At 40.0% G+C, this 71,805-nt stretch overlaps 3 protein-coding genes across 12 annotated transcripts in view; 2 read left to right on the plus strand and 1 right to left on the minus strand.

The window, feature by feature from the left end:
* Nucleotides 1-3,260: 3,260 nt before the first annotated feature.
* SCAF1 (SR-related CTD associated factor 1) lies at nt 3,261-30,524 on the plus strand. Of its 4 annotated transcripts, none has more exons than XM_083377313.1 (12): nt 3,334-3,424; nt 3,877-3,948; nt 6,815-6,975; nt 13,649-13,715; nt 15,995-16,122; nt 16,941-17,059; nt 20,762-20,874; nt 22,266-25,484; nt 26,678-26,760; nt 28,577-28,861; nt 29,524-29,652; nt 29,772-30,524. In XM_083377313.1, exons 3-12 carry the CDS (start codon nt 6,841-6,843, stop codon nt 29,946-29,948), a joined length of 4,455 nt encoding a protein of 1,484 aa, XP_083233439.1. In that variant the 5' UTR covers nt 3,334-3,424; nt 3,877-3,948; nt 6,815-6,840; the 3' UTR covers nt 29,949-30,524. The 4 variants fall into 4 exon arrangements, with proteins under 4 accessions (XP_083233438.1, XP_083233439.1, XP_083233437.1 ...); XM_083377314.1 differs by having other exon boundaries at nt 3,383-3,463; XM_083377312.1 differs by lacking the exon at nt 3,877-3,948 and having other exon boundaries at nt 3,261-3,424.
* Nucleotides 30,525-34,223: 3,699 nt separating this feature from the next.
* On the minus strand, nt 34,224-55,403 carry IRF3 (interferon regulatory factor 3). 6 transcript variants are annotated; one of them, XM_083377913.1, is made up of 10 exons: nt 55,284-55,403; nt 53,413-53,609; nt 47,193-47,370; nt 46,990-47,081; nt 46,355-46,409; nt 44,405-44,512; nt 42,748-42,873; nt 41,715-42,089; nt 37,226-37,344; nt 34,224-34,633 (listed from the first exon to the last, which is right to left on the minus strand). In XM_083377913.1, exons 2-10 carry the CDS (start codon nt 53,575-53,577, stop codon nt 34,472-34,474), a joined length of 1,380 nt encoding a protein of 459 aa, XP_083234039.1. In that variant the 5' UTR covers nt 53,578-53,609; nt 55,284-55,403; the 3' UTR covers nt 34,224-34,471. The 6 variants fall into 6 exon arrangements, with proteins under 6 accessions (XP_083234039.1, XP_083234036.1, XP_083234038.1 ...); XM_083377910.1 differs by having other exon boundaries at nt 44,405-44,515; XM_083377912.1 differs by lacking the exon at nt 55,284-55,403 and adding an exon at nt 55,021-55,190 and having other exon boundaries at nt 44,405-44,515.
* Nucleotides 55,404-68,288: 12,885 nt separating this feature from the next.
* LASP1 (LIM and SH3 protein 1) overlaps nt 68,289-71,805 on the plus strand; it is a 36,994-nt gene continuing 33,477 nt past the window's right edge. The window contains exon 1 of one of the 2 annotated variants that reach the window (XM_083378650.1): nt 68,289-68,642. In XM_083378650.1, the coding sequence (XP_083234776.1) occupies nt 68,574-68,642 (69 nt within the window). In that variant the 5' untranslated portion in view covers nt 68,289-68,573. The remainder of the gene's footprint in view (nt 68,643-71,805) is intronic. The other variant, XM_083378649.1, reaches the window with a different exon arrangement.

Below are 71,805 nucleotides of genomic sequence, written 5' to 3' on the forward strand. Positions count from 1 at the left end.
GGTTCAAACAGGAACATTGCTTTATTGTAGAACAGGAACAGAACTGAGAACAGAAGCTTCTACGTAGCTACTTATATGGTTGGCCACTAGGTGGCGGCCAATGGGTTTGAAGGAACCTATTCCTGCCCCAGAGCCAACCAATGATCATCCTGGAGACTGCATGTCTGGGCAGCCAGCGACTGTTACACAGACACCCTAATTAGGCAATCTCAAGCAGCATTCAAAGACACGTGAAAACAGTTCAAGTAAAAAGGCCCAATACATTACACTGTGCATATAATTTTGTATGGAAGCATTCAGAGAAAATAGAGATAACCAGTAATCCCCTAGATTTTTTAAAAAAGAAAATCAGGTTCCACATTAATATTAAAGTCAGCTGGGTCAGTTACTCTTTCTCAGCTCAAACTACCTCAGAGGGCCCTTGTTATGGGGAAAATAGAGAAAGGAATATTATGTATGTTTTCTGCCTTGAGTTACTTAAAAATTATAGAGGTAGGAAAAATCTAATAAAAAAACAAAAACAAATTGGCATTACAGCAATTGAAAACTGATTGTTGATCAGGCCAAGCCAGGACTTTATCATATTTGACTCTGGATGAGGTGGTGCTGCCCCAGAAAGATCCAGACCACAACTTTGCACAACTTTGTATTGTGTGCCAGTTGCAGTCTTTCCTGGATCAAGATTCCCTGTGCTCAGTCATTCAGTCCCTGGTCATCTCACAAGTGGACTATTGTAATGTGGTCTACATGGGGCTACCCTTGAAGAGCATTTGGAAGCTACCGCTAGTGCAGAACATGGCGGCGTCAGCAGTTTTGGGGTTCCCAAGAATGGCCCTTGTAATACCATTGCTCCATGAGCTGTACTGGTTGTTGGTCTGCTTCTGGATGAAATTCAAAGTATGGGTGATCATCTTTAAAGCCCTTCATGGTCCAGATTGAGAGTCTATCTCACCCTACTGGGATTGGCCCGTCCTATTGTGCTGGCAGATCCCGTCAGCCTAATTAATCTGGTTGGAGAGGAGTCCAGAGGGAGAGCCTGCCCTACTCTTGCTCCTGCCCCCTGGAATATCTTGCCTCCCAAGGTGAGGCTGGCCCTAACCCTCCTATTCTAGGGCCCAAAGACATGTCTCTGCCAGTTGGTTTCCGGCCCCAATGGGGGAATAGAAGATTGTTGATTGAGTAACAACAGATCTCACCTCCCCCAACTCTGTCCCTGCCTTTGCCAATGTGTCCTTATATTTTAATATTTTATTTCAATTTATCTATGTTTTAATGTAAATGTATATACATATTTTAATGACGTACGTTGCCCAGAGTTATCCTATAGTAAGACAGACAACCAATACATTTTATAAATAAAAATAAAATAAATAAATGAATTTCTCTACATAGTAGTCCAGTTTATGTCTTTTAATTAAATCCTCTGAAGATATGCATTGTTGCTGAATCTTAAAAACAAACTGGTATTAAGTGTGTATGTGGATTAATTTTTGAAATAATGCCTTATCCCCAAATAAGGAATAATTGTGTCTGTCCAAAACACTGAACTATAAGCCAAGGGGAATAATTAGTGGTCTGTAACATTTATATTTCTATGATTTGTTAAAACAAAATAAATTATATCTTCTTGTGATGGTCTCGCTCACATAATGTGCTAAAATACATGAGCCAGCTGTCTTAGAACTGAGTGTATTGTGCAAAATTAGGATCATTGGGTAAATCATAATAGAATAGCTAGGTAGGCCATGGTTAACTCACACAGCTATGATTTAATTTTGCCTTAGTTTTTAAACCACTATTTATGATGCAATACAAAGACAGTATAAAGATAAAAACTTTTAAAATGCATGGCTAAATATGGGTTACTTGCCCCATATTAGTATAAAAGGGAAGATTTTATGTGAGTGAGGGCAAACATTTTATTTTATTTTTATTTATATCCCACATTTATTTTCACAAATAACTCAAGACAGAGAACATATCCTGAGTCCTTCGGGAAAGGGCGGTATATAAATGTAATAAAATAAATAAATAAATAAATAAATAAATAAATAAATAAATAAATAAATAAATAAATAAATATCCAATAGATCTTCTCTTCCTATTTTCTCCACAACAACAAAAACACTGTGCGATAAGTTGGGCTGAAAGAGAGTGGTCCAAAGTCACCTAATTGACTTTCATACCTAAGGAAGAACTAGAATTCAACATCTCCAGCTTTCCTGTCTGATACCTTAACCACTAAACTAAACTGGTATACAAATAACCCGACTTACAACCACAACTGAGCCAAAATTTCAGTTGCTAAGCAAGACAGTTGTTAAGTGAGTTTTGCCCCATTTTCCTACCTTTCTTGTTATAGTTGTTAACTGAATCACTGCAGTTATTAAGTTAGTAATATTTAAGTGAATTTCGCTTTTCCATTGAGTTTGCATGTTAGGTTGCAAAAGATGATCACATGACCTTGGGACATTGCAAACATCATAAATCTGAGTCAGTTGCCAAGTGTCCAAATTTTGATCACGTGAGTATGGGAATACTGCAACCGTCATATGTGTAAAAAACACTCATAAATTACTTTTTCAATGCCATTGTAACTTTGAATAGTCACTAAATGAAAGGTTGTAAGTCAAAGACTACTTGTATTTATTGGAGCTGACTTTGACCTTACAAATCTGGTTGTTGTTGACTTGAAAGGGAGATGGGGGTATCAATCTGCACCTTTCAAAGATCATTTCTCAATTCTTATATTTGAATATTCAAATTATTGAAATGGAATGATAGAAAGTCAGCCACTGAAGTTTGTAATTTTACCTACTTCTACAGAATTCCTTTCTGTCAGGGCTATTATTGATACCTAAAAATAGGAGTTGTGATACGTTGGGTGAACCCCGACACCGTTTCTGCCATTTTTGACAACTGGCAGGGGAAACGATAAGAAGCGCTGTTCAGGAGAGAGCGAAATATGCATTTGCATCATTTGCGTATGCATGTGAATGTCTACATATGACCCCTTCTCACCCCGCACATGGCGGATTCTATCAATTGGCACAGGCAATTAGATCGCCTGAAAAGCGAACTATTTAAGACCGTAGCCCCTTAGTTTCGCATGGCATTCCGGGATCGGTCGTTCTCATACGGGCCCATCCGTGGCATATCCGGTACTACATCTCCCATCATACCGTGTGCTCTACTTCCTGGTCGATACGAGGATCTCTGGTAGTAATAGTACTCTTCCTCCACCTTCGCTAAAGAGCCATGCCAATCGCAACTACACATCCCAGAATGCTCATCAGCATCTCTTGTCCCACCCTTCTCAGTCACCCTCCCTGCCGAAAGGCCGAAAGGAGTAAAATGGCTGCCACAGAGGCCGGGCCCGAACATTTTCGATGGCGATCGCCGCGCCTCCTGGTTTTGTGCTGAGGTGGGCGGGCGGAAGGGCCTAGTTTCCCGGTGGAGCCGGGTAATTACGGAAAGGGTTTGGGAGGCATTTTGGGAGAAAAACAGATATTATGATCGGAGTTGGGGGTGTAGAAAGCGCCATTGTAAGAAAAGGAGATATTAGGTGTACGCAATGCAGGAGCGAGCACTAAAAAGATGGGTATGGGTCATTTTGGGCTGACGCAAGAGAAGGTTGTGGGGCGAACCCGTTAGTTAAGATGGGGGAGGGGAAGAAAAGATTGGGGGAAAGTCAAGACCGATCAGAGATTTCACCTCGAAATGGAGGTAGGGCACATAGTAAGAGGGAGGGAAAGCACTTGGTGAGCTCCCTGACCCATAGGGTATCTCATTTGGCAGTGTGAAGAGGAAGCAGATAGTAAATTGAGTACGAGGTTGGTGTTGATGGTTTTGGGGACTTGCATATTTCTGGGACAGGTCCCATTGATCAGATCACCGTTTGCCTGGGAAGAAGAGGACATGGAAAGGAAGCATACCCTTACTTTTGTGGTATGTGATTGGTATGGAGGACAAGCTGAATTTGGGGTCTACTAGTCTGACGGAGGTGGGTGGATGTCTTAATGTCTCTTGAGGACCCAGAATGAGGTTTGATTGGGAGCAAGAATTGGTAACCCAGTAATCTCCATATTTATAAAAATTGTAATTTAAAAAATCTAGAGGAAACCAATTTGTGGTTGAATAACCTTTGACAGAATTCTTAGTATGGCATTTTGTCAGGGCAGTGATTGTGGTGAGAAGGGGATTAGGACACAATATGGCCACAGAAGAAGCAAATACTGAGCACAGAAAGCTGCCTTGCATAAATCATATTGTTCAGTTTGTATGATTTATTTTTAGCTGAGGTTTTCAGGTCCCCACAGCCTATGTATCGTTATTTTTCCTAGATAAGCATGAGATCTTTTGTATGAAAAATGTTATTATAGTTAAGATGTGTAATAATAACAAATTATATAACAGGTTGACATGAGATGCAGCTTTGGTCAAAGATACTTCTGATATCTCAGTGTTGCATTAGCACAGCACATTTAATAATGAAGTATCAAATTATTGATAACTAAAAACTTGACATGTTGAAACTGATTGGAAAGCCTAAAATGCTGATTAATATATAGTACTGTTAATAGGTGAAGGAGAGTCTTAGTAAATGGTTGGAATATCATGTCTTGAACAAGGTGAGAATGTTGGGATTCCAAATAAGCACTGAGTACAATGGGCAGATTTCTGTGTGGTCTTAACTTGAAATGCAGAAAGTGCAAAGTGGAGGGGCAAAATGTGGAAAGAGTAAAAGACAACCGGTCCACACAAACAAGCAAAGCCCCATCTGCGGGATGCAGTCAGCACACAAAACCATGCACCCCCTGGTCCACGGAAAAACCTCTCTCCACGGAACCAGTCCCTGGTGCCCAAAAGGTTGGGGACCTCTGCCTTGGAGGATCTTAAAGAAATACTACAGAGTAGTGCTGGAATGAATTTTTAGCAATGAAGTAACTGTTAATTAAGGAGTTGGATAATTGACTTGTTAGGTATATAAAATAAACATGGTTTGAAGCTTCTTACGTAGCTCTGTCATAGGATGAAAGGCTGGCAAATATCTACACATCTGCCAGATAATGGTTCGTTAAGCATAAAGAATTGAGAAATAAATCTGTTTGTAGCTAACATTTTTCCTCATTAAAGGTGAGAAAGTCAGGTGTTGAATATTTTCATAATTCAGAATTCAAGAAGAACCTTTTGCTCTCTTAGCTTTCAATGTTGAAGCTGTCCTCTCTCTACCAGTGATATCACAACTTCTTAGGCTTCATTCTCTTGACTTTCACAGGACTTTCAGGATATGCTGCTGTTTCTTGATGTTCATTTTTCTATAGGTATCTTTTTAAAAGAGAAATAGACCAAGCCTTGAGAAAACAATTGGGGAGAGGGATAAGCACATATTGGGAAGTTATGGGGAATTGCAAGATTTATAAAAATAGAGAAAATGCCTTTCATAAAAAAGTGGTATGGTAGAGGAAAATTTGATGGATGGATAGTTACAATAAGAAAGGATTAGTTGCTTCAGATACAGATATAGGAATGTGATAAATTAATCATTTAAGGGACCACGAGCACTGAAATTTAACTTCACTGTACATAAAAACATGCTTTTTCCCTTAATATATTTTATTTGATAATGGTCTGTTTAATCAATTGTGTTCTAGCAGCTTATCATGACATTATCATATTTAAGACAGTTGCTGTACATTGTACCAAGAATCTCCACTGAGATCCTATGTCAGTAGACTTATATATAAGACAATGAGTACTTTCGTTACTCATTATGGCAAGGGGACACAACTTATGTTATCTTAAGGCCACCAAAACTTTGCATGGAATAGTGAGGGCCATACTTCAAAAGTGGGTATTTGTTTTGGGATGGCAGTTCAGGAGTTTCTGTGGGTGAAATGGCCTTAAACGGGTACAATTTTTTAAGTTATTCATTTGCTCCCCCCCAGTCTAAAAAGGGCAAGGTTTTTTTGCCCCAGTCACTCTGGAGAACTGTGGGGCCACCAGCTGAATAATCGAAGGCCATCGTTTTTTTCATACGTAGCTGCTTTACAAAGCTAGAGCTTGTACATAAACAAGCAGGTAGTTTTTCTGCTTTGACTAAGTCTGTCTGGTTTAAAGTTGCCAACCTATGGATGTGTTTGATACTCTTTCCTAGTAATTTTCATCCACTTTGTTTGGCAAAAAATTGGCTCAGTGGGTTAGGACACTGAGCTTGTCGATCAGATGGTCGGCAGTTTGGCGGGTCAAATCCCGAGTGCCACGTAACAGAGTGAGCACCTGTTACTCGTCCCAGCTTCTGCCAACCTAGCAGTTCGAAAGCACGTAAAAATGCAAGTAGAAAAATAGGGACCACTACGGTGGGAAGGTAACAGCGTTCCGTGCGCCTTTGGCATCTAGTCATGCCAGCCACATGACCACGGAGACGTCCTTGGACAAGCGCTGGCTCTTCGGCTTTGAAAAGGAGATGAGCACCGGCCCCTAGAGTCGGAAACGACTAGCACGCATGTGCGGGGGAACCTTTACCTTTACCTTAATTAAGAATATACTTTTTTAAAAGGCAATAACTATAATTTCGTTCGCCTTATTGCTTTCATATTTATGAACAATCCAGATTCTGTTTTGAATGATGGATTTCAGGCAAGCTTTTGGGAAACTTCTGGCTTGAAGTTCAAATATCTGGTTTGAAGATCAAAGATCTAGGAGTAACTTGGGCAAAACTGGGTAGTGGCATTCCCTCAGTTCTATAAAAATAGAAGAGCTTATAATACCAGTACTTAAATCTGGAATCTCATTAATCTCTTGTTCCTCTCAGCTTCTAGGATTTGTACCGCTGCAGACATGGAAGAGAAGAATCAGCGCTCACCAGTCAGGGAGGGTTCTGCACATAGTGGTGAGAAGCCAGCCAGTGAACCTTCCCTCGATTCAGATTGGGACCAATCAGGCACCCTCTGTATTGGCCACGTTATCATTTTGGTAATAGCTGCTCTATTTATCAAGAGATTGTGGGATGGGGTGATGGATGGGGTGTTTCTTACTGGTGCAGCACAAAAACACACACACAGGGAAAGGGAACAAAAGAAACGGATTCATATAAGGGTAGTGCATAGAAAGTGATTTTGTTCAAAATTAATTTGCACTGCTGCTGGTACAGACAACGTGGTGTTCTTTATGTAGTCACAGGTCTTTCTTTTAAATTTTGCAATAAACATAACTATTCCTTGTACTCTTGATCTTAGTGTTATCTGGGTGTCTATAAACAACATTTATAAAATATTTCTTTGTAACATGCCAGTAAGGTATTCTAGCACAGGAAAAATAAGCAGTAAACTAGAAAATGCCATGGCAATTGGAAGCCATCACGTCTCCTTAGGATCTTAGAAAATCTAGGCATCGTCTTTCATTTTTTTCCACAAAATACTGTTCTGCATTTAAGAACTACTGAAAATTGAACTTGATAAGATGCTTTAGAAGCAGCTGGAGTTTTGTACCAGGAACCTTATTTTGTTCTTTTTAGCATTGCTATTGCAGCATTAGGAATACCCCAATAGTAATTTTTAAGCCTCCTAAAAATTAAAACGCAAACTTCAAGTTGCACAAAATAAGGGGGGGAGAACCTTATATTTCTTGAGTAAGATGACACTTCATTGCTGAATTGTATTGCAACAAAAGCAATAGTTAATATTAAATAGTTTTGTCACATGCAGCATCTAACGTACTGCTCAGATTATCAAAGATGGAACAAATCTAGAGTTACTCATTTAAAATCCATTGAAACAAATGGAATTTTCAATAAAAAATAAACTTGTTTGAAAAAAGGAAATGCAGTTTTGTTAGTCATGCTAACTGAACATTCATAGATTTCAGTTGGCTTGCTTTCTAAATTTGATTCAGTCTTGATCCAGGCGAACAGGTACGATATTTTCCTTTTTCTATTTTGTTACATTAAATAAAGGTGGGAAATAGCTAGAATTATAGAAATCTGAAAGCTAAAGCATAGCTGTATGTATAGATAGATGTGGTTGCTCTATGATTTTCTTTTCCTAAAAACAGCAGTTCAAAGTATTTAAAGCAAGAACAGAGCAGCAGGAGCTATCAAGGAGGCTTTCAGTTCTCAAAGTAATGTTATTTTTGACCATTTATTTTACTAAATGTGAGTGATACTGAACCTACTCAGTGTGATGGCTGCTTTTGTCCATGGTAAATTAAATAGTAATAAATAGGTCCTAAAATTTTAACAATTCTAAGTTTAATTTACAAGATGGCACGACCATTGAAGGGCATGCTGATAACTCAGATTTTAAATTTTTAAAAAGCTAATTTTCAAAAAAGAAATAATTAATGTGGCAGCCACTTTAATTCCAAAAGGAAACTATTCCATAGTGTTGCTGCCGTATCTGAGAAACATTATTGCTTAGTTTCACCTCACCATCAGTTAGATTTTCATTAGGTAATTTTAAATTGAATGCGTGATTACATCTGTAGAATACAAAATATTTTAATAAACAGTCTTCTAAGAATACTAACAATAGCTTAATAACAGTGTCATTTCCATTGCATCTTGTATCGCAGTGCTCATTCTTTGTCTAAGGTAGGTTAACTGGGAAGGATACCAATCATAATCATCCAGTGACTTGATGGTAATTCAAATTTCCCTTGCTTTATTTTCAGTTTTTGAACCAGCATGCATGCAGCAGAGTCTTGTGGAATGTTTTGTAATAATTAGATTCGTAGATTCTTAAATTTTTAAGTGATTTCATCACTGTATATATCCTATTGAAATACAGGTGAATAATTAAATGTACACTTCCCCAACGTAATTTTAAAACGCATAAATTTTGTGCTGTTTTCTTCACATTGAGTTTCAACTCCCAGCAACCCTTTGCCTGAATAGCTATCATTTTAAAAAAAGGACATATAGAGGGCAACATGCTGCCCATCTGTGCTTTGGAAGGATGCCTACTCCCGAGTATTATCATTTGAGTTTCTTTAATATAGTAGAAAGAGCTTTGTAGGCCCACTGGGGTCTATACTGAGTATACTGATAAATGTTTTGTCTTTAGTAATATATCTGCATTGTACCTAAAACATTCTGAATTTGGACTAAGTTCCAAAGAATTTGTGAAGCCCATATGGCTCTTCTGTCACCTTTGTAGTTATTTGTGTTCTGTAAACAGTTACTCTATTACTGATGGGACTTCCAAAGCAGCACAGAATGGGCCTTTCTTGATGCAGTGATAAATAACTATTTACCTTTTTATACTAATTTTTATTAACGTTTACAGATACAAAGATAAAAAAAACTAATGTAAACAAAAAATGGAGAGAAAAAAATAGTAAAAAAGAAAAATATATAAGAAATGACTTTCCCCCTTGTTCATGACTAGTACAACAATCTCAGTAATTTATCACCTCTAATTCTACTACAAAAGTTTAACCTTGATCATTAAACCAACTTAATATTCCTTTCTTTGTTTTTAACAATCTTGATTTTTAATTCCTCTAAACAGCATCCGAGAACTTTTATTTCCTTTCATTTTTTCTTTGTCTTTTCTCAGAAACGCCTTCAAAAGTGTAACATGTCTTTTTTGTAAAATCAAAATAAGAAAGTTATCCAAATCATTCTTCTGGTTTGCTCTTTATACATCCCTTTTAATTACTAAGATAGCTTGCTTCATTTGCAAATCCAGTGTAACATCTTTATGTCATATATTTGCTTTGAAACCATGCATTTTTCCCTTTTTTTCTTTATCCCAGCTCAAGTGTGTATTTTTGTATTTTTTAAAAAAATATAGCAACTGCCTTTTATGCAGGAAAAGAAATTTTGGAACAAAATCTCACTATATAGTGTGTTACCTGGTTATATATCTGTGCCGTGCTGTCACTTTCCCAATTTAAAGACTTCTATCAAATGATTAGTTTTCAGTGTTAGTTTAATTTTTTATGATCAAAAATTATTAGAACTAGAAATGGGCACCTGATTTTAACTCCATCTTAAAATGGAGCTTGTTTCCAGGTAACACATATATCTCTTTAGAAACAAGTCTTTCAGAGATGCATTCTCTCCAGATGTGGAGAGAATGCATCTCTGAAAGACTTGTTTCTAAAGAGATATATGTGTTACCTGGAAACAAGCTCCATTTTAAAAATGATCTTCTAACTAAACTTTTTAGAAACCTGTAATGAATGAAATGTGTCCATGTCGCAAGGTTTTTTAAGTACACCCAATGGGCTCAAAATACAAAAGAGCCAGTGAACACAGGCCCTAGTCAACACACACACACGGCATTCACAAGCTATTACTCTGCACCATTATTCCATTCTTCCCTACTGCTTTTACTACTCCAACTAGTATTCCTTGTAATACAGGTAGTGCTTGACTTACAACTATTCATTTAGTGACCATTTTAAATTACAGTGGCACTTATGACTGTTGCAACATCCCCATGGTCATGTGTTCAAAATTTGGAAGATTGGCAACTGGCTCATATATATGATGGCTGCAGTGTCCTGGAATCATGTGGTCTGACAAGCAAAGTCAATGAGGAAGTCATTTAACAACCATGTTACTAATTTAACACTGCAGTGATTCATTTAAGAACTGACAAGAAAAGTTTTTAAATGGGGCAAAACTCACTTAACAACTGTTTCACCTAGCAATGGAAATTTGGGGCTCATTTGTGGTTGAAGTCAAGGATTACTTGTACTGCTAGAGAAAATTCTTTCTACCTACTTTATTCATAAACAAACCTATCTCCCACATACCACCACACCAGCTTGTCCTTAGCACAATTTTTATAGCCAATTGTCCTGCTGGCTGGGGAGATGTCTTAAAGAGACAGGGTGAAAGCAACACAGGTGCCAGCTATTTTCTGGACAGCCTGCCGGCTCACGGTCCTCAAAGCAGCTTTCAGACTATCTTGGCATATTTTTTATTTTTTAATTTATTTTAATCCCATTTACCGTATTTTCCGGCGTATAAGACGACTGGGCGTATAAGACGACCCCCCAACTTTTTAGGTGATTTTCATGGTTTAAAAAGTTGTCTTATACTCCGGAAAATATGGTATATCCCGCCCTTCTCCGAAGACTCAGGGTGGCTTACAATCTAAGCACTAATCAAATGTGCTTAGCAATAGCCTAAGCAATAGCAATATGAAGACTCATGCTAAAAAGAATACCAAAAGGAACAGCTCTGCAGTCTTGAAGCAGTAGAGTAGATCAAATGGACTCAGACAATTTTGTGTCTAGATTAGGGATAAAGTTCAGTTCAAAGTTAATAGTATTAAGGAAGATTTTTTGCTGCAAGCGTCTTGGCTATTGGAATTCATTTTTTTGCTGAATGGAACATATGGACTAGATTAGAACATAGAACATAAACCATAGAATAACAGTTGGAAGGAACCCAGCAGGAGACCCTATATCATTTCAGACAAATACTGGCCTGGTGCCTCTTCTTAAAAGTCTTAAGTGATGGGATACCTACAATTTCTGAAGGCAAGATATTTCATTGGTTGATTGTTCTCACCATTAGGAAATTTCTCCTTACTTCTAGATTGTTTCTTGTCTTGCCTTCTGGTGCTTTGGAAAATAGGTTGACCCCCTCATCTTTGTGGCAGTTCCTCAGATATTGGAACACTGCTATCGTGTCTTTCCTTATCCTTTTTTTCACTAGACTAGACATGCCAATTCCCGCAACCATTCTTCAGATGTTTTAACCTCCAGCCCCCTAATCATCATTGTTTTTCTCTGCACTCTTTCTAGAGTCTTTTTATATTGTGATGACCAAAACTGAATGCATTATTCCAAGTGTGGTCATACTAAAGCTTTGTAAAGCAGTACTAATACTCATGTGATCTTGATTCTATGCTTCCAGTACTGCAGCCTAGGATTGCATTGGCTTTTTTGGCTGCTGCCGTATGCTGTTCGCTCATTTTTAAGCGATTGCCAAAATCCTTTTACGGTTACTGGTATTGAGCCAATTTTTACCTAGTCTGTACCCAGACAATTGGTTTTTCTTGTCTAAGTGTAAAACTTTACTTTTCTCTACATTGAATTTCACTTAGTTAGATAGGGTCCAGCATTCAAGTCTGTCAAGATCTATCTGGATCTTGAGCCTATCTTTTGGGGTGTTGGCTATTCCTGCCAGCTTAATGTCGTCTGCAAATTTGATGAGTTACCCTTTTATTCCCTCATCTAGATTGTTTTTGAAGATATTGAAGAGTACTGGGCCTAAAATGGAACCTTGGGGTACCCCACTGCTTACTTCCCTCCATGAGGATGTAGTTCCGTTAAGGACTACACGTTGAATACGGTTTGTCAGCCAGTTACAAGTCCATCTGGTGGTGGTGCTGTCTATCCCACATTTTTCTAGCTTACCAAGAAGTAGGTTGTGGTCTACTTTGTCAAATGCCTTACTTGAAATCTAAGTATACTATGTCCACAGCATTTCACTGAACCACTAATTTAGTCACTTTGAAATAAGATTTGTTTGGCATGATCTGTTTTTGACAAACCCATGTTGGCTTCTGGTTATAACTTTGTTTGCTTCTAGGTGTTTGAAGATTTGTTGCTTGATTATCTTTTCTAAAATCTTCCCAGGTATTGATGTCAGGCTGATTGGTCTATAGTTTCCTGGATCTTTTTTTTTCTTTTCTTTTTTGAAGATGGGTATCACATCAGCTGTTTTCCATTTCTGTTCAGTTGTAAAAGATCCAAGACTGATTGAAGATAAACTAAAAAAGAAAATTTTGGATTAGCCTTAGTTGCCTGAGCAAAGTTCCTATCACCTGTAACCAGATGAATGTTAATTTACAAGTCTGACTTTAATACAAATAGTCCTTGACTTACAATATTTGTTTAGTGACTATTCAAAGTTACAACTGCACTAAAAAAAGTGACCTAGGATTGGTTTTTACATGACCGTTGCAGCATCCCCATGTTCACACGATCAAAATTTGGACATTTGGCAACTGGCATGTATTTATGACAGTTGAACTATCCCAGAGTCATGGGATCACCATTTGTATCCTTTATGGCTTGCCCATGACAAGCAAAGTTAATTGGAAAAGCCAGACTCTCTTTAACAATAGCATGATTCACTGAACAGCTGTAGCGATTCACTTAACAATCATGGCAAAATGATTGTAAAATTGGCCAAAACTCACTTAACAACTGTCTAGCTTAGCAAGGGAAATTTTGAGTTAAATTGTGGTTGTAAGTCAGGGACTTACCGTAGAAGAATTTAACCATTTGTTTTTTATAACTCATAGTAGATTGTGTTTTTATGATGTTCCATTTCTTACATATATGTAAATTGTTATGATGTTCCATTCCTTATAATATATATGTAAATTTCAGTTCTGGTAGTTTCTTACAATACAATAGCTGATGTTTGTTTTATAATTGTGTAAAAAGAACCTTAGGAATGAAAATGAGATTACTTGCTTATACCTTTTATTTATTTTGTGTGGTGGTTGTATAAGATGCGTGCCCCTTTCAGCACTTGGCTCTCACACAGTTCTTCCTTGTAGTGGTGTTCAGTAATCACTATAACAATATGTTGGTTATATTTAATTGAACTTTTGGCAATTGCCACATTTGATGTTTCACAGTAGCTGATAACTGTCTGTGTCTCCTGTCTTCACAGAAAGCTTTGCAGCAGGCTGTGGGCAGTGGCTTAGCAGGGGAACTGAAAGATCCGGCTAGTGAGAAAGGTACTAGAAGCCAGGATTGCAGGGTAGTATCGGCATCCGAGTTGTCTACCTACATCATTAGACTATCAGTAGAAGGCCATAGCGTTAGAGCTGTATCTGACATAAATTGTCAGCCCCTAGAAGGAAGTGCTTGTTGTATGCAGCCCACAGTCACTTATTTGTGAGATGAGCAATTATATAAATCAGTTTAATAATTCAATCTTTAAAATTAGATTTTTTCCCCCTCAATTACCACATTATCCTAGATCAGGGCTTTTCAATCTTGTTCACCCATTGTATCACTTTTAGGATATGGCAACATCCGAGTACCACCAGTCGCCTAGCAAGGTGTCAAAAACTTGATGACCAAAAAAAAGGAAAAAAGTGATGGAAGTACAGGTAGTCCTCAACTTACAATAGTTCGCTTAGTGACAGTTCGAAGTTACAATGGCACTGAAAAAAGTGCCCCCCAAGCCACGGCCGAGCAAGATACCTGCCTGCCTGCCTGCCTGGTGGCGCTCTTCCTCCTGTCTGAGGTTTTCATTGTTGTGAGCATTTCTGTTGAGGATTGGCAGCGGGGGTGGAGGGTGTTTGGTTTTTATCCCCTCCCTTCTGGGTGGTTGCAGCAGGTTTTGGTCACTTCACATGACCGTGGGACACTGTGACCATCATAAATACGAATCAGTTGCCAAGCATCTGAATGTAAATCGCAAGACCCTGGAGATGCTGCAACGTTCCAGCTGATCGGCGCTTCTTCTGGGCTCAGCAGAAGTACCAGGATCAGCGCCGAGCTCCAGCTGGAGCCTGGCACTGATCCTGGCGCTTCTGCTGAGCCCTGACAGCCCTGCAGCTCCAGACATCTCTCGCTCAGGCTTGTGCGGTGCTGCCACTGGTTCAGCTCATTCCCCTCCCCTGCTACCACTTTTCTAGGATGGCCGCATACCACCTGCAAGGTGCCAACATACCACAGGTGCTACCCGTACAACTGGTTGAAAAGTCCTGTCCTAAATATTCAAAAATTTAAAAAATTGTTTGATTTGTATCTGCATTTCTCAGTTTTTTCAGAATGCTTTCATCATGCCTCCCAAATCCAAAACAATCAAAATAGCAAATGTAGAATGCAGAACTGTGGTCCTCCAAATTTGCTAGATTTCAGTTCTTAGCATTTTTATCAAGCATGGCCATTTATGAAGAATGTGGATACAGATGCGTCTCTGGTGTAAAGGTGGATAATTTCTTTGAATGAAAGCCAATATATGAAGGCTTCAAGAAAAAACATACCTGGCGGAGAGAGATGGGCTACCATCAGCAACTCTGTATAGGTAGTCCTTGACTTACAACCATTTGTTTAATGACCCTTTGAATTTATAATGACACTAAAACCAGTGACTTATTGTTTTCACACTGTTGCAGCAGCTCCATGGTCACATGATAAAAATTTGGACACTTTCAACTGGCATGTATTTATGACTATTGCAGGGTCCCGGAGTCATGTGGTCACCTTTTGCAACTTTCTGACAAGTAAAACCAACGGGGAAGCCAGATTCACTTAAGAGCTCTACCTTGAAAGGTCATAAAGTGGGGCAAAACTCAACAACTCTCTTGCTCAGGAACAGAAATTTTGTGGTCATAAGTTGAGGACTACCTGCAATCGTTTTTATAACTTTCCCAACATGCTCAAAGCATTCCCATCTGCCACATTACCATTCTTACATAAAACAGATACTACTTTCTCTTTATAACAGATGACAAATAGAGATAATGTCTTATTTCAGGCCATTCAAGCAAATTTGTGACTGTCCATGGATTTGGGGGTCTCATACTTTTAATAGTAATTTAAAGGTCACTGAAAAATTAGGCATAACTAATTGCTGTTAAGCCATCTTGGTTCTTTTTTAAAAAATGCACAAAACCAAAAGGAAGATGCTTGTGTATATCTGAAACCCGCTGATTCATAGATTATGCAACACCAGCCTCCATTGATATTCTTAATATGCAGGCACCATTTATAATTATATATTATATGACAGTTGTATGATGACATACTGTAGTCCAGCAGTCCTCCACCTTTCCAGTTCTGCAGACTGGCAGCAGCGGTGGTGGCAAAAGGGGGGGGGGCAGGGGATGGTTTTGTGCACATGTATGCCACTTGCACAAATGGAGCTTCCCACACTTGCCTGCTGCTTGTGCCGCCTGGTTGCAAACAGGCTGCAGATCAGTAACTGTCTGCAGATCAAGGGTTGGGGACCTCTGCTCTAGTTGGTTATAAAATGTACACATTTTTTTGTTTTCATTTTCAGATGCAGAATGTAAGTGCACAAGTCAAAATAAATGGTGTTGGAATTCTAGAACTGAAGGTTTTGGAGGAAACTGGCTGGGAGCTGGGGATTCCGCCTTGGCCTATGATAGAAATGGTCCAATGGGTGAGGTATGTTGCAATCTCATATGATTATTCATATTATAACGTAGAAAATATTGGCGAACCAAAAATATCTAATTGAAGAGCTTTACAAGTATCAGTCATTGCACAGGAATCCTTGATTTGAGTATAGGTATCCTTGACAAACAACCATTTGTTTAACAACCGTTCAAAATTATGATGGTGCTGAAATTATAAAACGTATAACTAATCTTCGGATCAACCCCGTGATTTTGTGATCAAAATTTGAACACTTGCCCACCAACATAAATTCATGATGGTTGCAGTGTCCTGGAATCACATGATCGCCATTTGTGACTTTCCCAGGAGGCTTCCAGCAAGCATATCATTCACTTAATGACCATGGTGATTTACTTAATGATTGCAATAAAAAGTTACAGTACCCATGCAACTTAATAAACTGTGTCATTTGGTGACAGATGCTCCAGTGCCAGTTGTGGTTGTAAGTCAAGGAATACCTGTATAGGCACTTCCATCCAAGTTTCATTTTCCGAATCACTGAATAGTGCACTTGTTATCTTTGGGCGGAAGGCTTCATTGTATAGCATATGGAGATGTTCTATGGTGAAATGATTTTTTTCATATTCACTTTTTTTTCACCATAGAGGATATAGGGCAGGCATATCAAACTGCCGGTCTGCAGGCCGGATGCATCATGCCAGAACCGTGCCTACCCTATTGCCGGCAATGGGGGAAAAGTCGCAATACATCTCACGATGTCATGTGACATTGTGAGTTTGACATGCCTGATATAGGGGGTTCTGGTTTATTTTTGTTGCTGATGATGCCAATTTCCATTCTTTCAGGTTTTTCAGACTCCTTCCTCTGGTATAATGCCTGGCTTGGCTGGAATATTGAATTATCTAGACTGGCCATATCATATGCCCCAAGAAGTCGAGAGCTCCATAGATGCCCAGGCGGTTTAGTAAGTGAGAATCTTCTCAAGCTGCATTCTTGCAGGAAATGAAGTGCAGGATGCTACCGAAATTATCATATGAATATTCATTAACAGCTTGGAAATTAATCTGCTTTAAGAAACTCCAATAAACTGCCTGGAGGGCTGTGGTACCATTTAGAGGGCTATGGCTGATCATTAGTTTAAAAATGTAATGAATTAAACATTGTTATAATGGACCCATCTCCCCCCACCTCCCGACAAATGGACTGGAATTCCCATTATCTCAGCCTGCAGGTCCTATCTGTCTCATCTATCTGTCTCCCATTATGGGAGTTACAGTCAGTAGGCTGTGATAGAATAACAATGCTTACCAAATAAATTCAGAAATGTGTGTTATATGAGTCAGGGCCATTTTAGAATTATTCTTGTATGGATAAAAGTAATATTGAAGAGGTGAAATGGCAACCCTGACAGCCTTCTAGAGACCCTTATAGATCTGGCTCATCTATATTCTGGACTGAAGTGCTTACAGCTTCTGCTGGGCGCATGATGTTTGTTTTATGCCATCTGTTAAGGGTTTATGTGGGTTGTAATTTTAAATAACTCCTTGTTTTGCAATATGCCTAGACTCAGCCTGGAGTCAGGTAGTGCCTAAATAAAACAAATAAATAATAAATTGATCTTGATACCAATACATGATTTTCTGCATTGGCAATTATAGTTTGAATGGAACACAGGACTGTACCTGGTATATTGTACAGGTAGTCCTCAAGATAGGACTGGTCACTTAATAGCAGTTCAAATTTATGACAGACTTCCCAAAACCTACATATAATCTCCTTTTGAAGTTACAACTGCTGCAGTGCCCCCATAGTCATTTGCCTTACGACTGATTGATTCCACCCACCTCTCTCCCCCCCCCCATTCCGCCCTATTGAGAACCTCACAGCGACTAGGCCTATTCCCCATGCCTCCTGGAAGCAGTTGACATTTTTAGAGTGCTGACAATTCCTAGCAGAAAGGGTGGCTGCTTTTAAAGCTTTTTGTCCTGATCAGCTGCTTGTTGGGAGGCTGCAAATCTCTTTTGAGTAGGCTTGGATGAACCAGCTGCCTGCAAAGGCAACAGTTTCAGGAGGAGCTTCCCAAAATCAGTCCCTCTCCTAGAAACCCACATTTCTTCAGTAAAGAAAACAGAAAAAAAAGCTGGGGGACAGCCTTGTTGATCTTTCTTCCCCCTCCCCCCCATCAGGTACTGAAATTAAACACTATTTCTACCCTCCAATCTCTGCCCTCCAATCTGTAAATTAGTTAGCTTGATGAATGATAACACATGTAGCAAATGGCCAGCTGCTGCAGGAGGTGAGTCCTTGAAAAGCTGTCTCCTGCTTATCTGGCTACCTTTAGAAGGGAACTAGAACTCCTCTAAAGCAGGAGGCAGGTGTTGTGCTCTAGCTGCTGAATTGGACACTGAAAGCAAAGTAAGTAACTTACAGATTTTGTTATCCTCTTTCCAGACATACAGTAAATTCAGCAAATTCGGTGGTTAAAAAGGGGTTGTGACTGATTGGGGAGAGACCCAGTTCACAAGTGTGGTTTCATTGCCCAAATACAGAGCTTGTTTGAAAGCCTTTCTGGCTTTGGAACGTGATGTTGGGCTCTTCCCCACTATTGGGCTGATTTTAACCTTGCAAAGTTTTTGCTGCTTGTCTGCCTCCTTTATGGACCCAGCTACCCCCCCCCCAATAAAAAAATAAGGTACCCTCTACCCAGCTTAACAGTCTGCATGTTTGTTTAATGGGGGCATCAGGGAGAGCAGAGAACGGGGTTGTTAATCAAGACTATCTCACTTAACAGCTACCCCCTATAATGGACAGACTTTATTTTAGTTGTAATTGAAGACTACCTGTACTATGATCTTAGGAATTTCAACCAAAGTTAAAAACTCATTGAAGCACTTCCTAGATATGCCCTGAGATGCATAACCAATGTTATTCTTCAGATGTACTATACTATTTAAAAGTCATTTATGAAAGTTGCTCAAAATTTAATGCCTTCCACATGGCAAATTTCAGAATTTCTGACTATTGGCTAGTCTGGCAATTGCTATGAGAATTACAGCTTGAAACATCTGGGTTGTTTCTCTTCCCTTCTAGGTGTTGATTCTGATTAGGTTAAGAACCTGGGTGTTAGGTTCTGATATGGAAGATTTAATATCTTTTTAAAATCTGGGTTTGCAGAGTGGGCATCCTAGTCACTGAAAGGGAAAAATACTTTAGACAACTGCTTTTGAAAAGAACACAGCTGGAGATGTTGATTTGCTGGATCGACTGCCATGTTATGATGGAAAGTAATTTAGGTTGCAATTGCTTGCTTGCAGTTGGTTTTTATGACCACAGTCTTTATAAATCACTGTTAAATGATTTGTGTAGCTGATACAACACCAGTTAGAAGAAAAGCCAAGAGAAACTGGTTAGAAAATCTGTGATCAGGACCATCTTACAGATTTGTTTTTAATTTTTATCTGTTTGTATCATTCCTGAATTATTTTTACAAGTAGCTCAAGACAGTGAACATATCTAACACTTCTTCCTTCAGTTTTCCCTACAACAACAACCTTGTGAGGTGAGTTGGGCTGAGGGAGGCTGACTGGCCCAAGGTTACACAGATTGCTTTCATGGTTAAGGCAGGAATAGAATTCATGGTTTCCTCACTTTTAGCCTAGTGTCTTAACCAGTAGAGCAAACTGTCTCTCACTAGTTAGAGTACACTGTTCTTTGTAATCTGTTCTTGTTTGGTAGTAGCAGCAACATGGTCTAAAACAGTGTTTTTAAAAGTTGGCATCTTTAAAATGTGTGGGTTTCCACTCCCATGTTTTCCAGGGAATTTTGGGAATGGGAAGTCCACACATCTTATTTTTGAAAAACACTGATTTAAAGGGAGAGTAATAATTACAAGTCCTGATATACAGATCTGGATTTAAATTTCACAAGATGCTCAGGGAAACACAAGGAAGCTGAAAGACTGACATAAATCTGCATTGCCTTATACTTTGTTGGTGAAGTTCTGATTCTGCCATCTGTTAACTTCAGATGCTCATTGTTTCTTCACTCTAGCAGCTTCATTGCCTCTTGCTTTCTTGGATCTGAAGAAGCCACAGATTCCAGCTAGTTATTATATCCAACTATGTCTTACTTAGGAGAAATGTTCCAGGATGCTGTTGGCTGCAAATCCTAATCCTGAAGGCAGAAGTAATGGAGGAAGGAGATAGTTGTTAAGTACACGAAATCAAAATATCTGATTTGGCCTGTAGAGATCAATGATGATGTAGCTGTAAATTGATCCAGCTAATAAAATTTACAAAATGCTGCTCTTGGTAACTTTATGCAGAGTAATGCATAAGTTCCTATTTCAAACTTGGCATTACACTAAGGCTACTGTGTGTGCTAGGATTTTATGTTATAAAGGGTTTCTACCTTTTGAAATTTTTAAGGATTAAAGGCTAGAAAACAGTTCAAGCTCCACCCTTAGCCATGAAAATCAGCTGGGTGACTGGGCCAGTCACTCTCAGCCCACACCACACAACAGGGTTGTTGTGGAGAAAATAGGAAGAGAAAGGTATGTTACATATGTTATGGCCTTGAGTTGTTTGTAAAAATAATAAAGTGGGGTACAAATCTCTCTGAAAGGACAAATAGACGGAATATCCTAATTTTCTTTATTTCTCAACAGCGGGGATGAAGATATAGAAGAAGTGGAGCTGGTGGCTGAAGTGCGACTGGAGGACATTGGTGCTCTGTCAGGCATCTCCAGAAGAAACCTGTCCTGGAGGAGGCAGAAGGCTGGTGTGTGGGTGTGCTTGTGTATGCATATGCAAATGAAGATAGAAATACAGATAGCTCTTGACTTACCTCTGGTTGCTTACCGACCATTCAAAGTTACAACAGACTTCTCAGGAGTACATATGATGCCGTTCCAAAGTTCTCATAACCATTCTCATCCCCTGTCATGTGGCTGCATTTTGGGTGCTTAGCAGTCAGCCTGTATTTTTGGTCATTTGCAGTGTCCTGTTGTCACATTTCCTTATTTTACAACATTAACCTGATAATTCCAGTTTTTGGGTAAACTAGCCCATAGCAAACCATTGGCTCATTTTATGACCCTTTGCTTTACCACTATAGCAGTTGCTTAATGACTGCAAAAAAAAAAAAGTAAAAGTGGATGTTGACCAGCTTTATGATTATTGTGATGAGTACGCTTTGTTTTGGTTAAAAGTCACAGACTACCTGTATGGGCAAAAAAGAAAGGGAGAAATCTTCAAGCCTTGTGTTCCCTTGTGTTCAACAGATCTGGAGTCAACAATTTTATATTATGGTCAGGGAAACTGGGTTGGCAAGCCTAGCAGTGAGATACAAAATGTGTTACTTTTTCGGTCCCTTTCTCCAGTTCTGAATTGTGTATGTTTTCATATAAGAAGCTAAATTTTCAAATACAGGAAATCCTCAACTTACACCCACAATTGAGCCAAAATTTCCATTGCTAAGCAAGTCCACTGTTAAGTGAGTCCTGCCCCATTTTACAATCTTTATTATACAAGTTAAGTGAATCACTGCAGTTGTTCGGTTGTTAAATGAATCTGGCTTCCGTATTAACTCTGCTTGTCAGAGGGTCGCAAAAGTGATCACATAATCCTGGGACACTGCAGCTGTCATAAATACATGCCAGATATCAAACATCTTAATTTTGATTATGTGAACACGGGGATGCTGCAATGGTAAAGGTGAAAAATGGTCATAAGTCACATATTTAGTTTTGTAAATTCAAATGGTCACTAAATGAATAAGTCAAGGACTAACTGTATATTTAGCCCAGATTTTTATTTTTTTACATGGGAAATCTTCCAAAAATACACAAGAGATGTTCTGACCCTGGTCCCTCTACTTTCCCTGCCTGCCAGCCTAGAATCTGAAACATCTGGTGAGAGGCTCTGCAGTAACACTAAGTCCTATTGCTGCTTAATCCAAGAATTAGTTTGTCAGAAATTTAGATTTAGGCTGTCATGTTTAGGAGCAGCTTGTTTAATGGACTAATAGAACACCTTCACCAATGTGGTGCCTTTTAGTACTGTTAGACTTACTAATGTTTAAGAAACAAGTTATAAGAGTTTCTCTTATAATACAGATTTCTTTTTAAAATGAATTTGGTGTGTTTCTGATAACTTCATTTGCTTTTACAGCTTGCCTTGGATCATCTGCCCCCTGCTGGAGAGGAAGCAGAGCCTCCCAAATTGGTCACCCCTCTGTTTCAGAGCAACCCTATGTTCTAGACCCACATAGAATTCTCCCTGTGCATAGAACAGACAGGGCTACTTGGACTTCTGATTTAGAAAGAAGCGAGGTTTTGCAGTCCCCTAAAGCAGACAGGACTTCTTCACCCTGTTTGGCCATGACTTTGGGAATTGGCATGGGAGTTTCCACTGGGGGACAACAACGTCCACAAAGTGCTGCTGGTCGAGAGTCTGAATCTCAGCAACGGTCCCAGCCACCACCTGGTAGCTCCCTGGATAAGGCTGATTCCAGCACCTCTTCTTCATCCTCTTGCTCTTCATCCTCTTCTTCCATGTCCTGCCATCAAGGGCTGCCTGGTGAAGATGGTGGTTCCTCAAATCCGTGCCCCCCCATTCATTCCCCAGACTTAGATATTTATGATCCTTTCCACCCTACGGATGAAGATAATCTCAATGGTGATTTTGGCTTTGGGGATTCTCCCCATAAAGAAGCAGAGGGTGGGCGGCACGACCAGAAATACGATCCCTTTGATCCCACAGGCTCCAACCCCAGCTCCTCTATTAGTACCCCTTCACCGGAGGAGGAAGAGGAGGAGGAGGAGGATGTAGATGATGACCATGACCAGCAGCCCCCAGATATGTCACATAGCATCAGTCGCATTTCAGAAACATTGGCTGGAATCTATGATGAAAACAGCTTGAGCCAAGATTTCCCAAGCTCAGAGAAAGGGCAAGAAGATTCAGAACCAGAAACAGAACCTAGCAGAGGCTATGCGACTGAGGCAACATGCCCTACTGAGACTTCTGAGGGCAAAGGGCTTCCTGGTGCTGATTCCACCCTGCCAGAGGAGCTACCCTCAGATCAGGGAGACTCTAAAACTCCAGAACCATGTCGCCGGGTTTTTGTTGTTGACTTGGCTCCCAAAGGGCGCCTGGATGCTGAAGCCAAGACCCCACTGGAAGGGAAGGTCTCCTTAGAGGTAGTGACCGTTGGAAATGCTAAGCTGAGAGGTGGAGAGAAAATGTCAAAAGCAGGTGGACATCCTCGGGCTGGGCGCAGATCATCAGTGGAATGGGATGGAAGTGGTGGCGGTGAATCAGAAATTGAAGAAGGTGAGATTGTCCAGCCAGAGGATGAGCGGTATAGTCCCATTCGATTGTTTCGAAGTAGATGCCGGCCAGCTGAGCCACGAACTCTCCGGGTAGTGGAAGGAGATGATTTTCTATCATTGCATGCAGACTCTGATGAGGAAGGAGCTTTACAGATTGATTTTAATGAAAACCAGCCAGATCCTCGTTGGAAAGGTGTGGATTTGAGACGGAAAATCCTAACCCAGCGGCGAGAACGCTATCAAGCTCCATCACCTCTGCCTCCTCCACCACCTCCACCTGCCCCCAAACGCCCTGCCTCCAAAGCTCACTCTGGTTCTAGTTCTGGTTCATGTAAAAAATCAAAAAGAGAACGCAAAAGATCAAGAGAATGCAAGGCATCGAAAACCAAGGAGACCTATGGCTCTTCCTGGAACCCAAAGAAGAAATCAAAATCACGCTCAAAATCCAAAGAGCGTCGACATTCACACCACAGGACCTCGAGGTCCCGCTCACACCACCGAACGTCTCGCTCCTGGTCCCCTTCAATTAGCACCAGCCTGTCTGCTGTTGGATCTTCACATACTTCAGCTGAGCGGCACAAAAGCCGGCGATCTAAGTCAAAGGAGAAACGCCGTGGCCATCGTTCTCGGTCACGTAGCAGCAGCCGTGCTCATCGCAGTAGGCACAAAGACAAGCATCGTGGGGAAGGTGGCAGAAAAAAGAAGAAGCGCTCTCAGTCTCGCTCACGTGAGAAGCATCTCTCCCATCGGTTATCTAAAGACAAAGAGCGAGAGGTCCACCTTTTGGAGGAACCCAAGCCTGAAAAGGCCTTGACAGAACGACGGAGAGATGCGAGAACTGTGGTGCCACCTTCAATCCAGGATCTCAATGACAATGATCTCTTCACTATCAAAAGGACCATTACTGTCAACCAGCAGGAGAAAATGGAGGCACTTTTGGAGACACCAGAGAGTGCTAAGAGAGAGGTGCTTTATGATTCTGAGGGCATGAGCTTTGATGCTTGCTTTTCCGATCGTGAGCCTGCTGAAGAATCCAAATCTAATGCAATGCGGCTAAATACTAAGGAGGATGCAGTTCCATCACGTAAAGATAAAAGGCCTGAGGAGGATACCAAACAAAAGATAAGCAAGGAAAAGGAACGCAAGAGACCCTATCTAGAGGACCGCCCAGCTGCCCGTGAGAAATACAAAAAAAAGCTGAAGGAGGGGCCTCCTAGTTCCGAGCAGCAAGAATTACCCAAGATAGAAAAAAAACCCAGAACTGACAGAGACAAAACAGGGAAAAAGATGAAAGCTGGAAGTCACAAAGAGAGTAGCAAGCTGGGATCAGGTCGGAAAGTGAAGCTCCAGTCCAAGGTAGCTGTATTGATCCGGGAAGGGGTGAGTAGCACAACATCAGTAAAAGAAATGGGTTCTATTGGTGTAAAGTTCAGCAGAGACAAGGAGAGCCGCTCACCATTCCTCAAATCAGAGGAGAAGGTGTTAATGGTTGGGGCACCAGCAGCAGGCCAAGGTGAAATGACTGATGTCAAAGAACAAGGCTTCAAGCCCAAAAAAGTCAAAGGGCTAAAAGCCAAAATGGGGGTGAAGAAACTGAAGGGCATCAAGCAAAAGGGTGCCTCAGAGCCCAAGAAAAAGAAGAAACTCAAAGTGAAGACTGGGCTGAAGAAATCCAAAGCTGATAGTTGCAGCCAGGGTGCAATCAGCCCTTTGAGGGTGAAGGAGGAGCCTTCATGGTCTGGTTCAGAAAAATCAGGGGGCACAGCCAAGCCACCAAGTCCTCAACCGTTGGCCCCAGGCCAGGAACTCACACCTGATTCCCAGACAGTGGACAGCAGCTGTAAGACACCTGATGTCTCCTTCCTTCCTGAGGATCCCCCTGTTGAGCAGCCCAGGGTGCCAGTTGATGAACCAGAAGCAGACAGCTTGTCTGAACCCAAAGAGGAACAGCCACTGCAGCAGCCACCCCATCCTCCCCGTAGTTTGCCCCAACCCCCTGCTCCTATGTCATGGAATCTGCAGGGGGGGGTGGACTGCACTAGTGGTGTATTGGCATGTAGGTATCATCGTGGTGGTGTGTATGTTGTGTATGTGTTGGGGGAGATTCTGTTATGTGGGGGTTTGGGTGGAGGGGGATCCCAGTTTATTGCAGGTAAGGTTATAGTGTGATTCTACAAATCTCAGACCAAGTAAAGTGTTCCAAAAATAACATTCCTTTTTTTTAAAAGGGGAGTTTTATATTGTGGGTTTATTTGGATTTCAGCTGATTGATAAAATTCAGTCCAGGCTTGGGTATTGGTTGCTTTTGATTCTGACCAAGTGTTTTTTGCTATCTGGAAAATCCCTGAAATATAAGCTTAGGAATCTGCACTGGGAATCCAGTTGTCAAGATGAATTACAAGTTAAGGAGAAAGTTACTAAGTACTTCTTTCTTCTTACCTTCTTTATAACACTTCAGTATTGAGTGCCTTTTTCGGAATGTAGTTTTGACAATGTAGAAATGGTGGGTGCAGAGCTCCCCGTGATAGAAACTGAACTAAGAAATAGTTGGTTTTTGTTTGCAGAATAGCGTGATCATTATTAAGGTATAAATCTTTGTGAAGTATGATATTCAGAGGATCTCCCAGTATCCTTAATGATATTCTTGAAACCTGCTGGATGAGATTGACAGGCTGCCATGCTGGGAAGAGGGTGGCTAATAGGGATATACAGCACTTTGAATGCAAACATGCTTCACAGAGGATGTGAACATTGACAGCTCAGTTGTGGGCACCTTTTCCTGGGCTTGCATGTTGTTTGCGTAATTCCTCCTCTTCCCCCAAACATATGAGAATTAAGGAAGCCCACCCATGCCTGTTCCAAAGCAACTTTCTTGCCTGCTGTTGATATCTCTTTAATTCAGGCGAGTATTCTCTTAGGATCATGCTGCTAACATGATTTTATGAAAAGATACATATTTTTAAAAAGAAAAAAATCATATGCTGATAAATGTGGTTACAATCTTATCCAATGACAAGTCTTGCAATCTTGCTTTCCAAGCTGAGGATAGGGCAAATTAAAGCATACAGTCTGAGATGTGGTATTTGTGGCAATGGGCTATAAACAAATATAAATAAAATAATAAATGTCCTGCCATGGCTGTAATTTGTATTTCAAAATGTAGTCTGAGATGGGGCATAGGCACTTAATTATCTGCTTTCCACTTCCATGCTTGGGAACCTTTGTCTAAGACTCTTGTGTTTTACTTAGTGACTGCCCTGCTCTTCAAGATGGAAGAGGCCAATCTTGCAAGCCGGGCAAAAGCCCAGGAACTCATTCAAGCAACCAATCAGGTAATCACAAATTCTGAGGTTTGCATTATTGACTATGAATGGCCTGGTTGCAAAGTGTATTCACAGCAGCTAGCAGGGTTGGTTTGTTTTGGGTTTTTTTTTTGGTTCTCTACTCTCAAATTCCTGAAAGATCAGGCTCCTGCGGTGGTTTCCCTTCAAATTTTGATAAGGTTTCTAGAACATATGTACCATTTTGTAATAATATGGTGCTAATTGTTGGAGGTTTCATCAGAAATTGCTGTGCTAGAAACCTTTACAAAAACGGATGTGAGATTCTCAAGGATGTGTGAATTCATCTTGACACAGACAAGGCTGGCACAATGGGGGGCGTGGAGGGGAGAGGGAGAGGGGAGGCAGCTTCAAAGCCCAGCATGCTGTGTATTGCATTTCCCTGTACAAGCAAACCTGCTGTCTGACACCAAGGTTGGCACCCTGAGAACAGAGAACATCTGGTTACCTTATCTTATGTTTAATGCTTTTTTTTCTGGTTCTCATGGCTGCAGGGACAAGTTTAGAAACCTGTGGGTGTATCTTTCCCTTAAAGCTTACACGAAATAGGCCTTGGCATTGATCCACTGCTGAGGGATCAGCTTTTATCTAGAATAACAATTTCCCCACACTTCCTAATTGGCCACATAATGATCTCTATGGCTTCACGTGTTTTCTGAAACTTAAAGAGAAAAACATTTATGTAATTTGAAAAAAAAACCTTCTTTTGAAACCAATATACATGCAAAAGTCGGATTAATAAATTATTTTAAAATATAATAAATACACTATTGAAATGGTTTTCCATAGCTTGGTGGCTTCTAGGTATGTTGAATTCCAACTCCTATTATTAGTCTTGCAAACCAGTCTTTTTGCACGATACTGACTGGACAAGGTTGTTGTCAGATACTTTTTTACTTTGAACTAAAAGAATACCCTTCTTTTCCAGATAAAAACATGAAGCACTATGGTAAATGTAAATTGCAGAAATTCTCCTTGTAATTATATGGCATTCTGGAACTGTTTCAGAATTAAACTCTCCTTAATAGTTCTCAACAGAAGTTATAAAATATACATTTCTTTTCCCTTTCCTTTGAAATCAGATTTATGGTCAGAATTTGATACTAACAAATACACATACATGGAAAGAAGGAAAGGACTCCTTTCGAATTTTATTCTGCTAGCTGTCAAACGCTCATCTCCGTTTTGAGGCCTTTGAGCCAGGGTTGTCCAAAAACGTTTCTGTGGCCATGTGGCCAGCATGACATCACAGAATGCTGTTAACCTTGCCCACCCGTGTGAAAACTCTCTACTTGCATTTACATGCTTTTGAACTTCTAGATGGGCAGGAGCATAAGTACATGGATGTTGGAGGAATTTTCAACATGAAGGATTCCATGTTAAGAGTTAGATTTATTAAACAACCTGAAAGCATATTATCAGGATGAGGATAGAGCATCTAGAATCCTCCACCATTGACCATATTAGCAGCTGCTAGGATTTGCACCAGCAACATTTGGAAGATTGCTGGTTCTCCCTTCCTTTCCCCCAGCTATAACTTCAAAATAAATGTCAACTCGTTGTGCCCAATGGGATCTTGCACACCCAGAGAAGGGAGCTCACAGGTTATGGTGACTTTCCTGTATATAGCATTTACCTGCTAGTTTCAATGAGATCATATTATGAGATTATAATATTCTGCTCTACATTATGAAAAATTGAAAATATGAAATACGTTACAGTAATTGTGCAGCACGCCAAGAATTTTATTTGTCTTAATACCAAGCCAAGCCATTTTAACCATGTTTTGTTTACTCTCTTATTCCAGATCTTGACCCACACCAAGCCCTCAGCTTCCTTAGCTCCTCCTCAGCCACCGGCACCACCCACTCATCCGCCTGCGTCACACCTAGCTGTCCCACCCATGTCCTACCACTTGCAAGGATCAATGCCTCTAGGAGGTTGTGGTTCAACTCCTAGCACTCCTACAGGGGGATTGCCAGGAACTTTGAGCCAGGCTTCAGCAGGTCCTCCTTCTGCTGGCATTTTTGCTTCTTCCTCTGGCACAGATTTGGGCAGCACCAGTTCTGAAGGACGCGGAGACAGCGATAAGGTAAAAGTCTTTGGAATGAGACACCGATCTTTTCACACTCACTATGCAGATCAGTTAAGAACTCTCATCTCTGTCCATGTCTAGACTGGGGGAAAATGGACAGCAGAGCAGTGATTGCTCTGTTGCTAGAATCTGCTGTAGCAGAGGTGCACAATGTGAGCCTTCAGGGCAACATGTCTCTCCAACTTCCCTCATAGGCTTGCTTGCAACTTCCAGAATCCTGAAAAGGATTCTCAGGTGATTAAAGGGAAAAAGTATTAAATACATGGACATTAATTATGAATGCTTTAGTTTTCAATTAAATGTGAATTAAATTTAGTTTTTGTCCATGTTTCCTCCAAGCCTCATCCGTTTTTTTCTCTAGAACCTACTACACTTAGCCCGAGAAAAGTAATGCATCCCTGCACTTGATACAGGAACCACTGACTCTGCTGCAAGATCTCTCTTTGGGATCATAATCACATTGCAAAACTATATGTGAAAGAGGTCAGACGATTGCCAGACTTTGGGCTTGGAGCAAAGAAAGCCAGAGCTCTGTTTTCTAGCTGGTCAACTTTGGAATCTTGCTACTGGGGACTGACAAGCTTTCGTGCTTTGCTGTCACATTACCTTATTTCTCTTGTACTGACTTCCTTCAACTGCCTTGCCTGTGTTCCCTGCAGTACCTGAAAAAACTTCACACCCAAGAGCGAGCGGTGGAGGAAGTCAAGCTAGCCATCAAGCCCTATTACCAGAAAAAGGAGATCACCAAGGAAGAATACAAGGACATCCTGCGCAAAGCTGTCCACAAGGTAAAGCAGTTGGCATGATAGAGGAAGGAAACGAGCAAAAATGTGACAGCAGGGAGGACAGAGTATTATGGAAATCACTGTCTTTTCTTTCTCCTTCTTCTCCCTCCGCTCCCTTTTAGATCTGCCACAGCAAGAGTGGTGAAATCAACCCTGTCAAGGTGAATAACTTAGTGAAGGCCTATGTCCAGAGGTACAAGTACTTTCGAAAACATGGACGGAAGATGGATGAAGAGCAGAGGCCTCCCAAGGAAATGGGGGGACCGGACAAATCTGGCTTGCCCATGCCCCCGCTCTGATCTCCTCTGAAGGAAAAAATAATAATAATCACAGCAGCCCTTCTTTGTGCAAATTGGCTTGGCTGAGCTCCCCAGCCCTTTCCCTATCACTGTGTGGGGAAAGTGGAAAGGGAGTTGGAGCAATACCTTTTGTTTTGGAGGGGTGGCATTTGTAGAGTACAGTTCTTGTGCATCTGCTACCTGCCCTGGAAATCTTTCCCTTGCCTTTCCTTAATACTTTCACAGATTTGGCCACAAGACTGACTTGTGTTTTGCTCTGTAAATACCGATGGCAGAGAATGGGGCTAATTTTAATTTTCATCACTCTCAAGCACCCATGATACCTATGGGTGGATGTTATTCCTCTGACACGCCTAGTTTTTACTCATTTAGCATGTTTTTGATTTGATGGTGTTATCTTTGCCCTCTCTCGTCAATGGTCATGAAATGGCAGCACCATGGTTGACGTACAGATGGCAGTTTCCTGTCATCCTGGACAGGCAAACACCCCTTATTTTCTGCTTCCAATTGTAAGTTTGTCTGTCATACTCTTTCCCACCCTGTTTATCTTCATAAAACTGCATTTAGCCATCTAAACTGGGCATTGTCTCCGTGATCTTTTTGCAATGTGATTTATATCGCTTTCTTTCCCAGGCAAGTGGATTGCATTTGTAATTATCATTATGAGTGTGTTTTTTTCTCTTCAAATTATGCCTGTTTGATGGCTACTGAGTAGACACTAACCTCTTTGCAGGTTGCAAAGAAGGACTTGGCATGCTTTTAAAGCTTTAAGTGCCACCATGCTATTTCATGTAAAATTTCAAACTTCAATTTTTCTTAGGCTTAAAAGTGCCAAAAATCTCATGTAGTGTTACATGACAATAGAGTGGGTTTCTGAGGGATTTTAATTTAAACAATTTGGCACAGACATACAGTGAAACCTCAACATAGATCTCCATTTTACCATTTATAGAGACAGATTAGATTTCTGTTGAGACGTCAACCCAAAACAACAGATTAAGTCCAGGGCACCCAAAATTGCCTGGATGACAGTAAGATTTACATTAATTTGATTATAATTTTATAATATCTGCAGCAGTTCACATTATTTGCACAATAATTATGCTATTTGTCTCCATCAGTTTGAGGTAAAATCACGCAAATAATTGTAATGATATACTCATTTAACAAAACATTGAGAATAACACCCCTTTCCCAGTTGGTTCATTAAAATGATTTGTATGTATTTTGAGGGTAAGTAAATGCCATCTTGTGGGTGATACGGGTAAGGCATTAGTAATCCAGGTTTTTAGTTTTAAATAGTACTCAGATTTGCACTCTTAGTTGTTCATGGAAATATCCTGCTAGAGGCACTTAAGTTCTCCATAGCAAAATCCTGTGTACGCTTAGTGTAGTCCAAAGCCTATGCTTGTCTGAAAATAGAAGTAGTTCAGAAGAAAGAAACTCAAATTGTGAACAGAAAGAAAAACGAGACCAATAAAAGGGTGAAAGATAACTTCACAAATGAAAAGGGTAATGACTGCAGTGCACAACTAGATCTGTGATAGAGTAGGCAAACAGGACAAAATTCTCAAAGGTAAGGGCAGTTCAACCAGAAAATTGGTGAGATTATCACGGTATCTGGGTCTGATTGTTGGAGATTATTGGACTCTGAATAATCATTTTGGATTTGCTTTATTTCTGAAGGTCCCATTTTGAATAGGATTCAACCTAATGGCCTATAAAGCCACTTTTATTTGTAGTATTATGTATTTACATACCAAAGAAATATATCTACAGGAATTAGGGTAAACAGTCATCTGATAAGGATGCCTGAGGACTTGTAAAAGTGGGTTAAGAATGTGGGGAAACATGCTGACAAATTGCAAGATTTAGCCCAAGTAGATAAGAACATAGTAAGGATAGTCAAGATCACAACAAATATTTTCTGAAAAGGAGAGTCAGAAGAAAATAGTAAGGATAGTCAAGATCACAACAGATATTTTCTGAAAAGGAGAGTCAGATCTTGAGATGGAGAATTGGGTAATTTCTTGTATCCATCTTCAAGGTGGTTGCTGTGTGATAAGCTTATGCGTCTATATTCACAACTGGTGGAAAAAAGTTTCTGAATAATGAATGCTGCTCTTTCTCTGTTTAAAGAACATACATTCTTGCTTGGGTGTTTTTGTGTGTTAGGGCAGGCAGGGAGACTAACTGAAATGGCATAAGGCCTGACTTTCGGAAGAGGACTACTGGAAGAAATACCATGTGAAACTGCTGGGAAAAGAGAGAATTTGAAGAGGAATTGGATATTTGAACATAAACAATCATGTTGCTTTACCAATTTGGATCAGAGATTTGCAGCACTTGTAAGAAATGGCAAGAATGTTTAGGATTTTTTAGAACAGAAAAATAAAAGGTGGGAAGTGAACACAGAAGAAGCATACACATTTGTGGTCCAGGTAAGTGTTTTCTACCCAGATTTATTATCATCCGGATTATTTTGCAGAATCCATCCTGGCAGAAGACTGGAATGGATGAAATAAAAGCTTTATCCCAGAGTGTATAATGTTTGGAATTTATGTCTGTAAAATAGATTATTTAAATCACCAGGGTTGAGGTATGTTTCAGTTATTGCTTTGTCTAATAGAACTGCCGTCCCCATATTTTCTTACTGTTTCTACTGCTTTAGCAACTCTTGCTTCTGTCTTTAAAATCATGATGAGTTAGAAGTTGAAGCTAGGTAGAGAATAGTCTTTCCCTCCAATCTATTTAATTTATCATTAAATATATTTATTGTGCAATAAATTTTAGAGTCAGACTGCTGTAGAGATTAGAGTCCTGGTCTAGAAACCAGGAGCCTGTGAGTCCTAATCCTTATTACACCCAATTGAGTGACCTTTGGGCCAGTCATTCTGAACTCAAGGAGAAAATGGTAAGTAACTATTTCTGAAATCCTTCCAAGAAAACTGCAGAGACTTATCAGCAGTCAGTTTTTAACAACAATGCATATGTATAACCTACTGGTACATGCATCTATCCATTCTTCATTTCACATAGCTCGTAGATTGCTTTGTGTTATGTGAATCTCTGATTGTAGATATGCTAAGCTAAGCTAAACAAGCTCAGATGCTTTAAGATAATTTTATCCACTCCTGTGATTAACTTACAAATTCTGGCCTGTTAAGGTGCATTCAACCATATTTTTGATTTTGTGCATAACATGTTTTCTTCCTTGCTTAGTAATGTGCCAAGTGGAGTGACTGTTCCTCAGTCACAGATTAAGCTAGGATTCTAGGCTTAGTTTCATGTGCAAATGCAGAATTAAGAGCCACCCAGAAAGGACTTTATTGCAGTTCTCAGCTTTATCAGCTTTACCATAATCTATAAATGCCATGGGTCCCTAGGCTAGGTATTCCGAGAGATGAAATTAAACACAATCAGAGAGTGCCATATCAAAATAAGCACTCCATTGGAAAAAAATAGAATAATTATACTTTGAAATAACAATATTAACTTGGTTTGAATTGAGAAAGACAGTCGTCCTGTCTTTCAGTGAAAACCTGAAATGTGGGAGTTCCACATTGCAGGTGGCTACTGGACTAACAGCTGACTCAATTTCCTCCCCCCTCCCACTGCATCCTGCTCCCTTCCTGCCCATCTTTTAACTCATATTGCTGCACTTCATTGTTTTACTATTGTTATATTAACATTTTTAAAAAATAATTTATGATCGGTTTGTAAGCCACCCAGAGCAGCCCCACAGTAACATGGGCAACAAATAAATTTAATCATAAATAAGTACATTTTAGAAAAAAGCAAAAAGAAAATTCCAAGCATAGGAATACACTGTACAGGAAACAGTTAATTAGAACAGGTGGGTAATAGTGTGCCAGACCCTCCAAATACATTGGACTATGACATCCAGCAATCATGGATTGTAATACACACTTTCCAATTGAGATGACAAAAAAGTAATATCAAGTCGAGAAGCAAATTGCAAGAGTAGCAACAGGATTAAAGACTCACTTTTGGTAAGATTTGATAAGGAAACAAATAATAGTGGAACTAAACCTGTATACCTGCAATACTAGTTTAACAAAATTCCAGCAAGTAAGCCACTAAGTCTTTGCCAAACTGCTGGCAATAAAAAAATTGTATAAAATAGACAAAACAGTAAAAAAGCTATTGAAGTTTCACAGGTCTAGATTATTTAAATCTGATGGAAAATGCGATTTGTGTAATATTAAACCTATTGTCTGTATCTCAGCAAGAAAAGGAGGAAATCAGCAGATGAAGATAATATGAAGCAATGTTTAATTAGACTAAATACACAAAAAACAAACTTTTAAACATTTAGACAATATGTAGGCCCCAAAACAGAAGACTGGCAGGAGAAGGGAAACAATTTAACTCAAAAAGTCCAATAGAATTCCAGGCTACATTTCAGTTCTTGGTGTTCACCTTTTCACAGGAAGGACAAAATGTCATTCTGCTGTAGAATAGAAGAATGCAACATGCAGTACAGAACCGTGTAGCTATTTCTAAACTGTATCCATCTTTTCTTCCCACTTTCGCAGCTGCTCCAGAAGATGTTGTTGTTGTAGAGAATCTGAAATCCTTAAGTCTGGTTCATTATCTTTTAATGATGATGCCCCATAACTTTTGCCTAGTTCACAAAGAGTTTCTAAAACCTTGGGAACTACCTAGGTATGGAGGTGGGAGAAGGGAGGAGAAAGAGGAAGAGAGAAAGAGAGCAAAACTATTTACAATCCCATTAAGTAAATTTTGTTCATCTCTAGTAAATCATCTCTAATGTAGGTGGTCATTTCTGTAATCTACAATTGTAGAAACTTTCAGGGTGAAATATCATCTTGATGTGCACACACTGAACATGGCTTGTTGAATGAATCAAAAGGAGTCAGTGTCATACAATATTCTGTTTAGTAATACACCATATGTGGTCCTCCAACCTTTGGGTAAGCCCTTCAGAGATTCCCCAATGGCATTGTTTCAGAAACATTACATTGTTTTCTGTGAATGTAAAAAATTTGGATTCTAAATTTGAATGTGGCAGGAAAAAAATATTAAATATCAAACCCTTGGCATACTAACAAGGTATATATCCTATGGTAACCAGTAAACTATAGGTTAGAATTGTTGGATTTGGATGGCAAATTAAGCCACAAATTAGAAATATATTCTACTTTAATATGTCTGAATCTAGCTACTCTAAAAGCAAGTCTAGCTTCTATAACTTTGGCTTGCTAGATTGTTTTTCAACTTGCTTCAATCCCAACCAACACAGCTAATGTTCAAGGATGTGAGATATTGTCAACATTCAGAAGGCCACTGGGTCACCATCCTTTTTACTTCCCACCTTAAATCACTGCACTGCAACAATTGTTTACTTTTGGATTTCCTTAGAAAGATGGGAAGAATTAAAGCCCCAGTCAGAATGTAGGAATGAATAACATGAGAGGGAGGAGAGATTTAAAGAAAAGGCTTCTTCATTAGCAGAAGAACAGGACTGTTTTCGGAACACTTGGAAAACAACAAGCTTTTCTGAGACTTGCTTTCATTTATCCCTACAAGGAGAATCCTTTCCCTTTCACAGTTTTGCTCAAAGCTGAGAAAAAGTTACACTTGCTTCTTCCAACCTAACAAATCTATTATGAATATTAAGGGCAGAATAGAAAAGGAATTTTGGGGCTTATATACACTACATACTAATGTTTACTGTGTTGTATAAATCAAGCCATTCTGTATTTCTTAGGTTATGGGTAAAAAAAATAATCTCAAGTTTCTGAGACATGTGAAGAAAATCTGTGTGGCTGCTAAGAATCAACACTGATATATAATTACAATGTGTGAATCGGATTATTGAATCAATTGATAGCAAGCAGTAAATAGCCACATACAGAAAAAGTTTTTCCTTCCCACGGAGTAACTTGTAATTCTAAAGGGATAATCACGTGCCCTTTTGATCAAGTGCAACCCCAGTTCAAAGCTAAACTATGTATTGTGCACTTGGGAGAAAAAGGTCAACTTGTTTATGGTAAATACAGAAATAGTTAATACTTCCTCAATCTGTATCTCACCTGAGTCACAGATAGATAGAAAAGACAAACCTCATTTTCACTGTGGAGCTGATTTTGGCAAAAACAAACAAAAGCCCACCAAAATACTGAAGTGGTACTTTTGCTTATTTATTTATTTATTTATTTATTTAGTTATATTTATATACCGCCCTATTCCCTGAGGACTCAGGGCGGTTTACAGGAAATTAAAAAATCCAAAATACAAAAATTAAGAACCAAATTAAAAAATATTAAATTAACCCTGTAGTCAATTAAAAAGAACCCCAAATTAAAAATTCCTCCTCAGTCTGGGCCCGAGAGCTCAAAGAGCCAGGTCTTCAGGCCCCGGCGGAATGATCGAAGGTCGGGGGCAGTTCTCAGCTCCACCGGCAGCTGGTTCCAGAGGGCAGGCGCTCCCACCGAGAAGGCCCTATCCCTGGGTGTCGCCCGCCGGCAGTCTCTTACCGGCGGGACCCTGAGCAGACCCTCCCTGTGGGAGCGCACTGGGCGAAGGGCATTTGATGCCGGCAGCATCAAATTATTAAATAGTGGAGCTTAGGACTGCCCCCGACCTCCGTTCATTCTGCCGGGACCTGAAGACCTGGCTCTTCGAGCTCTCTGGCCCAGGCTGAGAATTTTAATTTTAATTTTAACTGGGGTTTATTTATTCAGGGACGGATATAATTTTTTTAAATTTGTTTTTAACTTTTGTATTTTTGTTTTTAGTCACCCTGTAAACCGCCCTGAGTCCTTCGGGAAAGGGCGGTATATAAATGTAAATAAATAAATAAATAAATAAATAAATAAATAAATAAATAAAAAGCATGCCTCCAAATAAATTTCAATTGCATGCATTTTATTTATTCAGTCTGTGTCCTTTCAATTTATCAAGTGCTCAAACCAGCAAACAACAATCACAATAATTAAATCATTAATAGTTAAATTTTAGCTAAAAAGTGTATTAGTTGTTTTGCCAAGGTGGACATTCTAAATGCAATTCCCAGTGCAGAACATTTCATAGCTCTTAAAATTGAAGTCTTTTTAATTAAATTGTAGAAAATGTGGTTTAGGCTACATCATTTTGGGTTTATGTGTCCAATTTATTTTATAGCTGTACATTAAAAAAATATTTCCTCGCAAGACAAGGAGAATAAGAAAAGCATACTGGGAAAAATGTACATATATATACATTTAACAAACTTTTGGATAAGAACTTACTTTTACCATGATCAGTTTTTTCTTCCAGACACTATTGGAATCAGGCCACTCTTCCCCAAAGCATAACCACCGAGTGTAATTAGGACAACCATTGCTTCCTTCAATGTACCCAATCAATTCTGAGGGAAGAAAGAGAAGAGAAGGTGGGATTTTTTCCCCTTGTATTTGGTTACTTCACCACAGAAAAATATAATATCCGCTCTCCAGTTAGTGAGTGCACATGGTGAATGCACATGGTGAGGCATCCTACTACCAAGGATGCCTCAAGTTTAACAAAAAGGGAGCAGTGAAATCCCCAAAATTTAGAATCAATACACAGGTACTCCTCAATTTACAACCGTTCGTTTAGTGACCAATTGAAGTAACAGCTTATGGTGATTTTTGATACATAAGACCATTTTGATCACATGATCAGTGTGGATGCCTAGCAACTGGGACGTATTTATGCATTGTCCTGGGATTGTGTGATTCCATTTGTAATCTTACCAGCCGGCTTTTAACATGCAAACCTCCCCCAAAAACTCTTCGGAGTGCTGGAACTTCTCCGGTGCAACAGACATCATTGCAAGCATTGCTTCCTCCTGCTGCATTGACATCAAAGGATTTACAAGATGCTCTTGAAAAACATGCCCAGGTAATTTTGGAATCAATGGGTGATAAATTAGCAAAGATCGAGGAGAAATTGGAGAAATTGGAGGAGAGAATAGAAGAGAGGATGGAAGAGAAGTTCAGTGCGATGAAGGTAGACATTTTGTCTTCAGTGCATAGTGTGGCTGAATGTGTGCAAGATCTGGATGAAAAAGTGGAAGACCTGACTCAAAAGAATGCCATATTAGAAGTAAAGGTACTGGAGAATGAAGATTTAAGAGGCAAAGTCAATAGGGGAAGTCAGATTTGTTTAATGATTGCACGATTCACTTAACAATAGGTGATTCACCTAACAACTGGGGCAAAATAGATTGTAAAATGGAGCTAAACTGCCTTGCTTCACAACAGAAATTTTGGGCTCCGTTATAGTTGTAAGTACCACCAATAATATACCATAAGTATACCACTATAATGGCCATTTTGCAAGTTTTAACTTAATGAAAACCTATGGCTTCCCATAGATAGTCAAACTATGGGCCATAGATTTAGAAAAAGCATGGCAAGAACAGGGACACATTGTAAGTCAGATGTAGATACCCTGATTATGTCCCCTAACCAATCATAATGGCTCTCCATTATGTGAATCATAGTTGAAATGTTATGCACAAACGTAGCCGGTTGCATATCTTGTGTGCATAGAAAGAGGGAGAAAATGAGAAAGCCTATTCTCACATAACACATTAACTTCATTAAAATGTACAACATTTAGCTCCATCAAAAAAGAATTTCCAGATGTTTAAGCTGGTTTCAAAAAGAATTGTGGCACTTGTGACCATATTGCAAATCTACAGTGGATCATGGGAAAATCTTAAGCTATCAAAAGATCATTTATATCTGCTTTATTGACTATAAGAAAGTCTTCAATTGTATTGATCGCAGCAAGCTGTGGAGAGCCCTAAAAGACCTGCAAGTGACAACACATCTGGCCAAGTTGGTGCAGTCACTGTTCCCAATTCAGAAAGCCACTGTATGGAAATTCTGATTGTTTTAAGGTAGAGAATGGAACGCAACAAGGTTGTATTCTTTTGGATTTCTTATTCAACCTGTATGCCAAAGTGATCATGAAGAAGCTGAAACTTTACTCAAAAATTTGAGTAAAGATTGGGGGAACATCAATAATCTTCAATATGTTGATGGCACAACCCTCAGGAATCAAAGAAAGCCTGAAACATTTGATCAAAAAGATAAAAGCAAGACTCTTCCTGAATATCAAAAAAACCAAACTTATGACCACTGTGAGGAATGGAAATTTCAAAATAACAATTGACGGTGAAGAGATTGAATATGTACAAGAATTCACTTTCCATAGGGTTGCAGGTCTATCAAAGCAGGGAATGCAGCTCAGAAATAAAGCATCAAATCACACTGGGTCACACAACAATGGTGAGTGTGAGTCAAGTATGGAAAAGCAAGGACGTTAGCTTGATAACGGAATGCAGATTAGTCTACCTAAAAAATTGCACCATGAAAACAACTAGACAAAAGAGTTAGAAAAGGTTCCTGCACATTCTTTGGACAAGCAAAGGTGACAAACAAGAAAGTACTGGAATGTATAAAACCAGACATCTCACGGGAAAATCACAAAATTCCATATTTTGGCCATATCATGCAATCAAATTAACTGGAAAAAGGCTGTTATGCTTAGAGTTGTCAATGGTAAAAGAAAACAAGGCCACCAAAACACTGGCCAAGACCCCATCAAAGCCAGCACCTGCCAGAGAATCAGAGCTATACAAAACTGAAAAATGTGGAGAACGCTGATCTATAGAATCGCCAAGAATCACACATTTATTTTTATTTATTTATTTTATTATATTTATATACCGCCCTTTCCCGAAGGACTCAGGGCGGTTTACAGGGTGATTAAAAACAAAAAATACAAAAGTTAAAAACAGTTAAAAAAATTATATCCGTCCCTGAACAAATAAAACCCCAGTTAAAATTAAAATTAAAATTCTCAGCCTGGGCCAGAGAGCTTGAAGAGCCAGGTCTTCAGGTCCCGACGGAATGAACGGAGGTCGGGGGCAGTCCTCAGCTCCACTGGCAGCTGGTTCCAAAGAGCAGGCACCCCCACTGAGAAGGCCCTATCCCTGGGTGTTGTCCGCCGGCAATCTCTTACCGGCGGTACCCTGAGAAGACCCTCCCTGTGGGAGTGCACTGGACGAAGGGAGCTTGTACAGATAGTATAATTACATTAAAAGAATGTTTACAGTTTGTAGAATATAGATATGGGATGAATCAACATGAGGTTTTTATTTCTCAGAGCATTACAGTTTACACTGTGTTTTGTTAACCTGGGTTTAATGTTTTAAAAAGTTGTATGAACTCCGTCCTTGGGTTCTGCACCTGGCACATTTTTGCTAAAAGAATGGGATTCTTAGATGCAAAAGACTTCTATTTATAGAAAATATTAATAACAAAAACAGTGGTTTCCAATCCAACATTCATAGTCTTCGTTGTTTTATTAGGACAGGGATGGGGAAGCTGTGAACCTTTCATTTCAACAATATCTCATAGCATACCTAATACTTAAAACAGATGGAAGCTGTTATCCCAACATATGGATGGAATCTCAGCTACAAATGAAGTTAGGGACCTTCTGCTTTCAAAAGAAGCAGATAATGATAATCGGGGCCTGAAAGTTTAGAAAAAGATAAGGAAATATATGGCCAATAATTTCACATGCTTTTCTATCCTTACCTTTGCTTAAAAGGATCCAGTAAAGATAGTCCTCGACTTATGACCACAACAGAGAACAGAATTTCTGTTATTAAGTAAGATGGTTAATAAGTGAATTGCACCCAATTTTATGACCTCTTTTGCCATGGTTGTTAAGCAAATGACTGCAGTTCTTAAATGGCCATTAAGCTCCCCCCATTGACTTTGCTTGCTGGAAGCCAACTGCAACTGTTGTAAATTCATTCCAGTTGCCAAGCTCCTGGATTTTGATTACATGACTGTGGGGATAAGTTGTAACTGCAAAGACTGATAAGTCACTTTTTTCAGTGCCATTGTAACTTTGGTCGCTAAATGAATGATTCTAAGGCAAGGATTGTCTGTCGTGATTTTAAATTCAGTTTTCTGAAAGTTTGGGATGGATCGCACTGGAAAACGTATACTTTTCAAAAGAGGGAGGGAAACCTGAAGCAGATTTGGGGGCCTTCTAACAACTGTATACAGCTCAGTGGTGGCATCTGTATGAAATACTTGCAGAAGGCTGCCTGACTCAATTTCTGGCAACTCAAATTAAAAAAAAGATTTAAAAAACACCAAAAAGCAAGTACTGCATGAATACTGGATGAAACTCATAGCTTGGCTCTATAAGCATCAATACTGAGTCTTCAAAGAGGATCCTAAGAGTCAAGAATCCTCTCCTTCATTCCCAAAACCAAGTTTTTTCATGATGCACTTTCCTCTTTTTTATTGGACAAGAATCAAAGTGACCAAATGTTCATTTGATCCATGGTTTTTTGAATAGAGAAGATGCTTCCTTGTATTCTATTATTTAGGCAGAATGTTTTTCTTCTAAGCTGATTTCCCTGTCTGGTAGCAGAAGATCAGAAGTGACCTGTCCTAACCTGCCATACCACTTGCAATCTCAATCTTGGATTGCTATCTGAGCAACATGGATTATATACTCTTAACAACCACACAAACCACCCGAGAACAAGCTGCATATATTATATTACATATTATATATATTAATGGGTGCACAGCAGGCTCTCGTTTAGTAGCAAAAGCTCAATGAAGCCTTGTTTAGTGGTTATTTTAGCTTAAGTAGAATTAACATACATCTGAACAAGCATTCTTAGGAGTTGGGTTAAAAACCATCTTAGCATACCTGATATGAAAACCTGCATATTGAAGATGGGAACAAACTGTTCCTTCAGTAGATTTCCATGCAGTATCCCATCTCCCGGAATTTCAGATTGGCTCCACCAGACATGGCAAACACCTTTGCGCATGCCACACAGTTGGTTTTCCATGATACGGAGATGCACACCTGGAGCCACTCCTTTGAGAAGGCGAAGAGTGTATTTTGCTTGCAGTTTATCGCTCAAAGTGGTGGGGTCAGGCAATGACACATCTTCCAAATCAGGATAATTGCCAGAGACACCAGGAGGCACAAAGCATAGGCCTCGTGAATTCACTTTACTGATCAATTTATGTAAAACCTGACGACCCCGATAAAAAGTCTGAACCTCAAAATCTGTTTCTAAAAAGAAGGAAATCCAAATTCTCAGAGTAGAGACAGTACTTTTTAATTAGTTCACACACAAAAAAAACTTTTACTACTGTAAAAAGGTAAAGGTTCCCCCGCACATGCATGCTAGTTGTTTCCAACTCTAGGGGCCGGTGCTCATCTCCGTTTCAAAGCTGAAGAGCCAGCGCTTGTCCAAGGACGTCTCCGTGGTCATGTGGTCGGCATGACTAGATGCCAAAGGCGCACGGAACGCTGTTACCTTCCCACCGTAGTGGTCCCTATTTTTCTACTTGCATTTTTACATGCTTTCGAGCTGCTAGGTTGGCAGAAGCTGGGACGAGTAACAGGCGCTCACTCTGTTACGCGGCACTCGGGATTCGACCCGCCAAACTGCCGACCTTCTGATCGACAAGCTCAGCGTCCTAACCCACTGAGCCACCACATCCCTTTTTACTACTGTAAACTACTACTAATACTGTACATTAGTGCCAAGGAATCTGTGACTCTGAATTACAACTTCCAGCACTCTTCAGTACTGGCTACGCTGATTCAGCTACATCTATAGGGCCACAGGTTTTCCAGTTTCTTAAGATGCCAAGATTCTCTTACCAGGTTTTTCACTACTATCCTGCAGGAGGACTTATTATTTCCTCTAGATTCAGAAACTTACCAAATGGATTTGTTATCAGTTGTTCCAATGGTGACATCATGGCAATGGGTGGATGCAGTTCTAAATTGGATGAAGGTGGGTTTTCATAGCAAAGTATATTTTCTGCCGCTATTCCTGAATATGGAACTTTACATATGGAACAAAAAATATATAGATTACAAAACTAAAACTGGTGGGTTTATAACTATATTCATTTAAGCAACTAAAATGTGGAGATATGGAAGTGGAAAAACAACTATTTCCACATCGTTATTTGGGCAGTTATCTCCCCCACTGCCCCATTATCTAAGGTCTTGTATTAATATAAATTCTGTATCAGTTTCTCCACAATAGGCATTTCATGAAGTGAACTGCAGTTTTTGACAGGTTACACTTTTTAATATATTTTGGTCAGAAAAATGCTGCTAGGATCCTTCTGATTTAATGGGTCTAGGATTCAAATCTTGAGAGAACAAGCAGATTTTGATCTAGTGGAATTGAAGCTTGAAAGTTTTTCTGCTCCATCATGGGCAGAATTTGGTATCTGGAATGGAACTTATTTAAAAAAGATTCTATTCCATTCCATTATAAAGGCTTAGATTTAAAAGAAAACCTTTAAAAAATATTCAATTAAAATAAAGCTGAACTCTTACTTCTTCTAATAGATCCATCTCATTCTTCTGAACATTTTTAGAAGGAAAAAAACCCCACTGTAATTTAGCCAAAAGGTAGAAAGCAAGTTGGACAATTGCTATTGTTTTTTCATAGAATTTCTCTGCACCATTGTACAGGTGGCCCTCGACTTACAGCCACAATTGAGCCCAAAATTTCTGTTGCTAAGTGAGACATTTGTTAATTGAATTTTGCCCCATTTATCAACCTTTCTTGCTATAGTTGTTAAGTGAACCACAGCACTTGTTAAATTAGTAACAGTTATTAAGTGAATCTGGCTTCCCCATTGACTTTGCTTGTCAGAAGGTCACAAAAGTTGACCACATCACCCTGGGACAATCATAAATATGAGTCAGTGGCTAAGCGTCCAAATTCTGATTGGTGACCATGGGTATTTTGCAACGGTCGTAAGTGTGAAAAATGATCATAAGTAACATATTTCAGTCACTAAATGAACTGTTGTAAGTCGAGGCCTATCTGTACTACAGTGTACTAGATCTTCATCTTCTAACAATGCTCATTCAGAACATTTCAATTCTTAAACCTATTCTTGTCCTTCTTCCAAATGTCATTCTTGTTACTCAGTAATTTAGAAAACAAAAACTCTTTACATTATGTGAAAGTGAAGACTTATGCATCCAACCATTATTACTTTTTATTGTGTAGTGAGTTCAGAAGAGTAGGAATGAGGAGTACAGTCAAAACATCTCTTTATTTAGAGACCATAACTGTACTGAGGGGTTAGGGGGAACTTTTAAAAAAGGAATTCTTTCTATTCTATATTATTATTTTCTTTCTACAATATCTACCGTAGATTGGCACATGATGTTTAGATGATAAAGTCTTGGTTCACATTAAAGCATAAATATAGTTTTCAAAGCTCATGACTGAGTTTATTGTCTATGAAACAGTATGGTTCATTTGGCTTTAGGTTGCTGCTCTGTGTGAATGGAAGTTCTTTGACCACAAGACAACCAAGAATTTTCCCTAGATTAAGAAAGCTTACCAAATTCATTGGTTCCGTCGGTTTGTTTCAATAGAGCCATTGGTGATATAGAACTAACTGGATCCAATTGGGACGGAGATAGAGTTTGATACCACATTAGACAGTCTTCTCCTAGGGCCAAAAGTGAAGTATTGTAGAAGACAAAGAGACATAACAAAAACTTAATGCCGAAACAAGGAACAATTTGGACTTTTTCAAAATACAAAATAACCTCATCTCTTCCCTCCCCCACCTTTGACCATTTATTCCTCAAATAGCCACCAATGTTTTGATCTCTAACATTTTATTTTAAAGACATTTAAGAACAAGACTAAAAATGGAGAAAAACAAAAAATTGAGCTGTACAAATTTTAAATATTAGATAAGAATTTACAACATGCTAAGGAAAAACAAAGATTTGTTAATCTACTAATATTTCATTGGTACAGTATATAAAGATGATTTTACATTACACTTTAAAATTACAATTAAAATCATGTCAGCAATTAAGAAAAACAGCCAATATAAGGATCACTAGTCAAAATAATGATTTCTAACTATAGAGGGTCCTCGACTTATGATCACAATTGAGTCCAAAATATCTGTTGCTAAGGGAGATGGTTGTTAAGTGAGTTTTGCCCCATTTTACAACCTGTCTCATCATAATTGTTAAGTTAATAGCAAGGTTGTCAATGGTTTCCCCATTGACTTGGCTGGTTAGGAGGTCACAAAAGGTGATCACATGATGCAGGGACACTGCGACCGTTATAAATATGAGCCAGTTGCCAAACTCCCAAATTTTAATCAGGTGACCCTGGGGATGCTGCAACAGTCATAAGTGTGAAAAATGGTCATAAGTCATTTTTCTGAAACTTTGAATGGTTACTAAACAAATGATTGTAAGTCAAGGGCTAATCTGAAGCAGTCTGAAAATTATAATAACAATAAATAATAATAATAATAATAATAATAATAATAATAATAATAATAATAATAATAAGTAGTAGTAGTAGTAGTAGTTGGAAGGGACCTTGGAGGTCATCTAGTCCAACCGCCTGCTCAGGCAGGAAACCCTATACCATTTCGGAGCTTTTAGAGCTTTGAAATCTTATGTTAATAGAATCCCAAATGCTGGATACAATATAGCAGAAATCTATTTGCAAAATTATAATTCATGTCATGTTAATTTAATGTCATGCATTAAATATGAAGTTATTTTGACATTAATGCATACACTTAAAAACCTTTGGACTGTCTGTCCATCGAAGAAGGAACTGTGACATTTCCAATATGTTCCAGTGAAAAATATAAAATTTACTAAAGTCAATCCAGTATTTTTTCTAGGAATGCAAAGCTTATATATACTGGTGAGAAATAAAAGTCAGTATTTAAAATTTGTTTCATTTTTGGTGAATAATCTGCCAAAATTGCTGAGCTTTATGACTACTTTCAAATATGGAAGAATTCTCCAACCTGGTTATTAAATTTTTAACTTTTTTTACCCTTAATATTATTTATTTTAGCTATCACCTTAGGAGTAAAATACCAAGAAAACATCTTGTACTAATTTTCTAAGTAAATTTGTCTTCCATTGATGTTCCCATTTTTGCCTTTTAATTTAGATTCTTCATGCTTTTAAACAGAGGTACAACGTTTAACTTATTCTGTTTCTGAATTACATTTCAGTGACTATTTTATATATATGCCCCAACAGATGTTCTATATTTCTTTTACAGGCATTTCAAAATGTGGTCAGGTCTCTGTCTAAATGTTCCACTTGGCTTTTATATTTTTTTTAAAAAAACTGTATTAACTTTTTAGATTGTATTGAAATCAATGAAGGAGAATCTCAGATTTCATTTTTGTTTTATTAAAGGTTGTATTCTGCAATCCTTACAAATGATATCTGCACTTATTTTGTTGACCATCATGAAAATAAATAATATCATCCTTTTGATTCCTATCACTCACCATTATTAGAATTGGAACAATCCAAAGAACTCAGCACATTCTCCTGTGTTTCACCCTGTAGAACAGGATGAAAGATAAGAAAAAGCATCTAGTCTTGGCATGTTCAACCTATTGGCTTACCTGAGCTACACTGAATGGAAAGGAATTGTCATGGGCTGTGTGTAAAATATATATAGTTAATACATATAAATGCACATAATGTGAAAAGTTTATAATCTTATGAGGCTGCATTACTGGCTCTCCAGGATCACATGCCACCCACCAGCCATGAATCAGAGACGCCTGATCTGGTCTCTTGCCCTCTCTTCTCCATTCAGAGGGATATCCAACTCCCAAGTTCTTTTTTTTTCCATTTTCCTTTGACCATTCAAATGAAGGCATGTAAGCTATGTTGGGAACTTTTTTCCAGGAAAGAAATGTAGAATACATCAATAAGCACTGCCACCTAGTGTTAAGCACACAAAACACAGAGAAAGGCTTTTGAAAAGCTGCTGAAAACGAGAGAAACATCTTTAAAGATATAAGAAGATACTACAACTTCATTCTGCCAGGGGACAACATGCTATACTGAGTGTTTGGAAAACCCCAGCAAAGGAAGGGAATCTGACTATCGGGTGAGATAGAGAAGAACTGACCTGACTAAACGATGAACTTGCTCCCCGTGACCTTCTACTTTCAGCTGGAATCAACGGGGCATCACTGATCTTCTCTGTTGGATTATTTAAGTCTATATAAGAAAATAACAAACAAATATTCTTTCACTCTGATCCACAATTCTCCCTTCTTTAAATTACACTGTTTTCAGTAGCTGCCAAGCTTTCTGAAGTTAATTCCTTACTGGCAATATTAAGGCTGATTTTATAGACTTTGTGAGGATCTTCAGAGTCAGTACTATTATCCTCCACCATCTCAATACCATCTTTTCGGTTCAGAGCAGCGCGGAAGTTCCTCTTCCAATCTGAAGGGGTCCGAGGATCCGATTCTGGGTTGTAAAGGTGTCTAGCAATGGCCCAATCCTAGGCAGAAAGGTATCAGGTAGGTAAAACCACCACAGTATATTCTGCAATTGCCATGCCTGGCTTCTCCATGCTCCTCATCAAACTAGCATATGACTAAATTCATCCAATACACCAAAATCTGATTTGCTTCTGTCTTGACTTAATTCATTTTGTGAACCCAGCCACTACAGTTTATAAGGCATGGTTTATGGCTTAGCATGCTGGGCAAACCAAGTCATAGGATCTCGGAAAGTTTATGCAGCAGTGAGTTTCTTAATTTTTAACAGACCATAATAATCTTTGTAGTTTTTGATGAAAAAACCACTATTTTCTATTTTAGCCATTTTCAGGGATTGTCCTCTGAAAGTGGCTAAAACATATGGCTCAGTATTCAAATGCCTAGACAGATATCTAGAGGCGTAGAGAACAAGGCAAAAGGCCTTCATGGAGATAAGATCAAGTTCACAAGAAGCAGATAATATTAGGAAGCAGCTCAGACAAACACCTCCCTAATTCACTGAACCATAAGTAGTAGAAGTACAACACAATCAGACTTGTAAGAGTCTGTTATAGCCAGTTTCAATAAAAGTAGTTTTAGCCTTCCTGTGAAATTGATTTCTTGTTCAGGTCTAAGTGGGGCTGACAAACGGACGCAGGTGACTAGTAGAAGCCACCATGGTATCAATGAGCCATGACACCAATGTGCAGAAAGTGCTGATTATATCATGGTGGCGCAGCGATTAGAATGCAGTATTACAGGCTGACTATGCCAAATCCCAGGAGTTCAAGTCTGACTGGCTCAAGGTTGACTCAGCCTTCCATCCTTCTGAGGTCAGTAAAATGATGACCCAGATTGTTATATGCTGACTCTGTAAACCACGTAGATAGGGCTGTGAAGTACTGTGAAATAGCATATAAGTCTAAGTGCTATTGCTATTACTACTCATGATGACACATATTGTCATTTATTTGCCCTTGGGGATCTCAAAATTTGCAAGATGACAAGCATAGCATAGTGATAGAAGTTCTGCTCCTATTGTGCTTGCATTGCATGCCCATACAGATGTGTACTTTTAAACTCCCAGAATTCCTCAGCCAGCATATTCCTGTGACTGAGAAAAACTGCTCTAGCAAATGAACACTTACAGTTTCAAGAAAAAGTATGTGAACCCTTTGGGATTACGTGGAGTTTTGCATGAATTGGCCATAAAATGCGCTCTAAACGTCATGTAAGTCACAACAATAGAAAAACACAGTCTGCTTAAAATAATACTACACAAACATTAGCTGTTGTCATGTTTTAATTGAAGATAAGATGGAAAAATTCACAGTGCAGGGTGGAAAAAGTATGTGAACCTTTGGACTTAATAACTGGTTGACCCTCCTTTGGCAGCAATAACCTCAACCAAACATTTCCTGTAGCTGCAGATCAGACCTGCACAACGATCTGGAGTAATTTTGGACCATCTTGGCATCTTAAGAAACTGTTTCAGTGTAGCAATATTGTTGGGATGTCTGGTGTGAATCGCTCTCTTAAGGTCATGCCACAGCATTTCAATCGGGTTGAGGTCAGGACTCTGACTGGGCCACTCCAGAAGGCGTATTCTGTTCTGTTGAAGCCACTGTTTTGTTGAATTACTTGTATGTTTTGGGTCATTGTCCTGTTGCATCACCCATCCTCTGCGGAGCTTCAGTTGGCAGACAGATGGTCGTACGTTTTCCTGCAAAATGTCCTGATAAACTCTGGAATTCATTTTCCCATCAATGACAACAATCCGTCCAGGCCCTGAGGCAGCAAAGCAGCCCCAAACCATGATGCTCCCTCCGCCATGTTTTATAGTGGGGATGAGGTTTTGATGTTGGTGTGCTGTGCCTTTTTTTCTCCACACATAGTGTTGTGTGTTTTTCCCAAACAACTCAATTTTGGTTTCATCTGTCCACAGTATATTTTGCCAGTATTTCCACCTTCGGTAGGTTCTAAAACCCCTAGTTCCACGAGGCGTTCCAGTTCGTCCTCAATTTTCTTTTTGAGGGCGAATAGGACCCTCCTGGCCCTGATCCTGACTGGTTGTACAGTGGGGTTTAAGTTTAAGGAGACGGGTGGGCCTGTATATTTTCCCAGAGAGCCGTCGAAGACGTCTGCATATTGTTTGCAGACAGCTTCGAGGCTTGCGGCCTGTACAGCATTGACCCCCATGATGGCAATGCCTAAGGGGCTAAACCAGTTAAGCCCGATTAGATTGGTGCGTTCCCCTTGTGTTACCAACACATCTAGGGGCCCTTGGAATTTTTTTAATTCTACCTACACTCGGGCTTTCCCCTTAAGCAGAATGGGGGATTTTTGATAATCTGCCAATTGTATCTGGGGGGGGGGCTCTAAGGGAATTTCCTTGTTGTTGCGTTGGCAAATTTTCTTGTAAGTTTTTAGGGAAATTAGAGACACTGCCGACCCGGAGTCGACCTCCATGTTGCAGGAGACCCCTTGGAGTTTAGCTTTAATTTTAACCTTGGGGCTTAGATGGTGGACCCCATGGGCTCTCTTGTCCCTGTCTACCGCCTTCACTAAACTCCCCGGGGGTTTTTCCCTATAGGCTCGGTAAGGTCTCGTACCTGGGGGGGGTGGCCTCCAATTCGTGCAGGTTGTCGCGGGGTCGGCTCCGGCAAACTATTTTGATGTGCCCGGTTTTCCCGCAGTTGTGGCACTTTGCGTTGCGGAAACGGCAGCTCGCTCGGGCATGGTTGCCCCCGCAGCTGGCACAGGTGACCCGTGGTTCCCTGGGGTAGCTTCGTGGGGGAATGTAGCTCCGTGCTTTTTGTTTGTCGCTGTGGTCGCTTCGGCAGGTTTGTAGCTTTTCCATCCGCCGTTGGATGGCATCTACATCGGTCAGGTCTATGGTTCCGTCGTCATCGCTGAGGGTTGTTTCGTCCTGATGTACGGTTCCGTGATGTTCGTTGGTTGGTCATGTGTGGTCTCCCCGATGGCTGTCTTCGTATGCCAATACCTCCCGGGAAACCTCCGCTAGATTCATGTCGGGCTTGGCGATGATCTTCTTTTGAAGACGTTCATCTCTCAGCCCTATGACGATTTGATCCCGAATCCGATCTTCTAAGTCTGGAAATTGGCAGCTTCGCACGGCGTGCTGGACTCCTGCGATGAAGTCGTTCGCAGATTCATCCGGCCGCTGGCATCGATGTGCGAATTGCACTTGCCAATACAGCTCTGAACGGGCCGGCATAAAATGCTTGTTAAGTCTTTCGGTGAGCTCAGCGTATGGCACCTCCGCGATCGGTATCGGGCTGAACAGCCCTACGGCGACGTCATAGACCGGCGGCCCGCTTATGTACAGGAGAGCTGCCGCTTTTGCCCGATCGTCAGTAATTTTACTGACCAAGAGGAGCCCCTCGACCTGCCCCAGGTGCGACTCCCATCGCTCCGGGTGACGGGTGTTAAATTCTCTGACGCTGTCCCGGTCCGGTTATCCGCTCCGCCGTGGAAGTTATAACTTCCGAGTGACTCAGCCGTGACTCGCTCGGGGTGGCCAGGAACTCTCTTCCCTGGCAGTGACTTCAGCTTGGCGAAGCGAATCCCACCTTCGTTGCCAGTGAAGTGGCTGACAGACCACTCTGAGACAGCAGGCTTAACTCCAACAGGTTTATTCAGAATCGGACAAAAAGGTGTTAGGCTTTAGCTCTTTTATAGCTGGCTGCCGGCCGGCTGGGCCAATCAGCGGCCGTTCTTCTCCCACCGGGATTCAGGAGCCAATCCGCTGTAGGCTGTGTTTGACAGCTCCTTCGTCCGCGTGGCTGGAGCGCATGCGTGGTTCCGTGCTTGTGTTGACAGCGGAGAGCTGTCAACTGGCTGCGCCTGCACCTTCGCTGTGGTGGTTTTGACAGCTGTCAAAACTCCCGCGTGTTCGGCTGTCATGGTGTTTACCTCACGATAATACAACTGTTTTAACTTATTAAACATTAACAACTCTTACATATATAATACAAGTAGTGCTGTGGAACATCCAGGTGCTCCTTTGCAAACTTCAAACGTGCTGCAATATTTTTTTTGGACAGCAATGGCTTCCTCCGTGGTGTCCTCCCATGTACTCCATTCTTGTTTAATGTTTTCCTTATTGTAGATGTGTCAACAAAATGTTAGCATGTGCCAGAGATTTCTGTAGGTCTTTAGCTGCCACTCTAGGATTCTTCCTTACCTCATTAAGCATTATGCGCTGTGCTCTTGCAGTCATTTTTACAGGACGACCACGCCTAGGGAGAGTAGCAACAGTGCTAAACTTTCTCCATTTGTAGACAGTCTGTCTTACCGTGGACACATGAACATCAAGGCTTTTGGAGATACTTTTGTAACACTTTCCAGCTTCATGCAAGTCAACAATTCTTGATTGTAGGTCTTCTGAGAGCTCTTTTCTGCAAGGCATGGTTCACATCAGACAGTGCTTCTTGAGACCAGTAAACCCAAAACAGGTGTTTTTTTAAAGGGCAGGATGGCTGTCAGCAACACATCCAATATCATCATACTGGTTGGAGTCAAGATTGGCTCACTCCTGGCTCCAATTAGCTCTTGGAGAAGTCATTATAGGCTAGGGGTTCACATACTTTTTCCACCCTGCACTGTGAATGTTTCCATCTTATCTTCAATTAAAACATGACAACAGCTAATGTTTGTGTAGTATTATTTTAAGAAGACTGTGTTTTTCTATTGTTGCGACTTACATGATGTTTAGAGCGCATTTTATGGCCAATTCATGCAAAACTCCACGTAATCCCAAAGGGTTCACATACTTTTTCTTGCAACTGTAATCTTTTGGAAGTCAAGAGCATCTCTTGTAAACAAGACAAAAGCATAATGAAACTTAAATTTAATTGATTTTATTTTTCTCCAGTCATAGCTCAAATTATTTTTTCTTTCTATCACAATAAAAGGCATGGGTGGCTCAGATGTGCACCTCACAATGCAACATTTTCTCCTTTATATCCTCTAAGCATGGTATCATAGGTACTAAACTACTTCTCCTCTTGCCCATTTTGGCTAAGGAATTATGGGAGTCCAATGCATCTCAAGGGCCCGATATTGGAAAGAATACTTTAAGGACACAGCAACAACTACCAAGGGGCCCCAGAGACTTATCAATTTCATCTACTGGTTAAAGGGCTAAGACCAGGAAAACCTGAGTACTGCTCTGTCCTTAAGAATGGAACTAGCTGGGTGAGTCTGGGCCAGTCATTTTTTCTCAGACCTGGGACTCCTGATCTAGTCTACCTTATAGAACTGACATATCTGTCCATGTAACCAGTAGGAGTACAGACCGACTCAAAGCCCACCACCACCATGAGCTCATAATACAGAGGCTGAATAATTCAGAGACCCATCAGAAAAAAATGGACTTGCCATCAACAATTGAAGAAAGACAGTTTGGTCTAGTGGTTAAGGAACCAGGCTAGAAAGCAGGAGACCATGAATTCAAATTTTGCCTTAGCCATGAGAGTCAGCTGGGTGACCTTGACTCACTTTCCTTGAGCCCAACTCACCTTATGAGGCAACAATTTGCTTACAGCTGCCAAAAAAGTCAAAGCAGTCCTAGGCTGCATCCATAAAGTAATAGCATCAAGATCAAGAGAAGTGACAGTACTGTTTTATCCAGCAATAGTGGGCCACATATGGAATACTGCATCTAGTTATGGTCACCATGATACAAAAAACCTGTTGATACCCTAAGAAGTGTGTAGAGAATAGCAACAAGGATGATAAAGACTTAGGAGAAATCAAATAATGAACAATTGAAAGAGTTAAGTAAGTCTAGCCTATGGAAGAAAAGGATTAGGAGGGATAATGATAACTATCTCCCAATACTTTGAAGAGATGTCACAGAGAAGAGGGGGTTGACTTATTCTCCAAAGCACCAAAATGAGGACAAGAAGTGGCAGGTGGGATTCTTGTTAAAGAGAGATCCAACTTTGATGTAGGGAATTTTTCTGACAAGAACAATCGTCTCTTTCACACAGAATGTGACACACATCCAACAGGGGAAGAAAACCCCAGTAGCTTACCTCAAAGATCTGAAAATCCTTTGGGTTACTGTTCTGCCGTGAGAGATGCTTCCATGGCACTCGGAAAAGTGTTTTTTCTGAGTTGAGCCAAGACACACCTGGATATCGCTGGCTATCCAACTGCTCTATCAGCCAGGGCACAATGAGAAGTTTCTGAGTTCCCATTGGAGATATACAGATATGGTGTCAGTTTAAATCTGTGGGGAAAGAACAGAACATTAACACAATGCACTGGGGAAATGTGAAAAAAATGCTTTTCACGCATGGACAGAACTTTTGCTTATCATAAGGTCCTTGGTGGTCTCTGAGGTTGGTGGTTTTCATACAGATATTTCATTACCAAGAGTAGCAATTGTGAGAGAGATCTTGGAGTCCTAGTGGACAATCACTTAAATATGAGCCAGCAGTGTGCTACAGCTGCTAAAAAAGCCAACACAGTGCTAGGCTGCATTAACAGGGATAGAATCAAGATCACGTGAAGTATTAATACCACTTTACAATGCCTTGGTAAGGCCACACTTGGAATACTGCATCCAGTGTTGGTTACCACGATGAAAAAAAGTTGTTGAGACACCAGAAAGAGTACAGAGAAGAGCAACAAAGATGATTAGAGGTCTGGAGGCTAAAACATATAAGGAACAGTTGCTGGAATTGGGTATGTCTAGTTTAATGAGGAGAAGGATGAGGGGGGACATGATAGCAGTGTTCCAATATCTCAGGGACTGCCACAAAGAAGAGGGAGTCAAGCTATTCTCCAAAGCACCTTAAGGCAGGACAAGAAGCAACAGATGGAAACTAATCAAGAGAGAAGCAACCTAGAACTAAGGAGAAACTTCCTGACAGTTAGAACAATTAACCAGTGGAACAACCTGCCTCCAGAAGCGGTGAATGCTCCAACACTGGAAGTTTTCAAGAAGAGACTGGATAGCCATTTGTCTGAAATGGTATAGGGTTTCCTGCCTGAGCAGGGAGTTGGAGATGACCTCCAAGGTCCCTTCCAAGTACTACTACTTACTAACTACTACTTCTTCCTCCTCCTCTTCTTCTTCTTCTTCTTCTTCTTCTTCTTCTTCTTCTTCTTCTTCTTCTTCTTCTTCTTCTTCTTTTTCTTTTTCTTTTTCTTCTTCTTCTTCTTCTTCTTATTATTATTATGTAACATTATCAGGGCTGTGTACAGATGTGCACTGATGTTACCTATTATGGTAATGAAATGGCTGCAAAAAAAATCACCAAACTCAGACAGCATCAAGGACCCCACAGTTCAACCCTGATATACAATTCTCTTCTATTGTTTGCAGTCCCTTGCCATCCACGACTACTTCCCCAATCTGTAGCTGTGCAGATGACTGAACCTTCCAGAATTTCCTTGTCAGATGACTGAACCTTCCAGAATTTCCTTGTCAGCAGGGTCAAGGCCCCAACACATTGTTGCTTGATAAAAGCTCAAAACAGCAGCGAATTTAGGCTGCTCTCCTATTTCTAAACAAGACGCTGATCCTCCTGGAATAATCTTTTCTCATCCACAACATTTTTTGGAAATCTGAACAATCAACTGTCTCATCCGTACCTCCACTCTCTCTAAATAAAAGATGGAATAGTTGCACAAACCTTTTGGCAACCTTCCGCCGCTTCCCGTCTGGAAGTGGGCAGAGTAGGATTTACTTCGCAGTAAACGTCGGGTTTACTCTGGAAATTTTGGAAATACCACTAAGAGGAACTGTTATTTGGTGGGCCTCGCGTACGGTATTTTGATTTCAGATCTGGAAGGTGGAGCGTAGTTGCGGGAGACGTCGGCACGTTTATCATCGCTGTCAAGATAGCTTGAGCGTCTTCCCGAACCCCGAGCCCCCCTCTCCGATCAGTGTACCTACCTCTTTCTCTACGCCGGGATCTCTAGTTCAGTCGAGCGATTTAAAAAAAAAAACAGGTTACAAAGTCCCCGTCACACATTTAGTTTCGATTTCCTGATTCAGAAATCTTCAACTGGACACGCCTTCTTCTAGTTGAATCGGAGAGGATTTTTTTCTCTCTCTCTCCATACGTCTGAAGAAACCGCCCATCAGGGAGGCAGTTTTGATGTTCTTTTTCTTTTAGGAAAGCAATATTTCGGTAGCGAGAAGTCTGTGATGGTAAGAATCTAAGAAATCATGCCGATCGGAGTTGACGGAGAACTGAATAAACGTCATTTCCTGGTGCCAATTTGGGGAAAGCTGTGAGAAATTGCTGAGGAATGGGTGTGGGTTCACAGAATAACCCCCAATTGTGAAAAAGGGTACCTAACGCTTCCCAAACCTATCCCAACATCTTAGCTTCTACTGCTCATGGGTACAGATAACCCACAAATTACAACACTAAATTTAGTGACCATTCAAAGTTGATAACGGCACTGGAAAAAAAGTGACTTATGGCCATTTTTCACACTTATGACCGTTGCAGCATCCCCATGGTCACGTGATTTACATTTGGATGCTTGACAACCGACTCACATTTATGACGGTAGCAGTGTAACCTTCTGACCAGCAAAGTCAATGGGGAAACCAGATTGACTTAACAACCATGTTACTAATTTAAGAACCACAGTGAATCACTTAGCAAATGTGGCAAGGAAAGTCATAAAATGGGACAAAATTCACTTAACAACTATCTTGCTTAACAACAGAAAGTTTGGGTTCAGTTGTAAGTTGTAAGTTGAGGACTACCCTCTCAGTTAACAGAAGTCAACCATGACTGACATCCTTATTTATTACCTATGCAATCTTTTTCTTACAAATTCTGTCCGTTCCTCCCACCCTGCCCGGTCAGGTCTTTATTAGTTTTGTCTCTTCAAAAAAATATCACCTTCTGTTTTGTTCCACTCCTGATCATTTGTCATTTATTCTGTTAGCAGAACTACTCCAAATACTGTAACTCACAGTCTCATGAAATTGCGTTGTGCCATTCATAGATTTTGCTTGATGTATTTCCATTCTTGCCATTACCGTTGGAACACTTCTTACTGAACTTTCTTTTATGGGAATTGACATCACAGAGGCTCCAGTGTGACGATTCCTGAGTTTTACACCCTATTTTTAGGAAAATATGTCTTGGATAAGAAGAGAATACATAGTGTGACAGCTTCCAACACATGTAATTATATTGTCCTGTTCCTAGAATGCTATCCAAAATGGGGCAAATGTAAAATGGGGCAAAGCTCACTTAACAAATTTCTCTCTTAGAAACATAAATTTGGGGGTTGTAAGTTGAGGGCTACCTGTATTGTCCACTGTGAAGTAACCCTTTATTTATTTTTTTCTGCCTCCCTTAAAGCATTTTAGATATTTTTAACGCCAATGTTTTGAGATTAAAGGCAAAGTTTTAATGGTTGCCCGCGTTCTTCTTTAAAAGAATTGTTTTCGCATGAACTAATTTGATGGCATTTTTCATTTTATGGGTGAGTATTTTTAGTCTTGCATGTCGTCATGGAAAAGCACATTAAAAATGGCTTAATAATAAATAAAGCAGTTTTGTTCTTAAATGGCTCCTTTGTTGGTGAACACAGGGAGAACCTTTCCTGCTGAGCCAGGGGTGGGCAACCTTGGCTCTTTTGTGGCTCGTGGACTTCGGCTCCCAGAATTCCTGAGCCAGCATGGCTGGCTCGGGAGTTCTGGGAGTTGAGGTCCATGAGTCGTGGAGGAGCCGAGGTTGCCTACCCCTGTGCTAGGCAGTGAAGAAGCCAATAATGCTGAAGAGAATGACAAGAATATTGAATTATCACCTAAAGGGAGAAGAAGAGAGAGGGCAGTGCACAAATGGTGTGTTTTTGTTTTAATAAGAATTTAGCTAAACAGCAAAAGATAATCAAGCAGATAGGTAACTCTTGCAAGCAAAAATGACTCTCATTAGATTATTAATAAACATGGCAAGCCCCAAAGATGCTTTTTTTCAGGAGGCAACTGGACTTTCTTGTGTTTCTTTTGAGGGCGTTTCGCTTCTCATCTGGGAGGCTTCTTCGGCTCTGGCTGGATGGTGGGGAGCGGAGGGATTTATATTGCTTGCAGACAGATGTTCATTTGGATTCCTTTAGAGCAGGGGTGTCAAACTGCTGGCCATGGGCCAGATGAAAAAAAAAGTTGTGATATGCCGCGACACGTCAGGTGACACGGCGAGTTTGACCCCCTTGCATTAGAGCATCGTTGAAACCATTTGGAGGTTTTCCTGTGTCCTCAGGGTCACCCAAGTAGTGCAACTGTGTGTGGAGCCCTCTTGGCTGCAGGATGTTTTCTGACCTGTGTCCCTTCGCAGTTGAGGACAGGCACACATAGGCTGTTGGGGATTGTCAAGTGACCCTCTGCAAGCAATATAGGTCCTTCTACTCCCCGCCATCTGGTCAGAGCCGGGGGGGGCTTCTTGGGTGGGAGGCGGGATGTCTTCGAAGGAGGCACGGGAGTGTCCAGTTGCCTCCTGAAAAAAAAACACCTTTGGGACAACCGTACCTGAGAACCTCCATAGACAAAGATGACAAGCGTTTTATGGTTTGTAACGAGAACTTCAAAGAGTGACTTGTTTCATTTTTGGGGGGGGAGGGGGAGAGAATCTAGTAAATTAATTTCTGGGTCATTGTGCAAGTTGGCATGATTTCCGAGCATCGGTTTTGCCACCAACCTTTTTCTTGTAAATTTTGGAAGTCTTTAGAGGCAAGGCGCCCAGATCTGCTGTGGGTTGGCTTCAAAACAGAGGGGAAATGAGGGGAAAGTGCTAGAGCTGACCCAGCTGATTTAAGACTTGGCACCTGGCAGAGAGAAAAAATAAAACCCGATAACTAGAACACCAAACTTTGATGGCCCTCTTTGGTTTTTTTATTTTTTCCCCCTCTCACTTTCTTGGAATGATAAGCGCATTTCCTTTATCGTGAGATGCCAACCCTCTCTTTGCATCACCCTTTTCCTTTCTGTTCCACACAGTCCACAGCATTGTCTTGAAAAACAACTTTTCGTAAACTTAACAGGCGTAGCATTTTTTTTTTAATCTTCAAAGTGCAGAGGCTTGCTGTTGGTTTTCCTCCCCAGATGTTCAGCTCTACAACACTTACGCATTATAGACATTAGAAAAATGACCTTTTTAATTATTTGCTTGATTTTTATCTGGATTTTAATTGGATTAATGCTGTTTTGCTTACATTTTGCATTTTTTTAAAAAAAAAATTCGTAAGCTGCGTTGATTGTCTAATAGCTAAAGAAGTGTATAAATCCCACAGTGAACCGGCCAATCAATAAAACCCTTTACTGCTGATTATGGTAGCTGGAGTTGATGAGAGTTAGTCAAAATAATAATAATAATACATTGAGGACACCAGGCTCTCTCCCCTGGCATGGATTGCCAAAGCTTGCTTTCTTGTTCCATTGATTTTGAAGTCCACTCTTTGAATCCTTTCTTTTATTTATATCCCACATATATTATTTTCATAAACCACACAAGGTGGTGAGCCTTCCTCCTTCTATTTTGCCCACGACAACGACAACAACAGCAGCAGCAGCAAAGGTGATTAGGGGACTGGAGGCTAAAACATATAAGGAACGGTTGCTGGAATTGGGTATATCTAGTTTAATGAAGAGAAAGACTAGGGGTGACATGATAGCAATGTTCCAGTGTCTCAGGGGCTGCCACAAAGAAGAGGGAGCCAGGCTGTTCTCCAGAGCACCTGAGAGCAGGACAAGAAGCAATGGATGGAAACTAATCCAGGAGGGAAGAATCTTAAAACTAAGGAGAAATTTCCTGACAGTCAGAGCAATTAATCAGTGGAACCACTTGCCTCCAGAAGTTGTGAATGCTCCAACACTGGAGATTTTAAGAAGGGACTGGACAGCCATTTGTCTGAAATGGTATAGGGTTTCCTGCCTGAGCAGTGTGTTGGACTAGATGGCTTCCAAGGTCCCTTCCACCACCACCACCATCACCACCACCACCATTGTTGTTGTTGTTTATTTATTTATTTATTTATTTATTTATTTATTTATTTATTTATTATTTATTTATTTATTTATTTGATTTATATACCACCCTTCTCCTGAAGGACTCAGGGTGGTGTACAGGGCAATAAAAATAAGAATACAGGATACAAGATTTAAAGTTAAATGATTGTGCCCAATGTAGTAGGTTAGTTAAAATAATGTTAAAACCCAAACCCATCAGGCCAGGCCGGCTTGTTCGAATAGATAAGTTTTTAGATTACGCCGGAAGGAGCGAAGGTCGGGGGTTGTTGTTGTTGTTGTTGTTATCATCATCATCATCATCATCATCATCCCTGTGAAGTGACCTAGCTAAGAGAGTGTGACTTGCCCAACGCTGGCTTTCGTGCTAAAGGGAAATGTAGGGGACGCAGCCGTTTTTTAAGCAGAGAGCACGTTTGAGACCATAACTTTTATTTCTGTAAAGTTGTTGCTTATGATCCATGCTACAACATGCCTAGAGGAGGGGAAGATGGCATGCCATATGGCTTGTGTATATTTTTACGCTTTCAAGTCAGTCTTAATTTGCGTACTTTCTTAACAGCCTTCTGAGCAGTGACCCAGTTTGAAACCGGTTCACTATTGCTTTCTGCCTTTCGCTTCCCTTCCCACAACCACCATCCTTTGCAATAGGTTGAGCTGAGAGAAGGCCAATTGAGGGTCCATGTTTGAGGGTGGCCGCAGGGTTGGATCTTAGCATGCCACTGTGGTACTCCTTTCATCAGATATAGGTTAGCCTTTAGGCATTTTTAAACCTCTGTCCTCCAGCCAACAACTTCAGGGCTTCTTGGCAGGCTTTTTTCTGCCACTATAATTATTATACTTTTTTTCCCCCTCCCTACATTTTTGGGTGTGAATTGATCTGCCTTGATTTCAGTATTTCGACTGGTGGTGAAAAATGAATTGTCTTGAACCGGGCATATTTTTACACGAGGCTGTGGAAAAGGCACACACGACAGCTTCTGCCTCCCTGCTACCTTAGTGAATATATAAACTTAGTGAATATATAAACTTTTTCCAAGCTGCCCAAAGTAAATGTCAGGTTGTTTCACAAAGGCCAGAAGGAAATAACATCTGACACTTGGATCCACCATCCCAGCCGGCTGTGTGTTGCTTTTCATGCCTTCTAGTTTTGTGCCTTCTCGGTTTCTTTGGGTCTTTGGTTTGGAGGCTGGCAAATTTACTCCATGCCCAAGTTGATGCTAGGCCTCCAAAAGTTGGCTTTGCAGCCAGACGCAAGGCAACTGTGTTTTTTTGCAGGGCCTTAATTAGTAGGCTTTCAATAAAAGCACCTTTGCTACCTTTGAGTTGTCACACTTTTGTGACTAGCCTTTTAGAAGATGAGATAGAGAAACATCCATTTTTATACACCATTATTAATAGGTAAGAACACTTTTTCCTCCCTTTTCCCCTTCCCCAGTCTCTGACTTGCATACATGCACACCCATGCACACATTCTGACTAGTTCCCCTGTAAGCACCAAGCCATAATGAGGTTGTTTTGGGCTCCATGGATTGTGAAATCCTACCCAGTTGTGGTTTGTAAACCATGGCTTGTGGTTTAACGTGTTCTGTAAATCCAGCCAAATGGGATTTATTTAGTCCATCGTAGATAGACCATAAAAGGGACGCGGTGGCTCAGTGGGTTAGGACGCTGAGCTTGTTGATCAGCAGGTCGGCAGTTTGGCGGGTCGAATCCTGAGTGCCGCGTAACAGAGTGAGCGCCTGCTACTCGTCCCAGCTTCTGCCAACCTAGCAGTTCAAAAGCACGTAAAAATGCAAGTAGAAAAATAGGGACCACGGAGATGTCCTCGGACAAGCGCTGGCTCTTCGGCTTTGAAACGGAGACAAGCACCGGCCCTAGAATCAGAAACGACTAGCACGCATGTGCGGGGGAACCTTTACCTTTACCGCTGCTCACATTTTCCTTCTAAGCAGCTTCTATAAAGGTGGCCATAATTTTAGAGTATATTTTCAATCGCCAAGGTCAACTATTCTAACCCCTACTTGTTACTAAAGAATAAGTGTGTTTTGCAGCTAACAAGTTCCATTTGCTACTAGGAAAGGCATCCTGATTATTACCAAGAATGTTTGGTTTGTGTTGTTGTGACAGAGATTGTCTGGTAGCTGCTGAGTCACTTTAATAAATGCTGATATGCGAACCACACTTGAGGCTTAATAAAGTATGACCTTGCACACTATTGACTTTCTGCAAGAGCCTGAAGACCTGGCTGTGCCAGGTGGCTTGGGATCCCAAGGGCAGAGGATCATACTGGAGGTGGTTGGCTAATTAAGTTCAACACCACCACCACTCACCCTCCCCATGTGTCTTGCGTCCTTCTTTGCCATCTTGTCTCTATGATTGTTAATGTTTTTATCTGCTGTTTTATAATGGACATTTTTCATGTTGTAAATCTCCCAGAGACATTGGATATGAGATGGACAGCAAATAAATTTAATAAATAAACAAACATACGCCTTTAGTTCTAATAATCAACACTAATTTCATGGAACATAATTTCTCTGAAGTTCCTCATAATTTATTTACTTTTATTCCTTTTTAAAATGATGTTTTGTCATTTTATGTCAGACATCATTTTTTGTAGAAACTACAATACAATGGGGAATTTAGTCTTCAAATATAGGTATACCACCTTGAACCTGAGACTTCAAGGCAAACTAGTTTCAACTATACCCAAGTCCCACTTCAGGGTAAATGTGTTCACTGTTTGTATTGCATACATTGGCTTATGTGCATTTTACGATGCCTTAGTATTGCTTGTATTAAAATCATTCTACAGGATCAAGTCAAACCTGTTCCTATTTTTCTAACTACTGCATTTCAGAGAAGATGGGTTGAATAGGAAAAGTTTCATTTTTAAAGAAAGATAAAATTAACTGAGGTTGGAAATAAGTCTATTTTGTATTTTGTATTTTGATATGTTTGCCCTGTTCACCGCCCCGAGTCCTTCGGGAGAAGGGCGGTATACAAATAAAATTTTATTTATTTATTTATTTATTTATATGCAGGCTGCAAATATCCAGATTGTTAGTAGCAAAGGCATAAAGGCATATTGGGTGCCCCTGGCATCCTGTGGTTGTCCAGATTTTTGCAGCTTACGGTAGGTCTGTATGAAGAAAAGATATTTGCCTTTGCAAGACTAAGTAATCTTGACAAAGTAGAATTGTTTTATTTTCTTGGTTACGAATGCTAACTTTCCTGGAAAGTTAATAAACAATTTGATTTGAAATTAAACTTCATTGGATACTTTGAATGCTCACAGATTGGCCTGCTTTCTGGATTATGTGTGCTTATATCCCAGGTTTAGAGAGAACAAACTGAAGAAAACTACAAATTGGGCTTTTCCTGTTGTTGGAGAAAAAGCAACTGAAACTGCTATTAGTAATATTAGTACAGTATTTCCTAAACTTTATCATACATCATTAAAGGAAATTTGTTTCATCCTGATCCCATGTTGCAAGATGGATGGGCACTTATTTCACTGGGTTTTATGTATGCTTCTATCTTCAACTGTTCATGTTGGAGATAGTCAGGCATAAAAAACATAAGATATCATCTCTATTCTAACTTTAATAATAACAGAAGCACTAGCCATACCATTACTACTAGAATTATAAAATCAATATCCATGGAATCTATTCTTTTCTAGAGGCTTGATTTTAGGACTACAGCCCGCTGCCTATGTTCATTTATTTATATCAGTTTCTCACTAAATAGCATGACTTATTGCCTAGTGACTAGTCAGACCAGCTGGCTAGGTTCAGAAAGTCCAAGGAACAGTCACTGGCTGGATTATTGTGCTTACAGAGCAGGAAGTCCATCTGTTGTGTGCTTTGTTTTTAAAAATATTTCTAAAGAAGGGAAGAATACTTTCAACACCAGAGCAGCTACGTAAAAGCTTTCTTTGTCAGATATCAAGCAAAACAGATTAAGGGGCAAACACTATACAAAGTGTCAGAAACAATTTGCATCCAATGTCAGCCCTTCGAGATAGTCCAGACAAGCACAAACATTTTGCATGACTGTTATATAGGTTATGGTTCTTTCTCCTGTCATTTCCATATACCATTAACATTCAGTGGATTTTTATAAAAATAGATAGTTGTGCCATTTCACTCTGCAGTGGGCTAATGCCTCCTTAAGTAACACCAGCTGCCTGCAATTAGTGCAGGTTCGAGTCCCACCAGGCTCAAGGTTGACTCAGCCTTCCATCCTTCCAAGGTAGGTAAAATGAGGACCCAGATTGTTGGGGGCAATAAGCTGACTTTGTAATAATGCCGCTTGGCCCCCCCGAAAGCCCTAATAATAAGCAGGCATATACATAGAATGAAGGCTATTGCTAAGCACATTGATTTGTGCTTCTTAGATTGTAAGCCGCACTGAGTCTTCGGAGAAGGGCGGGAATAAATGGGATTAAAATAAAATAAATAAAATAAAGAGATTTGCCCCATAACTGAGCTACTATTTTCTCTTGCCCTGTTTGCTTCAGACTTGCCTGTAGAACCAAGGAAATGCTAACTGGAAATTGTTCTGTAGTTGATATTCTTAGATTTGCTTTCAAAATTGGATGCCTGCTGTCAGGGAAGTAGCATCAAAAAGCATAGGGAGTGGGGATAAATTGGTCGTCTCTCTTCTTTCAATTGTAACAGCTCCCACTCCATTAGGAAACAATAGTGGACATGAGTGTAAGTAAATACCAGGCTGACTCTGTTTGGCTTTGACAGCATTCTAAGAATAATTAATAAATGGAACCAGAGGGAACTTGCTTGAGGCAAATTAGAATGTGTGGGAAAGAGACAGAGAGAGATTATGTTAATCCAATTTACACTGTAATTTTCTTGTGTTTCAGAAGAAACACCTGGTAGGAAACCACTGCCACTTTTAAACAATTATGGTTAAAAGGGGCTCTGGGGAATTAGAAGATCAATGCCATTTCTTTGTCTAATTCTGGTACCATTCCATTTTCCCTCAGTCAAAACAGTGAAAATATTGTAACAGTACTTGTAAGTGGATAGTTTATAATTATACTCGGAATGTCTTCTCTATTATGGGAATGAGAGAATACTGTTATGTTGTAAAGCAATTTAAAAGTGATCATTCACATTGACCCTGACTTGATCAAAATTTACACTATTCATAAAGTAATTCTTTAGTGTGCAAATTGAGTATGACAGAAAATACATAAAAATACAAGAAAAATGTAAAGAGAGTTAAATTGAACGAACTCATTCAAAATGTACCTTATATTCTAGGGGCTTCAACTAGCGAGCTCATCTCTGTTCCTATAAAGAGTATAAAATTGATTTTTATCCTTTATCATTTTACTAGTATTGAAAATCTTTAAACATATGAAAGTTGCTTTAGAAAGGAAAAAGTTTTTTCTTAATCATAAATGAAAAAATGTGTTGCAAAAAAGACAATGTACAGTATCATGCAGTAAACTTGACTGTTTCATCCACTCCAATAGGAAACTTTTTCTTAGTGTTAATTTCCCTCTTTAGTACAAAGAGGACAAGTTAGTACTTATGTAAATATGTAAAAGGACACTATTAAAAATAGAGAGTGCTTAAGAGGGCTGCATTAGGCTCATGGGTGTTAGCTTGCCTACCTTAGGTTTGGAACAAAAATACTGTTACTCACAAGTGTAGAAATGTTACAAGTATATAGCAGCAGAGGGTGCTGATGTCCATCACTTGTTGATGACCTTGACTGTTTTATTAATGGAGAATTTTGGACTGCTCTTATGTTGCTTTTAAAGCTAATTGGATTCAGTTCACAGTGACTGTTTGGGGAATCATCATGATTACCTTTTCCCTTCCACTTGTGACCAAGCCTCTGTGGTTTCATATCAAGAAATACTGAAGTGGTGTGATTCACATTGTAAAATTAGGGCTGTTTTAGCATTTAAGAATCATTAATATATCAGGGCAGATATGATTTGTCAGTCACACAATATTCCATTTTGTTTCACAAATTGTTATAGCATATAAGATGATTCCATTCAGACTCAATCCCCTTAGAAGACAATAATGAAAAGCTGGTAAAGCCAAACCAAGCCAAGTTACAGAGAAAATTTGGGAGAAGGGGATGGGCAGGCTGCAGTGAAGAGAAGTTGCAAATGAGAAGAAAGTTGTCTAGTTTTACAAGCCAAGGTATGTCTGGAGACAAAAAATAATTACCTAAGGATTTTCATTTTTAAATGAGAAGTGACAGCAGAAAAAGAAAGCAATGGCCTCAGTGGTGGGATTCAGCCGGTTCGCACCACTTTGGCAGAACTGGTTGCTATTTTTTTGTTGCCCAGGCCCAGAATGGACTTCCAGAAGCGGCATCCACACAGAGAACCGGTTGTTCACATATTTGAATCCCACCACTGAATGGCCTCCAAAATTCTACAGGATCTTCAACTACATTCCACGTTTCAGTACTATAATTGGGCAAAAACAATCTTCACACATGTATTTTATATGCATTCAGTAAATAGGATGAGCAAACTCAAATTAGTTTTGGATATTTTTCCACCTATGTGTGATTAATAATCTTTGTTCCTCTATTTTACATTTCCAGAAAGACTAGTTGAAATATTTTGTACTTTTTTCCTAGAAGATTGGCAATACTAAAATGAATATATTTGCACTAGAAAGATTGGAATGAAATGACTTGGAGTAAGATAATATGACACATGAAAGGGCTGAAGCACCAATATTAAAAAAGAAACATGGGGTCCTTTTGGTCATCATGATATCAGTTACAAGAATACCATAGCTATTTTCCCACTGATTATCTTTGTGGAAGAGATGAAGGTTTCAGCTGCTAATCTAGTGTTAGAGACTCATGTGAATGTATACTATATTTTACAGCTTATTTTCTTAACAGAAGAGTCTGTATTATTAAAAAAAAAACCTAGTGTTATAGTGTTATAGTAATTTTAAATAATCAGGACCTCTACCCCATGTTTGTTAATTTGCTCTAGGAACCTATTTTTATTGTTTGTTTTAAAGAAAAAAGGCAGTTTGTTTTAGCTAGGACACAGGTCTACAACCCACGGCTCCGGATCCGCATGCGGCTCTTTCAGCCGTCTTCTGCGGCTCCTGGTACTCTGCCATGTGCAGTCCAAAAAAAAAAAAAAAAGCGGGACTAAAAAAGTTCAACCAATCAATTCAAATATGCAGGGTAGGTGCATATCTCGCCTTGGCTCTACTCTTCAGTCAAACCCTGTTCTGCGAATGTACGCGCATGCGCACATATTTTTTGCGGCTCCCAGTTTTTCCTTTTGTGAGGGAACCGGTTCTGAGTGGCTCTTTCACTGAGGTTGCTGACCCCTGAGCTAGGAAAATGAAGTGAAATAGTTACACAATACTGTAGGCACAAAATAATGGCCAATTCACACATCATACTATACCTTATATTTTAAGCATAGTTTATTGAGAAACCAAATTAGCTGAGCTCATACATATACTCTAAACCAGCTTAAACATCAATGTCTGGTTCCCACCCTAAACCACAACCTAATAAATTCCATTTATAGCTTCATATGTATGTGGAGTAAGAATAGGTATTTGGAAAGTCAATACTTCTTTCAAGTAATAAAATGATAATTTATTTAGATAATATAATTTTCCAGAAAGATAAAATGGGATGAAGTGGAGATTTTGGAGACTTACAAAGAAAAAGTACAGCTAGTGTATTGTTCTTGTTTTAGGAATAAGTATACTTGACTAGAAAGAGTTTGAGAAACACAGAATAAAATACATATTTTGCATATATTAAACCCATATTCAGACCTTGTCAATTCCAGATGTTTTCCTTAGCTCCTCCCATAGTTTCAACAATTTGCCATCCTGATAGGGGGAAATGGGTATTATAGTACAGTGTATCTGGAGAGTTAAAGGATCTTGCTTAAAATGAATTTAATCAGTCTCTGGGAATCAGAATAGACAAAACAGATAACTTTAGTGGAATAGCTTGCTTTGGCATTAAAAAGATTTAACATTGGATTTTGATTTGGAATGTTTTGTATCTTCAGAAAGCTCCAAAATTGATAGCCCCTCACTAAATCCTATCACTCCTATGCCTTAAAAAAAGGCAGATTTCAATGGGTGAAGAAAGTTGTTCAGTTCCTACCTTTCTACCTGTTGAATGACCGATTGCCACAAGATTTTCAAAACCATGGGGAAGTTCTGACATGTAGGAGGAAAGGTGCCATTTTGTTGAGGCAGAGGAATAGCTATTACAAAGCACTGTAGCAACCAGGAAATAGCTACCTCTGTGGTTTTTGGTTTGGTGCTGTTTATATTGCTTCCTTTTTCATTATTACACTCTAGCTTTAGCATATGTGGGAGACATATGTAGGAGACATTAAACTCTATTGGGAGCTCTCCTTCCAAGCATCTTAAATTATAATTTCATACCTCTTAGCCATTGGGTGTGAAATCTGGGAGTAATGGGAGATAAAGAGTATAATGTACCTGGAGAGGAGAAGATTGGGAAGGATTTGTAGGGAACATGCAAAGTACAAAAGCTATCATATACTCGGAAGCAAAGTTCAAGGGAGTTTTCCCGCTTCTATGTAGACGCAATAAAGATTTTCTCTAAGCCTAGCTCTCCTCAACTTGGCCGAACTGGCTGAGGGTGATAGGTACTACAGTTGAAAAGTCCTAGGTGGGACTTTTAAGAGGGAGGCTCCCTCTGCCCACCGTTCTGGTCTCAGTTTTCAGCCTATTTTTAGTCTCATTCTCCGACCTTCGAAATCTTTCCTTTCGTCGTTATTTCAGGCTTTCGCTTTCCCCACCTCCCCCGCACGTGAGCGCTGAACCCCACCCTTCGCCGCCGACCCGTCTGGCGTCGCCGTCTTCCTTCTCTCCCCTTTTGTGTGCGCGCGCGGTCGACCGTTCGCGCTGACGAGGAAGGAGGCGGAGGCGCGCGCGCAAAAAAAGAGTGGCTCGCCGCGCCCCTTCCCTCCTTAACTGCCACCAGCCATTGCCTGGGCGGCTTCCTGCTTACTCGCCTCTCCTCCTTTCCGTTGCTGCCTTCGCAGAACCTTCCCGAGGGCGCAGTTTTAGAGGCGGTGGTGGCGGCGGCAGCAGCAGCAGCAGCAGCGTTCTTTTTCCTCACGCACGTACACACAGACCCTTCCCTCCTCGCCTCACTTCCGTCGCCATGAATCCCAGCTGCGCCCGCTGCGGCAAAATCGTCTACCCAACCGAGAAGGTGAACTGCCTCGACAAGGTGGGTGTCGTGAAGAGAAGGCGCAAGTCCCGCTGAGCGGGTGGGGCTAGTGGCTTTTGAGGGGATGTCTGAGAGGGGAGGGGGCGAGGAGCAGCGGCAGTTGGTAGCCCGGAGGGAGACGGTTGCTGCTGGTTGTCCGGGGGAGGGGGCGGGTGGTGAAGACAGCAATCGTGGCGGACGGTTAGGGTGGAGCGGGGCAAAGATGTCAAGGGCGGGATGGTCGGTGCGGAGCGTGTGTGCGTGGAAGGAGAAGGGAAGGCCGGCCAATTGGAGAAGAGGGAGAGGCCGGCAGGCAGGCAGGCTCCGAAGTGGTGGATTGCCGGAAGGGGAGAGCAGGCCAGGCTGAGGGAAGAAAGCATGTGGAAAGCACAAAGGGGGCATTTTAGAGAGTGGCCATCGGGGAGTGGTTGAAGGAACAGGGTGTGGGAGAGTAAGGTACAAGGTAGCCTGAACAAAAAGCGAGCTGCTAGAGGAGGGAATGGGGGACGCGGTCAGCCGAGGGAACCTAGCGCTTGCTGGACGTGGAGCTGAAGCAGGCCTTCAGAGAGTGGAGTGCCAAATTTCCTGGTTTAGTTGAGGCTCAGCTAATCTCAATGTACACATGTTGTACTTTGACAATAAAGGTTTATTTATTATTATTTTTGTGAATGCCCCCACTGGGCCATTATTTCAACTTAAAAAGCGACTTAAGGGGACAATATCAAGTGCGGGGTATCACCTGTAGAATGGCGGTTGATGACACGTTGAAAGCTTCATACTTTGAAGAAGGGTAGATGGAGGGGGCAGCTATTAAGGTTCAGATTCTGCTTGTTAGATAGAAAAGGCAGTTTTGGAACTTTCTAAGAGAGTATGAAGAGAATTTGAGAAGCCTGCTGATCTCTAGTGACAAGTGTGCCTATCTGCAAAGAAAGTATGAAATATATTCAACAGTTTAGGGAGGGTGGAGTGGTAAAACTAATAGGATTTATCTTTTCAGGTTCTCAAAGTTATGAATTAAATTGACACTAGGTTGAATTGGGACATATTGAATAAAGACATTGTGGATTTAGGGAAGGAATGTTAAAAGCAGGGCAAGGTATTGCTAGGTACTTAACACTTTTGGCATTGTTATGGTAGTTATATCATCTATAATGTAAAGGCTTCTCACTTTACCCTTTTGCAATAATGTAACTTCAATAAAATTATGCAAATAGCCAAACCTAAAGCTTAGAAAAGCTTTGTTCCCTTTTTAATTTTTCTTAATATATTGCTATATTGCCTAGAAAGTAACTATTTGCTTATTTACTGTATTTTTACCAAATCACCTGCCCATTTTTTTAAATAGAAGAATTACAAAATGATTTCCTCAAATTATTTTCAGCAAAGAAATAAAGCAAAGGTTATACAGAACAGCTGATTTTGATATTGGAGACATTCCAGTTTTGATTTAAGTAAAATTATAGGCATTTCAGCCACATTGTCAGTTTATTTAAGCAAATGTTATGACTTAAAATAGTTTTTAAGTTTTTAAAAGTGGCTTTAAATGAAGCCACTGAAGAGAAGATTTCTACTACTTTTTACCACAATTTAAAAAAGCTTTATGTATCAATAGCTAAAAAGAAGATGAACAAATTAGCCATAATCTGTTTTATGTTGGATTCTATTCCCTTGCTCACCTCCCTTCTGATCGATCATTTAGGCAGTGTTATATATAAGAATAGATCCTTTTAAAAAAATGAGTTCTTTTTGCTGTTTAAAAAAGAAATCGAGTCAAGTACTCTAGGGACTTTGCTGTGTATCATATTTATAACTACAAAGACCTCTCTATGCCTTGCTCATCTTGTTACATATTTGGCTTTAAAAAGATTCCAACTTTTTAGATTCATGGATGATGTGGCAACTTTGTTTCCCTACTTGACTATGCCTTTATTAAGGGGAGGAGATATTTCTGTCATAAACTGCAACTACTAATTATATACTTCTGAAATAGTGATGGAGTAAAATCTAAATTAAGTTCGAGTTAGATTTTTCTAATGTAAAAATAGAGGTAGGGAACTACAGGTTCACCTCTTTTGCAGTACAGCTCCCTTAGCTTACATTCACAAGTTGTTCTAAGTGCTAACTTGTGACTAGAAATCTCTATGTTAGTGATAAGAGGAAGAGGGAGGTTGTGCCAGTTTCACAAATGAAAATTTTCACTGCACTGTGCAGTAATATTTTTTCTAATATAAACATGAAATTTATGTATGAATGTGCCATATGCTAGTAGGTTTGTGTGACACAACCTGAGCATTATGTTTAGAATCATTTTTAAAGCTCTGTTTTAGTATTAAAAGAATGCAAACACTATGACATAAAAGCACATTTGGTCTGCTCCCAAAGTCCAGTCTGTGATTTAAAAGCATTGGGACAGAGACTGAAATTTACTTCCATATATTTATGAGTTAAATTGTTATGGTTGTCACTCTTCAACAATTATGAGGGGCTTGAAAGGATTAAAAAAACAATATATTAATATTAAGAAAGAAAATATGATCATGCCTGGAGAAGAGAAATTTATTAACATTTACACCAGGGACATATATCTTCCATTCAGGATTGTATCTCTCCCAGCATTGGCCCTGGGGAAAGAGCCAGAAGTCTTCAGGTCTCTTTTGAATAACTATAGGATCTGGACTTTGAGAATAACACCATTCAGGAAGGCGAGTACTGCAGTAGAGAAAATACCCTTCTTGGTCCCATTGCTTAATAGGTGGGACCAAATATGTCAATCCTAATATCTTACAAGATGTCAGAAAGAATTGGAGAAATAAAGTTTTCCCCAAGTATTTAAACCCTATTATAATTTTGTTCTGCCTTTTTAATATTTAACTCAAGAGGGCAAACATACCTAATATTCCTGCCTATCTATTATCATGTGAGGTGCATTGGGTTGAGGCAAGTGCCTGGCTTATCACCCACTCATTTTTCATGCCTATGGAAGGCCTAAAACTCAGTCTCACGGTTTCTAAGGCAGCATCTTAAAACACTATGCTAGAAGGGCTCTCTATTTCATGGTGGGCTTTATTGATAACAACCAATATCTTGAATTGTATCTGAAAGCCGTATAGTAACTACTAAGTACATGGAATCCCTAGTAGGTGGCACTAGTTGAGATTCTTTATAATCTAATGGATTCCATCCA

The sequence above is a fragment of the Vipera ursinii genome, assembly GCF_947247035.1.
Source record: "Vipera ursinii genome assembly, chromosome: Z".
NCBI classification, from domain to species: Eukaryota; Metazoa; Chordata; class Lepidosauria; order Squamata; family Viperidae; genus Vipera; species Vipera ursinii.

What these genes read in the sequence shown, in the direction of transcription:
- SCAF1 (XM_083377312.1), top strand. Translation starts at nt 6,841, where the DNA reads ATGGAAGAGAAGAATCAGCGCTCACCAGTCAGGGAGGGTTCTGCACAT. An exon ending in TTGGCCACGTTATCATTTTG is followed by an intron (nt 6,976 to 13,648) that starts GTAATAGCTGCT and finishes CTGTCTTCACAG; the next exon opens with AAAGCTTTGCAGCAGGCTGT. An exon ending in TGCGCAAAGCTGTCCACAAG is followed by an intron (nt 29,653 to 29,771) that starts GTAAAGCAGTTG and finishes GCTCCCTTTTAG; the next exon opens with ATCTGCCACAGCAAGAGTGG.
- IRF3 (XM_083377910.1), bottom strand. Translation starts at nt 53,577, where the DNA reads ATGGGAACTCAGAAACTTCTCATTGTGCCCTGGCTGATAGAGCAGTTG. An exon ending in CGACGGAACCAATGAATTTG is followed by an intron (nt 42,874 to 44,404) that starts GTAAGCTTTCTT and finishes CCATATGTAAAG; the next exon opens with TTCCATATTCAGGAATAGCG. An exon ending in ACTGATAACAAATCCATTTG is followed by an intron (nt 42,090 to 42,747) that starts GTAAGTTTCTGA and finishes CCTTCTTTTTAG; the next exon opens with AAACAGATTTTGAGGTTCAG.